The sequence below is a fragment of the Arvicanthis niloticus genome, chromosome 16 (assembly GCF_011762505.2).
Source record: "Arvicanthis niloticus isolate mArvNil1 chromosome 16, mArvNil1.pat.X, whole genome shotgun sequence".
NCBI classification, from domain to species: Eukaryota; Metazoa; Chordata; class Mammalia; order Rodentia; family Muridae; genus Arvicanthis; species Arvicanthis niloticus.
Genome location: NC_047673.1, coordinates 58264918 through 58327924, shown reverse-complemented (window position 1 = coordinate 58327924; position 63007 = coordinate 58264918). Strand labels below are relative to the sequence as shown.

Sequence of the window (63007 nt, the reverse complement as noted above, 5' to 3'; positions counted from 1 at the left end):
GAAAGAGGCAATTCTTGCCTAGTGGCTGTCTCACCACAACTGGAGTAACTCCAAGGATGCTCAATTTCTTCTTAGAATCCAAGTGTTGGTATCAGCCTCCAAACCCAGTGATGTCACTTCTAGGCGACTCTCACTTCTAGGCGACCCCCACATCGTTGCCGAGGGAACAGCCCCACGCTCCCAGAATCCACCTGGCTCCCTCACCTTTACCTGGGAGATACCATGTCACTGCCCATATAAAACAGGCAGTACACTGGACTCACGCCCTCTTTAACCTCTTATCTCTCCCAACTACCTCTCCCCACCTTTGCCCTTTCCCCTGAATAAACCTACCCCCCCCCCTTGGAACCACGTGGTCTGGAGTAGTCTATTCTGTACGGGGCCGGGTTTTCCTTTCATCTTCCTTTCATTGGTGCATCGGCAAATACGTCGGGACTGCTCCCCCTAACCGCGGACGCCGCTCGGCCCGCAGCCACAGCCACTGCGCCGCCTCTTCAGCAGCCAACTCCCGCGGCGCCCGAATGAGCCTGACAGGGCCGCTGCCGGCGCAGCCCAAGCCGCTGCCTACCACGTGCAACCGCCCTGCACTCGCCACTGCTCTGCGCTGCGGCCGACACGCTCCATCCCTGCTATCACGGACAGCATGACTTTCCGCCACTGCTACAGATTAGCTACGCCTGTGGCCCACCACGTGCCACTCCGCCACGTGGGTTAGGCCCACAGACAGACCTCGTGGTTCCACTCTCCTGATACCAGACTGCATATTTCTTCAAACACACACCGGCTTATTGGTAAGGAAATTCTAATTGGCTGGGAGGAGCCCTAGCCGTCCAAATAAGGTCTGGCCAGCCTTTCTTGGGCGGAGAGGTGTTGCCATTTGTCTGCCTAGTCCCTAAGACTAGCCTCCTAGCTGAACCACTATTTAGGACATTGGCCACTGGGTGACTTCCCTCCCCTCGAAAGCAATTTACACCCTCCCTCCCAATTAGCTCTAGCAGCTGTCGAAAGCCTGGTACCAGGGTAAATTGCTTCCCACCGAACTCCGGGAGTTCGTGCTAGCCCCCTGGGTGACCTCGTGACGACCTGGTTACCTAGGCTGTTGGCTGATTTCTTACCGCCTTTCTATCGGGACGCCGATATGTTAAGCCCTCCCTGTCACCCAATGGGTACTACAGACTCCCCACTGGGTTGTCTCCTTAAAAACCTCAGATCTCTAAAATTAACATCTGCATTGAGGCCTTCCAAATTGATACATCTCTGCAATGAAGTTTGGATCCGGTATCCTCTAGATAATGGTTTAAAATGGCCACCTAATGGCACCCTAGATCCAATTATTTTAAAGGGTCTTCACACATACATACAGCAGTCTGGTAAATGGAAAGAGGTCCCCTTTGTTTAGGGGGGGGACCTCTTAGAAGAGATAAGAGGTTAAAGAGGGCGCGAGTCCAGTGTACTGCCTGTTTTATATGGGCAGTGACATGGTATCTCCCAGGTAAAGGTGAGGGAGCCAGGTGGATTCTGGGAGCGTGGGGCTGTTCCCTCGGCAATGATGTGGGGGTCGCCTAGAAGTGAGAGTCGCCTAGAAGTGACATCACTGGGTTTGGAGGCTGATACCAACACTTGGATTCTAAGAAGAAATTGAGCATCCTTGGAGTTACTCCAGTTGTGGTGAGACAGCCACTAGGCAAGAATTGCCTCTTTCCTTCTACAGACAAATTACTGTCCAGAAAAGGACACACTCAGAATAGTCGAGTGATTATATCTGCCTAGACAGAGTAATCAGCCCTTAATAATTCTGCAGCACTAAGGTCTGTCAGATGATCCTGGGCCAGAAGGCAGAAGAACAGATGCTCCAAAGTTTCGAAGTAGAGCGAGTGTCCAGGTGTTCAGAGGTCTCTATAAATTGGCTAAGTTTTAGAAGCTATGCTTGGTGCTTCCCACAATTATAGTCAACTCAGTCATTCTGGATTTCTGATGGGGTTGAAAACTTATAGCTATTTACTTTGAGAGAAAAGATCTGAGTGTATGGTCATCAGCTGACATTCATCCTAAAGCCAAGGAAAAAGCCAGGTTCAGAACTAAGTGTTTTAATTAGGATAGATGACAGAGGTGCTGGTTAGTCAACAAAAGGATGGACTGGGTATTAGGACTATCTTGTACCTCACTGGTACAAATAGGCATAATTATGCTCTAATTGTATTTTGAGAGAAAAGTTTCCTTTTAACAGGAAGGGTGATGTGTAGGAGGAGCTAAGGTGGGAGGAGTACTGAGAGGAAGAAAAGGAGTAAGAAGAGGAGAAGAAGAAGGAGAGGAGAAGCTAGGTGATTAAAGAGAGATAGAGGGGGGAAACAGGGAAGCAGATGTTTATGTATCTCCACCAGTCAAAGATAGTTGATATATCTAGGTTGGGTAGTGGGTTACACCTCTGATTGAACAATACCAAACTTATAAAGCCTATGATTAACATTTCTTAAAAAAACGTATAAATGCAAAAAGGAAAAGGGGGCATGGGATAGGGGTTTTCTAAGGGGGGGGGAATGGGGAAACGGGATGGTATCTGAAGTGTAAATGAAAGATCTAATTAAAAAATAAAAAAAAAATAAAAAAATAAAATAAAAATAAAATAAAAAAATAAAATAAAAAAAAATAAAAAAAAAATAAAAAAAATAAAAAAAAAATAAAAAAAAAAGAGGTCCCCTATATCCAATCATTCATCTACCTCTGCTCTAATCCCTCCATGTGTTCTGCCTGTTCCCCTCCCCAGGTCCTTTTAGCAATGGAACCTCCCCCAACCTCCATAGATAATGCAACACTCTTAGATCCAGCTGACGAACCACCCCCCTTCCGTCGCAGACCTGTTTCCATGCCGCCGAAAACCCATGATACCTCAGAGCCTACTAACTCAACCTCCTCAGACCCCTCCCTTCCCTCTGTGCCAGCTGCAGGCCATGCTAATCACCCTGTGTTGGCTCCGACCTTTACCCCTCCTATCACACGTTCTAGGGCCACAGCCAAACCTCCAATTCCTTCTCCTCCAGGGACACCTAAACCAGCATCTGTCCTTCCCCTGAGGGAAGTGGCAGGAGTAGACAGCCTTGTCAGGGTACATGTTCCTTTCTCACTAAGCGAACTCTCTCAAATAGAGAGCAGATTGGGTTCCTATACCTCTAACTCCTCTGCCTTTATTAAAGAGTTCCAGTACATCACTCAGTCTTATAGCTTGACTTTTCATGATGTTCATATGATTCTCACTAACAATTTACTTCCTGATGAACGCAGGTGAGTTTGGGAAGAGGCAAAAAACGCATGCAGATCAGATTCATCCATATCCAATCGGATCTGAGGCGGTTCCTGACCAGGATCCTCGATGGGATTACAATTCTGCAGGTGGTATCTTAGCTAGAGATAGATTTATAACATGTCTTTTGGCAGGCCTACGAAAGGCAGCCTTAAAGCCAGTAAACTTTGGAAAACTCCAAGAGGTTGTCCAGGACAAACAGGAAAACCCGTCCCAGTTTCTGGAGCGCCTTACAAAGGCTTTATTACAGTATACCAATCTGGACCCTGAAAATCCGGAAGGTAAGCAACTTCTGATGACCTACTTTTTTTCCCAGAGCTACCCCGACATAAAAGCTAAACTTAGGCGATTGGAGAGGGGGCCCCTAACTCCACAGGCAGAAGTCTTGGCGTTGGCCTTTAAGGTGTACCATGAAAGGGATGAGAAAGCCCGAAAGCAAAAGTACCATATGCTGGCAAAGGCTATCCGACCAGCCTCAGCCGCTACCCCAGACTCCTGGTCCCTGAAGACTCAGGGACCACCTGGCCCCTGCCATAAATGTGGTCAACAAGGTCATTGGGCGAGGGCTTGCCCCAACCCCAGCAAACCAAGGGGACCGTGCCCCAGGTGCCATCAGAAGGGACGGGGTGTTGATTGCCCTCATGTTGCTCAGAACAGAGGGACATCACTCCCAGAAAACCCTTCAGCTGACCTTCTAGGATTGGCTATGGAGGACTGACAGGGCCCGAGCTCTCTCGACCTGACCACGCCTATCACTAGCAGGGAGCCCCGGGTAGATATTATGATATGTGGAAGACCCATCTCCTTTCTCTTGGACACTGGAGCCACTTACTCGGTCCTGACGGAGTTTTGGGGACCCACCTCACCTTCGCGTTTTCCTATTGTTGGGGTAGGAGGACAACCTTACCTTCCTCACCAGACTCCCCCACTTAATTGCATTTTTAGGGGTGTACCTCTCACCCATTCCTTTTTGGTAGTGCCTACATGTCCTGTCACCTTATTGGGAAGAGATCTTTTAACTAAGTTGGGAGCCTCTATTTCCTTTGCTCCCCCAATTCGCCTAAACCCAAGCTCGCCAGCACTTCCTCTGCTCCTTCTTCTAGCCAGTCAACCTACTAACACTAACATGTTATTTCCCTTACCAGCTTCTCAGGTGGACCCCCGAGTTTGGGACGTCCAGAACCCCTCTGTTGCTAAATACCATTCTCCTGTTGTCATCCAGTTACTGGACTCTACCAGGTACATCACCCAAGCTCAATACCCTCTCCCCCTCCAGAGCCTCAGAGGACTTAAGCCTATCATTTCTGACCTCTTAAGGAAAAAACTCCTTCACCCTACCTCTTCTCCCTTTAATACCCCTATATTAGCAGTTAAGAAACCTAATGGTACCTATCGCCTGGTCCAAGACCTCAGATGAATTAATTCTGCAGTGGTTCCCCTCCATCCTGTTGTGGCTAACCCTTACACACTTCTTTCTACTATCCCCTCAGGGACTTCTCATTTCTCAGTCCTAGATCTCAAGGATGCATTCTTCTCTATCCCTCTAGATGCCCGATCACAGGACATATTTGCCTTTACCTGGACAGATCCTGACACCCACCTTTCTACCCAACTTACCTGGACTGTTCTACCTCAGGGATTCCGGGACAGCCCACACCTATTTGGCCAGGCTCTGGCTTCTGACTTGCTCTCTCTATCTCTCCCTAGATCTAAGGTTCTGCTTTACGTAGATGATGTGCTTCTTTGTAGCCCCTCCCTAGAGATTAGTCAAGCTGACACTGCTGCTCTTCTAAATTTCCTTTCCAGTCGGGGCTACAGGGTCTCACCTTCTAAAGTCCAACTGTCTACTTCTCAGGTTACCTATTTGGGACTAGCAATTACCCCAACCCACAAGGCTATCACCTTAGATAGAAAGAATCTGATTCAGTCTCTAAGTGTTCCTTCGACAAAGGAAGAGATTTTATCCTTCCTAGGAATGGCTAGCTTTCTGTGCTCCTGGGTTCCTTCCTTTTCCCTACTTTCTCGACCCTTATATGAAGCAGCATTAGGCCCCACCCACGAACCTCTTCTCAAACCTGTTACTAAGCCCTTTCAAAGGCTCCAACAGGCTCTCCTTAAGGCCCCAGCCTTACATCTCCCTGACCTGACTCATCCTTTTTCTCTCTATGTAACTGAAAAGGAGGGGTTTGCCCTTGGAGTCTTAGGTCACCAACTGGGACCATCTTTTGCACCTGTAGCATACTTGTCAAAAAGACTAGATCTAACCATCCAGGGATGGGCACCTTGTATTCGTACCTTAGCAGCTGCAGAACTCCTTATTCGAGAGTCAAAGAAACTAACCTTGGGATCGCCCATAACTGTTCTCTCTTCCCACAATCTGTCACAGCTCCTAACTTATAAAGGCTTACAGACTCTACCTCCCTCCAGGGTTCTTTCTCTCCAGGTAGCCCTAATAGAAGACTCTACTCTCAGCTTTCAATCATGCCCACCTCTTAATATTTCCAATCTTCTTCCTCGACCTACTACTAACCACTCCCTATCTCACTCCTGCACTGAGACTTTAGAGGAACTACTACCTCATCCTTCACACATACAGGAGGGCACATTGCCCCAAGCCACCTATACCTGGTATACAGATGGAAGCTCCTTCTTACATGAAGGAGCCAGGAAAGCTGGCTATGCCATAGTGTCAGACACCAAGGTGGTGGAGGCACAGGCCCTTCCTGATCACACCACCAACCAACAGGCTGAACTAATAGCCCTTACCCGTGCCTTCCAGCTGGCACAGGGACAATCCCTCAACATCTACACAGATTCCAAATATGCTTTCCATATCCTCCTGTCCCACGCTGCCATCTGGAAGGAGCGCGGGTTACTTACCACAAAAGGAGGATCAGTAACTAATGCAAACTAAATTATGGCCATGCTAAAGGCCTCCCATCTCCCACAGCTATTGGGATTGTCCACTGCAGATCCCACAGGACAGATGACTCTATTGTCTCCAAGGGAAACAACCGAGCTGATGAGGCAGCTAGAGCTGCAGCCCTTAGGGGCCTGGACTCATCTCTCCCTCCCCAGGACATTCTTACACTGCAACCCACATCCCCACCTACACCCCCTGATACTCGTCAAACTCTGTCCTATCTCCACCAACTCTTTCATCCTAACAGCCAAGCATTGTCTCATTTTGTTAAGACTCACCTACAGCCTACTCCTGAGGACTTAAATTTCTTAAAATCTATCACTGCTTCTTGTAGAATCTGTCAGATGTCAGATCCCAACTCCAAGTATCATAGCACCCCTTTTCCTACCCACCAGGCTAGAGGTTCCCTTCCTGGAACTGACTGGCAACTTGACTTTACCCACATGCCCGCCGTCAAACGTGTCAAATACCTTCTGGTTTTGGTGGATACCTTCTCAGGCTGGATAGAAGCCTTCCCCACAACTAACAAAAGGGCTCAGACAGTCTCTGATCTCCTCCTCCGAGAGATCATCCCCCGATTTGGTGTCCCAGCCTCCCTCCAGTCAGACAATGGTCCTGAATTTACTTCCCAGGTTTCTCAAATTATATCTAAGGCCTTAGACATCCCCTGGCATTTTCATATTCCCTACCACCCTCAATCTTCAGGTAAGGTAGAAAGAACTAACCGCTCTTTAAAAACCACTCTTGTTAAGCTGTCACAGGAACTTCACCTTGACTGGGTAAAACTTTTACCTCTGGCCCTTTTCAGGCTACGAGCTCTCCCCAAGCGGCCTCTCCTCATCTCACCGTTTGAACTCATGTATGGACGTCCAGTCCTAACTCCTGGTCTTTCACATAAGTGCTCTCCCCTCCCAGACCATCTACTCACCCCATTACTTTGCCACCTCCGTTCTCTCTTGTGGAACTTTGCTGACAGCCATCTACCTCGACCACACACTGCCCTCTGTCCACCGCCTGTCAGCATTGGAGACCAAGTCCTTCTCTCCCCTCCAGATCACCGGCCCTCACCCCTCTCTCCCAAATGGCAGGGTCCTTTTAAGGTAATTCTTGTGACTCCTACAGCTGCTAAACTTGAGGGACTCCCTCATTGGGTCCACTTGTCTCACCTCAAGCCTTTCATCCCCCCACCTAAAATCGACTCTTCATACACGTCGACCCTAACAGGACCATGCTCTATTAAGCTCCAGAGGACATCGAGATCACCCACCTTGTCCTCAATCCCAGAACATGAGACTCTACTCCGGCAGCCGAGTTCGACCTCACTGGACTAGACTTGGGTTTCTCATCCTCCCCTGCTGCTTGTCTCTATCCAGGTCAGGCCTTACATCTGAAGGTTCGAGGGTCAAGAGACCCCCACAGTTAAAAAAACATCTCTTTCCAAACAGGGTCAGGAAACTGCTCTATAGCCGGGGGCCAAGAACCAGTCCAGGCTGCTATCATCTCTATATCCGTTACTCATTTAAATATCATGCTCTCTACACTTGTTTTCTCCTTGACCAGGTGAAAGATTATTGTAGAAACTGACCAGATGATTATGGGGGCTGCCCATATTGGTCTTGTCAGATACATATGCTAGGTCACAGACCAACCACTTCCACCAACGCCACAAGACCTGCGAGATTCCAGCTGTGTTGCTTCAGAACCAACGAGGACCAGATGTCCTGAAATGGTCTCCGCCGGTTTGTCCAAGAAGAATGCTGTTTTTAAGGAACGTGAGATCTCCAGTTCTAAGATTTTTTGAAAAAACCCATATAAAAAACAAGATACTCTCTTTTATAACACCCTCTCTTGCCATCCTCTTGGTGTTATTATTTCTAACCAAATTATTAATCAGTTCCTGTTACAGGATTACCAGCCGCTGTCCACAGAGGAACCTGATACAGGTATCTACCGAGTGGACCCCGATGGTGAAAGCCAGCTACTCCCCACAATAGACTACGCCCCTACACAGCAGGAAGTAGTTTAAGAGACACTACACCCCAACTCCCATTTCACCATCGACTTCCCCTCCACTTTTCTTCTCTTCTTTATAATAAGAAAAAGGGAGGTATGTTGGTATCAGCCTCCAAACCCAGTGATGTCACTTCTAGGCGACTCTCACTTCTAGGCGACCCCCACATCGTTGCCGAGGGAACAGCCCCACGCTCCCAGAATCGACCTGGCTCCCTCACCTTTACCTGGGAGATACCATGTCACTGCCCATATAAAACAGGCAGTACACCGGACTCGAGCCCTCTTTAACCTCTTATCTCTCCCACCTACCTCTCCCCACCTTTGCCCTTTCCCCTGAATAAACCTACCCCCCCCCCCCTTGGAACCACGTGGTCTGGAGTAGTCTATTCTGTACGGCGGCTGGGTTTTCCTTTCATCTTCCTTTCACCAAGACATGAAGCTGTCAGGAGCAGACAGGTCTCTAATAAAAATGAACATTAACACAGAAATGTTTGTCATGTCAATTCTGTGGATTTCTGATGTTTTGAAAACCAACTATCCATGTAAGGTAATCTGGACTGTTGCCTGTTAACGCCACTCAGCTATTTCTAAATAAAACATAGAAAACACCCTTATAATAAACTCCAAGCCATGATTTTGCTATAGTCCCTTAACTCACAGGCTGACCATCTCAAATCAGTTTAAAAAGTTAAAGAAGGACTGGGTCTAAGCCTTGTATTCCTAAGTGTGTTATACTGGTACAATGCCTATGAGGGTAACAATATTCATCTCACTCTTATATCAATAAGAAGCTCATGCCAATGAAAACCTTAAAATTTGTAATCAAAGTAAATTGGTGTCATTTAAGAATTTATATCTTCATCTTGATACTAATTATACAGATTTCTACTAATATGTTATGGCTATGCAATTAACCCCTAGCTAATCCTCTCTATTCCCACAAAACCACTACTTTTCCTTAGAAAGACAGCCCAACATTTACCACCTTAGTCCCCAAGCCCAGGGAATAGGGGCGCTGACTCTTCATTAGCTTCTTCAAGCTGATTATGGGTGTTGAGATATTAGAAGAGGAGTGGGGGGAGAGCAAATTGATAAGCCTCTGATGCCGTGTCTTCACTGCCTCCAGATGGAATTCCCGGACCTCAGAGGTTTGAGCAGGTCTACCCAGCTTGCTTGTTGAGTAGAGACACCAAGGCTGATCATTCTGCAATATACAATTCTCAAAACAAATTTTAGTATCAAGATAGTTTTTTTTAAGAGGGCTGACATTTTATTAAGGATGTTGGTCCTAACTGTCCCACCTACCCCCCAATCCCCCTCCCCACCCTCAGGTTCCCCCCCACACTCAGTGCTCAGCCTTCAAGGTACCAATGACCTTGTCTCCCACCTATGCCCAACACGGCCATCCTCCCCTACATATGCAACTGGAGTCATGTGTCTCTCCATATGTGCTCCTAGGCTGGTGGTTTAGACCCTGGGGAGCTCTGGCTGGTTGGTATTGTTGTTCTCCTCATGGGGGCCACCAACCCTTAAGGCTCCTTCAGTTTACTCTCTAATTCCTCCATTGGGAACCTTTGATCAGATTAGTGGATAGCATCCAGTATCTGTCTCTGGGTATGTCAGACTCTGGGGGACCTCTAAGGAGACAGCCTTATCAGGCTGCTGTCAGCTTTCCCTTCCTGACATCCATATCAGCATCTATTTTTGGTGACTACACATGGAATGGATACCCAGGTGGAATGGTCTCCATACAACCTCTCCTTCAGATTCTGTCCCACACTTTATCTCCATATTTGCTCCCTTGGGTATTCAGTTACTCCTTCTAAGAAAGACCTAGGCATCCTCACTTGGTCTTTCTTCTTCATGAGCTTCATGTCATATGGTAGTTGAATCTTTGTTGTTTCTAGGCATCCTCACTTGTTCTTTCTTCTTCATGAGCTTCATGTCGTCTGGTAGTTGAATCTTTGTTGTTTCAAATTTTGGGGCTAATCTCCGCTTATCAGTGAGTAAATACCATGTGTGTTCTTTTGTGATTGGGTTACCTCACTCAGGATGATATTTTCTAGTTCCATCCATTTACCTAAGAATTTCTCAAATTCATTATTTTTAATAGCTAAGTAATATTCCATTGTGTAAATGTACCACATTTTTTGTATCCATTCCTCTGTTGAAGGACATCTGGGTTCTTTCCAGCTTCTGGCTATTATAAATAAGGCTGCTATGAACATAGTGGAGCATATGTCTTTGTTATATGTTGGGGCATTTTCTCGGTATATGCCCAGGAGTGGTATAGCTGGGTCCTCAGGTAGTGCTATGTCCAATTTTCTGAAGAACCACCAGACTGACTTCCAGAGTGGTTGTACCAGCTTGCAACCCCATCAACAATGAAGGAGTGTTCCTCTTTCTTCACATCCTCGCCAGCATCCACTATCACCTGAGTTTTTGATCTTAGCCATTCTGACTGATGTCAGGTGGTATCTCAGTGTTGTTTTGATTTGCATTTCCCTGATGACTAAGGATGTTGAGCATTTCTTAAGGTGCTTCTTGGCCATTCGTGTTTCCTCAGTTGAGAATTCTTTGTTTAGCTCTGTACCCCATTTTTAATGGGGTTATTTTGCTGTTTGGAGTCTAATTTCTTGAGTTCTTTGTATATATTCGATATCAGCCCTCTATCAGATGTAGGATTGGTAATGATCCTTTCCCAATTTGTTGGTTGCCGTTTTGTCTTGTTGACAGTGTCCTTTGCCTTACAGAAGCTTTGCAATTTGATGAGGTCCCATTTGTCGATTCTTGATCTTAGAGCATAAGCCATTGGTGTTTGGTTCAGGAACTTTTCCACTGTGCCTAGGTATTCGAGGGTCTTCCCCAACTTCTCTTCTATTAGTTTCAGTGTATCTGGCTTTATGTGAAGGTTCTTTATCCACTTGGAGTTGAGCTTTGTACAAGGAGATAAGAATGGATTAATTTGCATTCTTCTACATGTTGACCTCCAGTTGAGCCAGCACCACTTGTTGAAAATGCTGTCCCTTTTCCACTGGATGGATTTAGCTCCCTTGTCAAAGATCAAGTGACCATAGGTGTGCGGGTTCATTTCTGGGTCTTCAGTTCTATTCCACTGATCATCCTGTCTGTCTCTGTGCCAATACCATGCAGTTTTTATCACTACTGCTCTGTAGTACAGTTTGAGGTCCGGAATGGTGATTCCCCCAAAAGTTCTATTATTGTTGAGAATAGTTCTCGCTATCCTAAGTTTTTTGTTATTCCAGATGAATTTGTAAATTTCTCTTTCTATCTCTATGAAGAATTGATTTGGAATTTTGATGGGTATTGCATTGAATTTGTAGATTGCTTTTGGCAGGATAGCCATTTTTACTAAGTTAATCCTGCCAATCCAGGAGCATGGGAGATCTTTCCATCTTCTGAGATCTTCTTCAATTTCTTTCTTCAGAGACTTGAAGTTCTTGTCATACAGATCTTTCACTTGCTTGGTTAGATTCACTCCAAGATAATTTATTTTATTTGTGGCTATTGTGAAGGGTGTCATTTCCCTAATTTCTTTCTCTGCCTGTTTATCCTTTGAATAGAGGAAGGCTACTGATTTGTTTGAGTTGATTTTATATCCAGCCACATTGCTAAAGTTGTTTATCAGGTTTAGGAGTTCTCTGGTGGAAGTTTTAGGTTCACTTAAGTATACTATCATATCATCTGCAAATAGTGAAATTTTGACTTCTTCCTTTCCTATCTGTATCCCTTTGACTTCCTTTTGTTGTCTAATTGCTCTAGCTAAGACTTCCAGTACTATATTGAATAGGTAAGGTGAGAGTGGGCAGCCTTGCCTAGTCCCTGATCTTAGTGGGATTGCTTCAAGTTTCTCTCCATTTAGTTTGATGTTGGCTACTGGCTTGCTGTATATTGCTTTTACTATGTTTAGGTATGGGCCTTGAATTCCTGATCTTTCTACGACTTTTAACATGAAGGGATGTTGAATTTTGTCAAATGCTTTCTCAGCATCTAGTGAGGTGACCATGTGGTTTTTTTCTTTGAGTTTATTTATGTAGTGGATTACATTGATGGATTTCTGAATATTGAAACATCCCTGCATTCCTGGGATAAAGCCCACTTGATCTTGATGGATAATTGTTTTGATGTGTTGTTGGATTCGGTTTCCGAGAATTTTATTGAGTATTTTTGCATCAATATTCATAAGAGAGATTGGTCTGTAGTTCTCTTTCTTTGTTGGGTCTTTCTGTGGTTTAGGTATGAGCATAATGGTAGTTTCATAGAATGAATTGGGTAGTGTTCCTTCTGTTTTTATTCTATGGAATAGCTTGAAGAGGATTGGTATTAGGTCTTCCTTGAAGGTCTGAAAGAATTCTGCACTCAAGCCATCTGGCCCCAGACATTTTTTTGGTGGGAAGATTTTTAATGACTGTGTCTATTTCTTTAGGGGTTATGCAACTGTTTAGATGGTTTATTGGCTCCTCGTTTAACTTTGGTACCTGTTATCTGTCTAGAAAATTGTCCATTTCATCCAGATTTTCCAATTTTGTTGAGTATAGGCCTTTGTAGTAGGATCTGATGATTTTTTTTAATTTCCTCTGTTTCTGTTGTTATATCTCCCTTTTCAGTTCTGATTTTATTAATTTGAATGCTGTCTCTGAGCCCTTTGGTTAGTCTGGCTAAGGGTTTGTCTATCTTGTTGATTTTCTCAAAGAACCAGCTCCTGGTTTTGTTGATATTTTGTATAGTTCTTTTTGTTTCAACTTGGTTGATTTCAGCCCTGAGTTTGATTATTTCCTGCCATCTACTCCTCTTGGGTATATTAGCTTCTTTTTGTTCTAATGCTTTCAGGTTTGCTGTCAAGTTGTTAATGTATGCTCTTTCCAATTTCTTTTTGTGAGCACTTAGAGCTATGATTTTTCCTCTTACTACTGCTTTCAGTGAGTCCCACAAGTTTTGATATGATGTGTCGTCATTTTCATTTAATTCTAAAAAGTCTTTAATTTCTTTCTTTATTTCTTCCTTGACCAAGTTATCATTGAGTAGAGCATTGTTCAGTTGCCAAGTGTATGTGGGCTTTCTGTGGTTTTTGTCCATGTCAAAGACAAGTCTTACTCCATGGTGATCTGATAAGGTACTAGGGATTATTTCAATCTTTTTGTATCTGTTGAGGCCTCTTTTGTGACCAATTATATGGTCTATTTTGGAGAAGGTACCATGAGGTGCTGAGAAGAAGGTATATTCTTTTGTTTTAGGATGAAATGTTCTATAGATGTCAGTTAAGTCCAATTGGTTCATAACTTCTGTTAGTTTCATTGTGTCTCGATTTAGTTTCTGTTTCCATGATCTGTCCATAGCTGAGAGTGGGGTGTTGAAATCTCCCACTATTATTGTGTAGGGTGCAATGTATGCTTTAAGCTTTAGTAAAGTTTCTTTTATGTATGTGGGTGCCCTTGCATTTGGGGCGTAGATGTTGAGAATTGCGAGTTCCTCTTGGTACATTTTTCCTTTGATGACTATGAAGTGTCCTTCTTTATCTTTTTTGATTACTTCTGGTTGAAAACTGATTTTATTTGATATTAAAATCACTACTCCCCCTTGTTTCTTGGGACCATTTGCTTGGAAGATTGTTTTCCAACCTTTTACTCTGAGGTAGTGTCTGTCTTTTCCACAAAGGTGTGTTTCCTGAATGCAGCAAAATGTTGGGTCCTGTTTACGTATCCAGTGTGATAGTCTATGTCTTTTATTGGAGAATTGAGTCCATTGATATTAAGAGATATTAAGGAAAAATGGGTGTTGTTTCCTGTTATTTTTGTTCTTGGCAGTGGAGATATGTTTGTGTAGCTACCATCTTTTACATTTTTTGGAAGATTACTTTCCTGCTTTTTCTAGGTTGTATTTTCCCTCCTTGTGTTGGAGTTTTCCACCAATTATCCTTTGAAGTGCTGGATTTGTGTTGAGATACTGTGTAAATTTGGATTTGTCATGGAATATTTTGGTTTCTCCATCAATAATGATTGACAGTTTTGCTGAGTATAGTAGTCTGGGCTGACATTTGTGTTCTCTTAGGGTCTGTATGATATCAGTCCAGGATCTTCTGGCTTTTATGGTCTCTGGTGAGAAGTCTGGTGTAATTCTTATAGGTCTGCCTTTATATGTTACTTTGCCTTTTTCCCTTACTGCTTTTAGTATTTTTTCTTTGTTTTGTACATTTGATGTTTTGACTATTATGTGGCGGGAAGTATTCTTTTCTGGTCTAAACTATTTGGAGTTCTGTAGGCTTCTTGTATATTTATGGACATCTCTTTCTTTAGGTTAGGGAAGTTTTCCTCTATAATTTTGTTGAGGATATTTACTGGTCCTTTAAGTTGGGAGTCTTCCCCCTCATCTATTCCTATTATCCTTAGGTTTGGCCTTCTCATTGTGTCTTGGATTTCTTGTATATTTTGGGTTAGTAGCTTTTTGTATTTTGCATTTGCTTTGACAGTTGTGTCAATGTTTTCCATGGTATCTTCTGCACATGAGATTCTCTCTTCCATCTCTTGTATTCTGTTGGTGATACTTGTGTCTATGACTCCTGATCTTTTTTTTTTTTTAGGTTTTCTATCTCCAGGCTATTCTCCCTTTGTGATTTCTTTATTGTTTCTACTTCCATTTTTAGATCCTGCATGGTTTTGTTTAATTCCTTCTCCTGTTTGGTTGCATTTTCTTGCAATTCCTTAAGGGATTTTTGTGTTTCCTCTTTAAGGGTTTCTATCTGTCTACCAGTGCTCTCCTTAAGTTCTTTGAGAGTGTTATTTCTTTCTTTCTTAAAGTCCTCTATCATCATCATGAAAAGTGATTTTAATTCTGAATCCTGCTTTTCTGGTGTGATGGGGTGTTCAGGGCTTGCTCTGATGGGGGAACTGGCTTCTGATGATGCCATGTAACTTTGGTTTCTGTTGCTTACGTTCTTGTGCTTGCCTTTTGCCATCTGGTTAACTCTAGTGCTGCCTGTACATGCTGTCTCTGAATGAAGCCTGACTTTCTAGTTATCTCACTTGTGTTTGATCTTCTAGGGGTCCAGATGTCTCTGTGATCTTTTCCAGCTGCACTGATTACAGTGGTACCTCTAGGATGCCTCAGGATATGGTGCCTCCAAGGTAGCAGTCCAGCTAGGTGTCTGCTGTTCTGGGTGCAGTGTCTCCTCTAGAATATCTCAGGATATGTTGTCTGAAGCTCTGAGTTCAGTTGTTCCTCTGTGGCTCTGGGTTGAGTGGACCTTCCAGTATGTCTCAGGCAGAATCTGGGGTCCACACACCAGCAGGCTGGGCAGACCTCAGTTCCGGAAGAGGGGGGAAGGGGGGTGCCAGCCCGCAGGGGCGGGGAGGGGGTTATCTGCTGGAATATGAGCACTCACAGCACCCAGCTATGGGCTCAGGGCAGTATGTGGGTTTTCTTACCTAAAGCTGGCTGTGGGATCCGTGGAGCCTCCAGAATATCTCGGGCGGGATCCGGGGTCCACACACCCGCAGGCCGGGCAGAGGTCTGGGCCAGGCCTCCATTCCGGAAGAGGTGCAATTCCTATGAATGATTGATAGGATGTAGGTTTTTCCTCCAGACGATTGCCAGGCTTGGGGTATGCCATGTGGATGGCTAATAGGCTATAGCTATTTCCTATGGATGATTGACAGGTTGTGGGCATTTCTCATGAATGACTGACAGGTTGTAGGTACTTCCTATGGATAATTGACAACCTGTAGTTGTTACCTACCTGTGACAGGCTGCGGGAATGACCTAAGGATAATTGACAGGATATGGGTATATCCTAAGAATGATGAAAGTCTGTGGGCATTTCCTGTGGATGATTAACAAGCTTTGGGCATACATTGTGGGTGAATGACAGGCTTTGGGCATTTTCTATGCATGATTGACAAGCTGTGGACTTTTCCTATGGATGATTTGCAGGGAGTGCTCATTCCTATGGATGACTGACAGGCTGTGGACATGTCCTGTGGATGACTGAAAGTCTGTGCATGTTTACTATGCATATTGACAAGTTGTAGGTGTATGGTTGACAGGCTTTGGGTATTTCCTGTGAATGATTGAGTGTGTAGGCATTTCTTATGGATGGTTAAGAGAGTGTAGTGGCTTGTCCTTTGGATGAGTGACAGGGTCGGTATGTGTTTTCTGTGAATGATTGACAGGCTTTGAGATATCCTATGAAAGACTGGCAGGCTTTGGATATTTCCATTGGATGATTGATGGGCTATGGTAGATTCCAATGCATGACTGACAGGCTTTGAGTGCTTTGTATGTAAGATTGGTAGGTTGTGGAAATGTTCCGTGAATGATCAACAGACTATGGCCAATTTTTATGCATGATGGACAGGCTGTGGCATTTTCTGTGGATGACTGACAGGCAGTTGGCATGTCATATGAATGAATGACAAGCTGTGGGAGTTTCCTGTTGATGACTGACAGGCTGTGATAATTTCTTCCGGATGACTCACAGGCATTGTGAGTTGCTTGCAGATGATTGACAGGCTGTGGACATTTCCAGTGGACATTTGACAGGACTTGAACATTTTTTTATGGATGATTGTCAGGCTGTGGGCTTCTCTTATGCATAATTAACAGGTTGTGGGTGTTGGTAGACAGATTTTTAAATTTTATTTCATTTTTATTGGATATTTTATTTATTTACAACACAGATGTCATCCCCTTTCCTCATTTCCCCTCCTTAGAACACCTTAACCTACCCTCCCTCCTTCTTTATGCTTTTATACCATTTTGATTAACTGCATGTCTTAAGGTCAGTTCTAGGTTGAGGGTCTAGCAATACAAAAGATGGAAATAGTCAAGGAACAAGCAATACAATAAACACAAATAGTCAAAAAAAAAAGCAAGGTATTAAACAAAATTCTGAGAGCACTCCAGTGATCACTGTTTCTAAGGGTTTATCACGATAACCAAAGTATCTGAGCCTATTTCCCTGTCCTAGCCCTAGGGCATTTTCATGTCTGAAGCTTACTTCCTTGCTCTAGACTAAGATTTAGATTCCTGCCTGAAAGTACTTCCTTGTTCTAGCCTAATGTCAGATTCCTGCCTGAAGCCTACTTCCTTGTCCTTGGCCAGTGTCATATTCCTGCCAAGCAGCCCATTTCCTTGTCCTTGGCCCAAGTCAGATTCTTGCCAAGCAACCATAAATGACCTCTGCCTCTCCCTCTTTTTTATTTCATTAACAAGACTGAGCCTGTCTTAGGTCATTCTGCCAAGAAGGTCTTCCTTACCAATCATGGAATATGCATTATCAAAAGCAATGCACTTCTGTCTTAGGTTGCTAAGGTCCTGGGAAGACTCTTACTGGTTCTTGGCTAGCCAGCCTGTTTATGTAATAACTCTGTCTGGGAATGGAGGGACATATTTTTGAGAAGCTCTGTGTGACCTGTGGATGACTCACAGGCTGTAGGGTTTCTGCTGTATGATTGAGAAAGTGTAGGCATGACCTACAGATGTGATGCTACAGATCACTTGTATCTATGTAAATTTTTAGCAACAAATGAAATCTAAACCCTCAGTCATCAGTAGGTTGGTTTTTTCATTTCCATGTTTCATTTTTAATGCCCCTGAGTAATGTTTCTATATTTGCTGCCAGCAGGACCACAACATACTTCTAATACAATAGATGAAGTATTTATGGTAATCCAGATGCTAAATGGTAGCAAACCAGAACCTTGTTCTTTTCAATAAAATGGTCAATGTGCCCCGGACTCACACCAAATTTGGGTAAATATCCTTACAAGGTGATAAGCTATGCCATCCTAGCTCCCATGCTTGACATTCAAAAAGCTTTCAGCAACATGAAATTAGGGTTCCAAAGAGTATGGTACCTTTCATTTAATATTAAATTTATAGAATGTAAGAAACCCTGGCTGGGCAGAGAAACATAAAGGTATAAGACTGGGAAGATCTGGATAGATAGTAGAATGTGTATTCTACACAGGAGATATCTAAGCTACATGTGGGGAATAAATGGACTGACAGGATGAATAACTAGAGTTGGACAATTCAGTGTTTTTAAGGAAAACCTTCAAAAGCAAAAGAATATTTTGAAACTGCAATTTCAAATTTATCCTTCCATTATTTATATGAAGCCACAACTTAAAGAATTATTAACCCTTTAGAACTACAAAATGATCAAGAAACATGTGGACTCTGGAAAATCTGCTGTTGTGTCATTGGTTCCCCTTGATAAACTAGTAAGGCATAAGAATAGGACAAAAGAATGAGGAGCTGGAGTAGTTGGTAAAACTCAATTGGTAAAACACTTGCCCTGAAAACCTGAGTGCAGATGTGGGGATAAGGGGATCCCCAAAGCTTACTTGCCTGCAAGTCTGAGAGTCAGTGTGCTCCAAGAGAGTAAATCAAACACTCCAGGGATTTGGATGAGTGAATGTGTCTCCAAAACTGAGGGAGCACAGAGTGGAACTCACAAGGAGGCCTGATGGCCTGAGCTCAGTCCCTAGGACCCACAATGTGGCAGGACAGAACTGTCAAGTGGTGACTCCTATGACCACCACAAACTTAGCTCACATTTGTGGGGCACAGGAAAATGAGGGGAAGACAATGTCAGTCTCTGTCCTTCACATGTGTATCAATACACACACAGCATGTACTCAAGTTGAGTACAGAGGAGCAGGGTCATAGTTCCAGTTCAAAATGTCTTTGTTTGTTCTATTAGCAAACATGGGTCATATTGATCTAATATTTCTTAGAGATCTTTTTTGCCTTAAAATTGACAAGAGATCTTATGATAAAATTGTCCATATTACGTATAACATAGTATAAATAACATAAATATTATGGAAAGCTGGCTCGGTAGGTAAGAGCTCTAGTTTTATTGGTAGAGCATTCAGTTTTGATTGCTAGCTCCCACATGGCAGCTCACAATTGTCTATAACTCCAGTTCCAAAGGATTGAGCACTCAATTTCTAGCACATGGTGCATAGAAAATACACAGTAGCCAAAGACTTCTATATATAAATCTACAAAATTTAAGCATAAACAAAAAAGAAAATGATTGTAATTTTTTTAAACGAAATCATGTTAAAGTATTCAAAACAGTGCTTTAAAAGAGACAATGGAAAAGTATTTATAAACTAACTGAAGTTGTTTGTTTTGCTTTCCTTATAGAAGGCCTAGGAGCTGCTGTCTTAAGTTATGCGCATCTCATATACCCAGTAGCCTAAAGCAGGAATATAATCCAGTGGCTCAGTGAAAAAGAGCCAATGCATGACCTCTCCCCTCTCAGAATGTGTCCCATAAAATACAGGATGTCCATGCTACCTCCCAAAGACCCAAGAAGGCTGGACAGGAAGATGGGCACAAGAAAGGATGTTTGATTCTATGGAATGGTTATGGAAGGCAGATCGATGGAGGGAACTGGGTGGGAAAGGAGATAAAAAGGGAGAAGGGGGTTTTAGGATTCAGTGTGGGGAGACGAAGGAACCATGAGGATGAATGGAAATCTGCAACTGATGGGGTAGTAAGGGAGGGGGCAACTTCAGGAAGAGACAGAGAGCTGGGAGAGGGGAGGCACACAAGAATCAATGTGAGTGTGCTTAGCTGTGACTCACAGCACTGGGGATATGGAGCCTGGGGAGGCTGCCTTTTCTGGCTAGGCAGGAACCCCAATGAAGCAATAGTGACACCAACCCACTCACAAAACTTTCAACCCAAAAGTTTTCCTGTCTACAAGCAATTCAGGAACAAGGGATGGAGTGGAGATTGCAGGAACAGCCAACCAACAACCAGCTCAAGTGGAGACCCATCCCATGGACAAGCAACTGTTCATGACACTAGTAATGATACTCTCTTATGCTTGCAGACAGGAGTCTAGCACATGCTGTCCTAGGAGAGGATCCAGCCAGCAGCTGACTTAGACAGATGTAGACACCACAGCTTAACATTGGATGGAGCTTGGAAACTCTTATGGAAGAATAAGAAGAAGGATGACAGTCCCTAAGGTGTCAGGAACTTCACAGGAAGAAAAACAGAATCAACTAACATGGAACCTTGGGGCTCTCAGAGAATGAACCACCAACCAAAGAACACACACAGGCTGGTGCTAAGCCTCCATGCACATAGGTAACAGATGTGCAGCTTGGTCTTCCTATGGGCCCCAAACAACTGGAGCAGGGGCTATCTCAAAAGTTGTTGCCTGTATGTGGGATATGTTCTTCTAGCTGCACTGCATTGTGTGGACTCAGTGGGAGTGGAAGCAACTAGCCACACAGAGACTTCCTGTTCCAGGGTGGGGAGATAACCAGGTGGCCATCACCCACCCAGAGGACAAGGGGAGGGTAACAAGGGGAAAGGATTGTAGGAGAGGCTGACTGGGAGGGGGCAGTAAGCAATATGTAAACAAGGAAAAAATAAAAGTAAATGACCATTTTTTTTTTCAGAAAACATCACATGGCACAAGTGAGACTCCAATATAGCAATAAATTTTTACTGTAGTCTACTATCAGCTAAAACATTTTACTTTAAAATTTATATATACATATATAATAAGTTTCTGTGTTAGAGAGTGTGTCTTCTCTTAGCAGTCCATCCTGGCCCCATAGTCAAGGGTGTACTGGTCAGCTGCAGCAGCAACTAGGAGAAAAGCAAGAATTATCAATAGTATCATCAGCACATCATTGGCGGTATTGTCAGGGTCAGCATCAGCAGCATCAGTGCCATTATCATCAGGATCAATGTAATGAGAAACAGTGAGAAGGTGGAGGCTGGTTTTGTTAATTTTATTCTCAGATGTGGCTGCTTTTGGAATGTTTGCTTCTAGGCCGAAGCTATCTTCCCAAGTCAGAGTTCAGAAGAACAGAGATAGATAGACACTAATGTTTATCAGAAAGATTTCTATGCTTGCTCATTCAGAAAACACAAGGTGAAAAACACTGGGAGTGAAAAAATTTTTCTCATTCCATAATGGGAGACAACCACGTACCAACCAAATTTAGATGGTCAGTTGAATTGGTTTAAACTGGTTTTGTCATACTATGTGAAGTATTTGCAAGAAGTTGAGAAAAGGAAACATTTTTGTTCTGGTTTTAGGTAATGCTTGAATAGCGCTATAGAAGCAGAAAGTCATGATTATTAGTAGCAAAGAGATCTAGTTTTCTATCTAAAGTAAAGTTCATCGATTTTAAGCAACTACTGTGGTCTAACTTACCTGGTTCATCATTTCTATTAGTGGGAGGACCTCGGTTAGTTCCATTCGATTCATGCCACACTTGGCGACCTTGAGTCCTCATCCATGTCATCATGGAAAACATAAGGGTTTGGAACCAAATAAAAGGCCTTGACTGCAGCCGTAGCATGTTTGGTCTCCGATGCTCGGTGTGATCAACAGACTCGGAAGCATCAAAAAAAATCTCAGCATCCTGACTAGGGGCCACATATTCGTCTATATCAGGAACGAGGGAGAATTCATCATCTGAAGAAAGACTTTCAGATTCGTCTTCTGCTTTAAGCAATGATAAAAGATTTCCGTCAGTTGATTCAGTGGAATCTATGGAATAGTAGGAAGAGGATGTAGGAATGGGCTCTGGGTCAGCATGGGGTGTGTCCCTTGCATGCTCCCTGTAAATAGATAAATCAATTATGAAGTCTGGCCCAGTGTCACTAGCTGTTTCTGAGTCACGTTTTTCATTCAATTCTGCATGCTCAGTAGGACATTTTGAAGCAGTTGGATGAATGGCAGCAGGAGCCCCAATGTCAGCAGCCATGGTGTGAACAGTAGGATCCATGTCAGCTGGAGCCCCACTGACAGGAGCAGAGGTGGGGACTGTAGGATCCATGTCAGCTGGAGCCCCACTGACAGGAGCAGAGGTGGCAACTGTAGGATCCATGTCAGCTGGAGCCCCACTGTCAGCAGCAGTGGTAGGAGCACTTGGATCCATCTCAGCTGGAGCCGCATATTCGTCTATATCAGGAACGAGGGTGAATTCATCATCTGAAGAAAGACTTTCAGATTTGTCTTCTGCTTTAAGCAATGATAAAAGATTTCTGTCAGTTGATTCAGTTGAATCTATGGAATAGTAGGAAGAGGATGTAGGAATGGGCTCTGGGTCAGCATGGGGTGTGTCCCTTGTGTGCTCCCTGTAAATAGATAAATCGATTATGAAGTCTGGCCCAGTGTCACTAGCTGTTTCTGAGTCACGTTTTTCATTCAATTCTGCATGCTCAGTAGGACTTTGTGAAGCAGTTGGATGAATGGCAGCAGGAGCCCCAATGTCAGTAGCAGTGGTGTGAACAGTAGGATCCATGTCAGCTGGAGCCCCACTGACAGGAGCAGAGGTGGGAACTGTAGGATCCATGTCAGCTGGAGCCCCACTGTCAGCAGCAGTGGTAGGAGCAGTCGGATCCATCTCAGCTGGAGCCCCATATTCGTCTATATCAGGAACGAGGGTGAATTCATCATCTGAAGAAAGACTTTCAGATTTGTCTTCTGCTTTAAGCAATGATAAAAGATTTCCGTCAGTTGATTCAGTGGAATCTATGGAATAGCAGGAAGAGGATGTAGGAATGGGCTCTGGGTCAGCATGGGGTGTGTCCCTTGCATGCTTCCTGTAAATAGATAAATCAATTATGAAGTCTGGCCCATTGTCACTAGCTGTTTCTGAGTCACGTTTTTCATTCAATTCTGCATGCTCAGTAGGACATTGTGAAGCAGTTGGATGAATGGCAGCAGGAGCCCCAATGTCAGCAGCCATGGTGTGAGCAGTAGGATCCATGTCAGCTGGAGCCCCACTGACAGGAGCAGAGGTGGGAACTGTAGGATCCATGTCAGCTGGAGCTCCACTGTTAGCAGCAGTGGTAGGAGCAGTTGGAACCATCACAGCTGGAGCCCCAGTGTCAGCAGCAGTGGTAGGAGCAGTTTGATCAATCTCAGCTGGAGACCCTCTGTCAGCAGCAGAGCTGGACGGTTTGTCAGGATGCCTTTAGAAAAAAAAAATGCAACCTTCTTTCAGTCTTAGTTTTCTGGATGGATCTCTTGTTCATGAAAGCAAACCCCAGGCCAACTATCCAGTAAACTTCAGGGGAGTCTCTGTCACCACCTCCTGTCTCACTATGAGTGCCCCAGGATACAGTAGCACATGAGACCATCAGACCTCATGTGGACTTTGGACATCCAAACTCCCATTCTCACACATGCATGGCAAGCATTTTATCCATTGGATCATCTTCCTGGCTTGGATTCTTTTCAGCATTTCATGCTGTATGAGAGAGGTACTCACTAATTTAACATGGTTTGCTCTATAAATAATTATTCAGCTCGTGATTGTAGAAGAAATAAAGAAGCTGGCATTGTCTTACACACAGGCAAAGACAGTGTCAAAGGTTATATTTTCTACAGATTAATGTACTGGAAATGCACACATTCTTACCTCACTGCTGTTCTTCTTGTAATTTTCTCACTAGCTTTTAATGAGGGAGGCGAATCTGTCATTAAACAACAGTTGTAGGAAACATGATTATAGTGGGATGAGGCTACTATTTTGTGCCCCTATATGCTGTGACACCATTTATGAAAAGCCTTTAAAGTGAATATCGATTGGTAAGCAATACATATATGGGGAACTCTTCCTTTCCACTTCCTTGTATTGTTAAACTAGGAAGAGAAAATTTTATCAAAAGTTACTACTTATATTAATTGTCGTGCAAGATGCCTATGATTCTGAGCACTATCAGACACAAGAAGGGTCATCTTAGCCTGAACTGTTATACCATAGTGAATTATTAACAGGATAGCATCTTGTTGCCATGGCTGCTTGTAGTCTCTGCCCTAGGGATGCTGGCAGAACTCTAAGTGAGCATTCTCATCTCATACAGAAGTGAAAGGGGCTTCTCCAAGTGTTGACTTGAACTTACTTCACTGAAGAAGAAGATTCATTCCTAGCACAGGGAAGCTCAGTCTATGGTGACTGTCATTGCAACATAGCCAAAAATAGGAGACCCAAAGACCTTTACAAAGAATTTCCAGCTGCCAGTGTGACAAAGCTCTAGAGAGACCAGTGCGTTATTCTACTTGAGATCTTCTGAGGAAGCGGCTAAAGGCCCTCAGTTCTAGCATTGGTCCCTAGCTCATGTGCAGTACAAAGAAGTTCAGCATCAACTTCCATTGCCTCCTATGGCAATAGCTACTGGAAAGACCCTCTTGGTAGTTATGCAAACTGAAAATGACTCCAGGGAGAGAAGCATGGAGGAAATGGGCTTGAGAAAGTGGCTCTATGGTAGACCTTATGCTAGGCATGTGTGAGGCCCCTGTCAATCCTCATCACCACAAAGAAAACTGCAGTGCTGAAATTATTTAAAAGAAACTCACCCCCATTATAAATAATACTATTTCACCTCATGCTTATGAGAAGAGGGTCCTTTAGATTCCTCTACACTATTCTCTGGCTGCTGCTTTCCAAAAGTAAAGTAGGTGTGAGATGCTGTGGTGACAGCCGCTGAAAGCATAAATTCTGTGGTGTCTCTCCCACTGTAAGCATCATATTCAGACTGAATATAGGATGCATCCAAGCGGTGTTCTACAAAACGATGTGATTTCTCTCAACTTTCTTTCTACTGTGGCAGTTGTTTCTACAAATTATGTCTTGTCTCATATAAACCAAGCATCACTATATCTTCTGTAATTAATAGAACTACGGGGAAAAGGTGCTGTCAGAGTAGCCCATATGGAGGCTGCTTGCACAGAATGCTTAGAATGGCAGTTTTCATTCCCCAGCACTCCCTACAAAACTCACACCCCATTCATTATTTTTAAAAGTTTCTGAGTGAGCCAGTTATTTATTATTTCAAGATATTCACATTAAATGGAAGACAACTAAAAGTAACCATGAGATGATACATGAATTATCAAATTAAGTTGAAATTGAGGAATTTTATGAAGGAAAAAATCCAGATTGCTCTGATATTTAGTCCTCAAAACATAAAGAAAGTAATTGAACACTGTATTTTTGTTGTTTTTCAACAGGATCACAATGTATGGACACTGACCCATGTAGTGATATGAAGTCAGTAATATGATATATCTATTATGAAAACCTAAGTAAAGATCCATTTTATAACAAAGTCAAATTGCTGTTACGTGATTCGAGAGGATACATATTGTGGAATAGGTTAAAAATCTTTTCATTTATAAAAAGACACTACATGCATCAGTAGTTCATTTTAAATAAACAAAGCTCTTTCAGGTGATATAATGGGAATTGGAAATTTCTTAGAAACAATTCCTTAATTAAATGTGAATCCTAAAAATGTTTGGAAGCAAATTAAGAAAGGATACAACTACACACATATTTGATTTCCTTAGTGACTACTCTAGCAGGAGCAAACCTCTTTTTATAATAGAATGTATAGAATCAATAGAGTACTCACTCTTAATCTTACCTGTATCATCATGGGAAGGTGTTTTCAGGATAGATTTTAGCTGTTCTGGTGGACTTCCTTCACTATGGTGTATTTGAAGAGTGTTATTTAATATTCAGAGAAAACACCAATCAAATGCTTTGAATTCTTTGTTGTTTAATTTCCTAATTTATATTACATTGTAAATTATAAAAAAAAATCTATTAATTTGTTCTTCAACCTATAGATTGTGTTTAGGGACACTTTCCTTACCACTTTTCCTCATGTGAAAGAAAGAGAAGAATTTAGCCCAGAAAACTTAGACCAACAAAACCATACAAAGATACACACACACACACACACACACACACACACACACACACACACATGTAAAGACACTAGTACCACTTCCTCCTTTGTTTTGGAGGCTGTACTGACTGATGGTTTTATCTACAGACTCAATGTCAGTCTGTGCCCCTGGAGCAGCACATCACTGTCTCTCAGGATACTTTGTGCATATTTCACTGATGATGGTGTTACCACCCTAGAGGTTGTTTGTGGATGATCAAATAGATTTCTGTTGCTGCTAGAACTCTAAAAACCCACCATAGCTTTTGTAATGTTCAAGCCACTTGGTCGCAATTCATGCATGAATGAATCCTGAAACAACAATCTGCCCGTTTCTATGCCAAACAAGCATTTCTACGAACTCAATAAGGTAATAACAAGAGCAAAGAAAATTAAAACGTAGTGGACATTTGCAGTTTTCTGTGGAACTGTTTAAAATTCCAAATAGAAGTTAACATGTGTATTTTGCAAGGAGTCTTTGAACAGTTGTAAATTTTTGAATCTTCACTTTGGACATTAGTTTTGAGGATTTGTGGTATTTTCAAACATGGAATCAAAAAGCAATTTAATAATGTTTAGAAAATATTTTGTTGATACATGGCCCAAATAAAGAGGACAATATAGTTGTCCTCTCTTGTGGAAGTCATTAATCCTAAGGAGCACAGAATTAGCTTGAAATACAACTTTTAATTTTCTACCACACCACTGTCTAACCTAGCATCCTGGAAAGGAATGGATAAACCTTCACCTCTATGTTCATATCCATCTCATGTGGAAGATAAAAGCCCCTTTGATAGAGAGATAAATAATAGTCACAGTGTCGTTTAGCTCTGTATATTCAGATAATGTATTAGCAGTCAAAGGATTCATTACTCTTGAAAACAGATCATGGGAACAGATCATTGATGGATGGAGCATTCTGGAAAACATGGGTGCCTTCCAAAGTCTATGAAAGATGCTGCACCAAAAATTCCTTTACATGTACAGCTGGTGTCAAACGAGGAAAGAAATGTGTTGGCATCCTGTAGAAAGGACTGATAACTGAGAATCATCCCAAATTATGCAAGCTCTCAGACAAGAAAAATATCTGAAATGATAACTACAAGAGTGGGCCGTAGTTCACAAATTGAATTCAGTAAGGCTGTGAAAAGCCAAAGAACCTCAGATGGACATCAATGTGCATAGTTAATCCCAGAAGGTTCTTTATCCAAACTGGTGAGTTGGTTCTTGGAAATGTTCATGTTCATATGAACTACCCTGAGCGTGCTAAACATACATTCATAATACTGTGGGACATGTAAGACACAGGTCTCAAAGTACTCCCAACTAGAATTTGCTTCTTATCTTTGAATTCACCTAGTATTAATGTATTGTTAAACCTTACCAGGACGAAGACCTCTGATGTTTAACAACAAACTCTCCTGAGAATAAAAACAAAATATCTTTTATTACAAGTATAGAAAGACATTACATATAATAATGATCAGACTCATTGTTAGCATCAATTTCTATGAGGCCAAGCTAGAGACTATTCTAGAGTAAATATTCATTTGTAGCAAATTACTTCACGTAGAACCATTCTATTCCCTGTATATTTCAAATCAAAGGTGGCAGTAATTTATCAAACATTAATGCCTAAAAATAAATACCCATACACAATTGTGATGATCCTAAATGAACTCTCTCAGACTGATCGAGAGCACAGTCCTCACCAGGATAATCAACTGGTTCAAAAATAACTTCTTGTGGTTCTTTCTAACTCTAGCCTAATGGTTCTGGAAAGAATTATAGCTTGAGTCTGGTGGCACACAATGTGAATCTCAACACTAAGGGGGCAAATGTACATGGATCTCTGTGGATTCCTGGACCAACAGAGCTGTGTTTAGTGAGACCATGTTTCAACTCCATCCCTAAAAAGAGTAAAACCCAGAGCTCTACTGCAAGGCATCACCTGAGTTCCGTTCTCTGTCCATAATTAAATCCAACTTCAGCAGGTCTTCTGCACCAGAAACATCCAAGTTAGACCTCTTCACCTCGAATGCTCTGCCCAGTTTCCCAGAGACATACACTGTCCTCCGACTTCCAATGTCCAAACAAAGGTAGCCCACCTCACCACTCCTGTGCAGGGATAACCAGTTGGCTAAAACCCAGCATAAGAACACAACCAACAAGAGCTAAATCAATATGACACATCTAGAGCCCAGTAACCTCTGGATATCCTAATACAGTCAAAGCACAATAAACGTCTTTAAATCCAATCTTAGTAAGATGACTGAGGAATTTAAAGGGAAAATTAATAAATCCCTTTCAACATATAGGAAAATACAATCAAACAGGTGAAGAAGATGAATTAAACAATTCAAAACCTGCAAATGGTAAAAGAAGCAGTAAAGAAAACACAAATTTGTGTTTGAGGGAAACATGGAGATGGAAAACCTAAGAAAGAGAACAGGAACAGAAGCACAGCCAACAGAATAAAAAATAACGAAAGACATGATCTCAGGCCTAGATGATATAATACACAAAACTAATACATCAACCAAAGAAAATGTTAAACCTAAAAAATTACTGACTCAAAGTCATCAGGTCATCTGCAACAGTGTGAAAAGTCCTACCAAGACTAATAGGGATGAACAAAAGTGAAGAGAGCACCAGCTCCAAGGACAAGAAACTATTTTCAACAGACTCATAGAAGAAAATTTACCCAACCTAAAGAAAGAGTGCCAATCAAGGAAGGAGAAGCTTGCAAAAGACCAAATTGACTGGTGTTCCCAACACAATAATCCTCCCTCCACAAACATGAAAATGACAGGAATTATCAATCACTGGTTGTTGATATCTCTCAACATCAGTGAACTCATCTTCTGCAATTAAAAAGACACAGGCTGACAGGCTGGATGTGGAAACAGGACCCATCCTCCGGTTGCATACAAGAAACATACCTCAGCAAACAAAGATAGACATTGCCTCAGAGTAAAGGACTGGAAAATGTTTTTCCAAGAAAAGGGACTTGGGATGAAAGCTGAGTAGCAATTGTAATATCTAAATAAAATAGACTTCCAACCAAAATCAATGAAAGAGACACGGAAGGATATTTCAAACTCATCACAGAAAAATACACCAAGAGAACATATCAATTCTAAGTACCCCAAATCAAAGGGCCTTCACCTTTGTAAAAGAAACATTACTAAAGCTTAAATCCTACTTTAAACCCTACACATTAGTAGTAACATACTGCAGCATCCCACTCTCACCACTAGACAGGTCATTGAGTCAGAAACTAAACAAATGTTATGAATCAAATGGGCCTAACAGATACCTACATACCATTTCACCCAAATTCGAAAGAATACACTTTCTTCTAAGCACCTCACAGGATCTTCTTCAAAATTGACCTATACTCAGCCACAAGACAAGCCTCAACAGCTACAGGAAAATTAAAAGAACCCCTTCTGTCTTATCGGACCACCATGGATGAAAGCTGGAAAGCAGCAAGAACAGAAACATCAAAAGCATACATAAAATCTCATGGGAGTGAACAACTGTCTACTCAGTGACCACTGGATCAGTGTCAAAATGAAGAAAGACATGAAAGACTTTGTAGAATTCAATGAAAGTGCAGGCACAGAATACCTAAACCTATGGGATACAGTGAATGCATGCCAAGAGGAAAATTTCATGGCACTTAGTGTCTTTACAAAGAAATTGGAAAGATCTCGTACTAACAATTTAAAAGTACATCTAAATGCTCTAGAAAAAAAGAAGCAAACACGCACAAGAGTAGATGGCAGGAAATAACCAAACTCAGAGCTGAAATCAACAAACTGGAAACAAATAGAACAATACAAATAACTAAACCAAGAGCTGGTTCCTTGAGAAAAATCAACAAGATAGACAAACTCTCACCAATCGAACTAAAAGGCACAGAGACAGTATCCACATTCACAAAGATAGAAATGAAAAGGGGGGACATAAAAACAGACACGGAGGAACTGGAAAGAACCATCAGGTCTTACTTCAAAGAATGCAGTGCACAGATTTGGAAAATCTAAACAAAATGAACAATTTTCTTGATAGACACTACTTACCAATGTTAAATCAAGATCAGATAAACAATTTTAAAGAAGTATAATCTCTAAGGAATTTGAAACACTCATAAAATCTCCCAATCAAAAACTGCCCGGGTCTTTTCTCTCAAAGTAAATAGCCAGGATTGGCTATGAGACTATAGGTCTTCAACCCTGACAGAAATCCAGAGTGACTGAGTTGACTGAAATTATGGGAAGCACAAATCATAGCTTCTAAAATGTAGTCAACTTAGAGAGACCGCTGACACCTGGACAGCCCCTATACTACAGAATGTTGGAGCATCAAATCTTCAGTCTTCTGGCCAAGAAGCATCTGACAGACCTTAGTGATGCAGAGTTATTAAGGGCTGATTACTCTGTCTAGGCAGATATAATCAGTCGACTATTCTGCAAGTGTGTCCTTTTCTAGACAGTAATTTGTCTGTAGATGGAAAGAGGCAATTCTTGCCTTGTGGCTGTCTCTGCACAACTGCAGTAACTCCAAGGATGCTCAATTTCTTCAGCTGCCATTTATTCTAAGCCAAGAAAAAAGCCAGGTTCAGAACTAAATGTTTTAGTTAGGATAGATGACAGAGGTTCTGGTTAATCAACAAAATGATGGGCTGGGTATTAGGACTATCTTGTACCTCACTGGTACAAATAGGAATAATTATGCTCTAATTGTATTTTGAGAGAAAAGTGTTATTGTAACAGGAAGGGTGATATGTAGGAGGAGCTAAGGGGGAAGGAGTACCGAGAGGAAGAGATGCAGTAAGGAGAGGAGAAGATGAAGGAGAGGAGAAGCAAGGTGATGAGAGAGAGAAAGAGAGAGAAAGAGGGGGCGCATGGAGGCAGTTGTTCACGTGTCTCCACCAGTCAAAGATAGTTGATATATCTAGGTTGGGTATTAGGTTACACTTCTGATTGAGCATTACCAAACTTATAAAGCTTTTGACTAACATTTTAAAAAATTGTATAAAAGTAAAAAGGGAAAGGGGGCATGGGATAGGGGTTTTTTAGGGAGGGGAAATGGGGAAAGAGGATGGTATCTGAAATGTAAATAAAATATAAAATAAAATAAAATAAACTGCCCGGGACCTTATGGCTGAATTCTACCAGAATTTCAGAGAAAGAGATAATACCAATACTTTTCAAACCATTCCACAAATTAGAAACAGAAGTAACATTACCAAAGTCATTCTATAAGGCCACAATTACCCTGATATGTAAACCACAACAAGTGTATAGTACAACCAAGAGATTATTACCCCAGAATATAAAATCCTCTAGTCACAAAATAATCAAAACACTGAATGTACAGAAGAAAGAAGAATCTCAAAAAGCCATGAAGATCAAAAGGCAAGCAACATCAAACATATAAAGAAGGCCCAATCCAAATTACTCCAACCTTCTCAACAGAGACTTAAGAGACAAAAGGGCTGAAGAGATGTCTTCCAGACCTTAAGAGACTACAACTGGCAGCCCAGGCTACTGTACCCAGCAACATTTCCATTCAATATAGATGGAGAATAAAAGATATTTTATGACAACACCAAATGGAAACAATACCTTTCTACTAATCCGTCACTAGGGAGGACACTACAAAGAAAACTCCAACACAAGGAGAGTAACTATGCTCAAGAAAACACAAGAAGTTAATCATCCCACAGCAAAACCTACAGAAGGGAAACACACACAACAACAACAACAACAAAATAACAAGAACAAACAATCATTAGTCACTGATACCTCTCGACATTGATGGATTCACTTAGCAAATAAAAACACACAGTCTAACAGAGTGGATGTATAAACAGGATCCATCATTCTGTTGCATATAAACACACATGTCGGCAACAAAGATAAACACTACCACAGAATAAAGGGCTGGCAAAAAGGATTAAAAATCAAATGGACTGGAGAACCAAGCTGGAGTAACCATTCTAATATCTAATAAAATAGACTGTCAACCAAAAGTAATCAAAAGAAATGTGGAAGGATACTGCATACTAATCAGAGAAAAAAAATCCACCTAGATGATGTCTCAATTCTGAATAGCAACGCCTGAAATGCAAGGGCATCCTCCTTCAGAAGGAAACATTACCCAAGATTAAATCACACATCAAACTCCACACATTAACAGTAGGGGTCATAAACACCCCATAATCACCAATGGACAGGTCACCAAAAGAGAAACTAAACAGATAGACAGGTAGATGTCATGAATGAAATGGACTTAACAGATGTCTACAGATCATTTCACACAAACACCAATACATGTATATTCTCAGCACTTCATGACACCTTGCCTAAATTGACAATATACAGATACAGATCTGCATCAACAGATACAAGAAGACTAAAATAACCCCTTGCATCTTATAAGGTCACTATGGATTAAAGCTGGATTATATCAACAAGAGAAACAACAGACATCCTACGATCTCATGGATACTGAAAACCTCTATGCTCAATGACCACTGGTGAAAGGAGAAAGCAAAGACTCTAGAATTCAATGAAAATGAAGGCACAAAGTATTCAAGCTTATGGGACACAATAGAAGTAGTGCACATCGGAAAGTTCATAGCACCATGTCCCTTCAAAAGAAATTGGAGAGATTTCATACTGGCAACTTAACAGCACATCTTCACTCTGAAGATAAAACAGAAGCAATCACATTCCAGAGGAGTAGAATGCATGAAATAGTCAAAGATAGAAACAAAGAAAACAATGCAAAGAATCAACAAAACCAAGTGCTGCTTAATCAAAACTCTGAGATTCCATTTACAGCCCTCAAAAAAGCAAAGATCAAAAAGTCAAGTGAAAGCACAGGCTGGCGAAGATGTGGAGCAAAGGGAACACTCCTCCATCACTGGTGGGAATGAAAACTTGTACAGCCATGTTGGACATCCCTTCTGTGGTTTCTCAGCAATCTGAGAATAGTTCTACCTCAAGACACAGCTATTACTCTCCTGGGCATAGACACAAAACATGTCCCACTATAGCAAGGGCCATTTCTTCAACAATGTTCACAGCAGCTTTATTCATAATAGCCAGACACTGGAAACAACCTAGATGTCCCTCAACTGAAGACCATATAAAGAAAATGCTGTACACCTGCACAATGGAATACTATTCAGCTATTAAACAAAGACATCCTGAATTCGGCAGGTAAATAGATGGGACTTGAAAATATCATTCTGAGCTCCAACAGGACTTGTGTGGTATGTACTCACTTGTAAGTGCTTATTGTTCAAAAATTACAGGTACACTCCAGAGACACAGAGAAGCTAAACAAGAAGGAGGGCACAAGTGAGGATGCCTGAACCTCACTTAAAAGAGGGAATAAAATAGTCATAAGAGGCAGATGGAGGGAGTAAACTGGAGAGGAGAGGACACAGGGAGGGGAATTGGAGGAGTTCAGGATCAGGTATGGGGAGGAAGAAGAGAGATGGCTAGATGGCCATGAAAATGAATGGAAATCTGCAACTGAAGATAGTGAAGAGGTGGGGGTATCTCTGATGAGACAGAGATCTAGGATAAAGGAGGCACCCAAGAAACAATTGGGATGACCTTAGCTGTGACTCACCACATTGGGGATATGGACCCAAAATTTATTTTGTCTACAAAAAAAATTCAGGGCCAGGAGATGAAGCAGAGACTGAAGGAATGAGCAACCAGCAGCAGCAGAAATCAAGACCCATGTCACGAGCAAGCATCAGTCCCTGACATTATTGATATTCTGTTATGTTTGCAGAGTTGTCCTCTGAGAGGCTCCACCCATTTGCTCACTTGGACAGATACTGATACCCACAGCCAAAGAGTGGATTGAACTTGGAGATTTATTTGGAAGAATAGGAGGAAGGATTGAAGACCCAAAATGGGATAGCAACTCCAAAGGAAAACCAACAGAGTAAATTAACGAGAACCCTCAATGCTCTCAGGATATGAACCACCAACCAAAGAACATACATGAGCTGGACCTAGGACTTCTGGCACCCATGTAGCAAATATGCAGCTTGGTCTTCATGTGGGTCCTGAAGAACTGGAGCGAGGGCTATCCCAGTAGCTATAGCCAGTCTATAGGATATGATGTACTAGCTGGGCTGACTTGTCTAGGCTCAATGGGAAAGGAAGCACCTAGCCTGAAAGACATGAGAAGTGAATGTTTGGGGAGATACACAGGCCAGCCCTATCCTCTCAGAACAAAAGAGGAGTGAGATATGGGGGAAGCATTGTGAGAGGGAAGTGACTGGGAGACAGCCAGTGAGCTGGAATGCATAAACATGAAACATAGCTCTATAGTTAGGCACATTGGTGCTCTTCCAGAGGACTACAGTTCAGTTCTCGGTACTGTCTGCAAAACTCCAACTCCAACTCTAGGAGAATGCTGTCCTCTGGCTTCGGGGGTCATGTATACATATACGATTTTAACAATAAAAATAATTCTTTAAAAATGAAAAGAGACAATGTGGTACATGTATCCAATGGAATTCTATTCACCTATTAAAACAAAGACATAATGAATTTTGAAGTCAATTTGATAGAACTTGAGAGGTAACCCAGACTCAAAAAGCATGGATGGCATGTACTCACTGACAAATGCATATTCGCAATAAAGTACAGTGTGGGGAGCCGACAGAAGGCGGATAGCATCCTTGCAGCCATCTTGAGCCATATACCCTGATAAGAGATTTGATTACAAAAGCCTACAACAGTTGAGCACACTCTGATAACATCTTGCTTTAGATACCCAGGATCTTTCCTTGGGCATGTGAGACTTAAAGGCATGACTTAGAGATCAGCTTTAGAGACAAGGCCTAAGGGCATGACTTAAAGGCATGACTTAGAGGCGTGGCTTAGAAGTGAGACATATAAAAGGAGAGAGGCAGACAGAAGAGAGGAGTACAACTTGGAACTAGGAATTAGGTTAGAGAATAGAACTTAGATTACAACATGGAGTACAACTTGAACTAGGAATTAGGTTAGAGAGTACAACTTACAGTACAACTTGGAGTAGTTATTAGGCATTAGGTAGAAGACACTTGGACTAGAGAACTCGGAAGAACTAGGAATTAGACATTAGGCGCTTAGCACTTGGGAGAAGTAACCTGGAACATGGAGGCACTAGGGACTAGGAACACAAGACTTGGGACTTGGATTAGGAAGAGAGACTGAAGAATAAACGGGACTGAATCATACTCTCTCTGGTCTCCATTCTTCAAGTCGGTCCTCACTCTCTCTCTTACTGAACCCTGACCCACAGACTGGAGCAGCTTGGGGCAGTGTGGGCTGTAACACTTTAGCCCCCAAGGCTTTTGGCAGTGTAGGTCTCAACATTGATAGAGTGGTCTGAGACATTTTGGCCCCCAAATGTAGGGTAGCTCTGGCCGCAATATTGTTGGCCCCCAACGTGGGGCAGAGAGGTCCACAACAGTACAGGATGACCATACTATACTCCAGAGACCAAAGGAAGATAAACAAGAGGTAAAAACCAAGGCAAGGTTGTTTGAATCTGACTAAGAACAGAGAATAAAATAGTCATAGGAGGCAGATGGAGGGAGGGAACTAGGTGGGAGTGGGGATGGCCATGGAAATGGGGTGTTTCAGTATCAGGTGTGTGGAGGTGCAGGGAAGATGTCCTGATGGCCATGAGAATGAATGGGAAAGAATGCAGGTGGCAGTGGTAGGGGTTGTGGGAGAAAATTCGCATGTTTGTCACATTGCAAGCTGAAAAAGCCTTTGATAAAATCAAACACCTCTTCATGTTAAAAGTCTTGGAGACATTGGTGCTAAAATATGCATACCTCAACAAAATAAAGGTACTATATGACAAGCCAATGGCCAACAACCACTTAAATAGAGACAAACTTAAAATCAGAGACTAAACAAGACTGCCCGCCTACATAAGAGACCTCAAAGAATTGACCAAAGGACACCTACACCAAAGGGGATAAACACCTTAAGCAAAATGGCTGGATAAAATAGTAACTCAAAAATATCAGTAGCCCTCCCTTATATAAAAAATAATTGGAATAAGAAAACATTTAGTAAAACAAAACCCTTCACAATAGCCACAGATAATTCAAAATACCTGGATATAACTCTAATCAAGCTACTGAAAGACCTGTCTATCCAAAGCTTCAAGTCTCTGAAAAAGAAATTGAAGAAGACATCTGAAGATGGAAAGATCCCATGCTCATGGATGGACAGGATTAACATGGTGAAAATGGCCATCTTACAAAAATCCTTTTCAGATTCAATGCATTTCCCACCAAAATTCCAACATAATTAGGTACAGAACTTGAAACAGCAATTCTTAGCTTCCCATCAAAAACAAAATGCAGAATAGCTAAAAACACCTTAAATAATAAAATAATTTCTGAATGTATCACTATCCCTCATCTCAAACGTACCACAGAGCAATCATGGTAAAGACCGCATGGTATTAGTGTGGGAACAAACAAGTTGATGCCTGGAATCAAATCAAAGACCCAGACATGAACTCACATACCCACTAACACCTGATTCTGACAAAGAAGGCCAAGGCATACAATAATTTAAAAAAGAAAGAAAATATCCTCAACAAACGGTGCAAGTCTAACTGGATGTCTACATGAGGATGAATGCAAATAGAGCCATAGTTATCACCCTGCACAGAACTCAAGTTCACATGCACCAAAGACCTCAACATAAACCAGACAGACTGAATTTACTAGAAGTGAAGGTGGGAAATAACCTGGATACTTGGGTACAGTAGACAATTTCCTAGCAGAACACCCAATGTCTTAGGCTCTAAGATCAACAATTGAAAAATGGGGACTCATGAAACGGAAAAACTTCTGCAAGTCAAAGAACACAGTCAATAGGACAAAATGGAAGCCTACATTTTGGAAAAAGATACCCACCAACAGCACACTTGACAGAGAACTAATGGCTAAAATATATAAAGAACCCAAGAAGTTAAAAATTTAAAAATGGGATAAAGAGCTAAACAGACAATTCTCAATGGAGGAATCCCAGAAGATCGAGAAACACCTGAATGTGCAAAGTCTTTAGTCATCAGTGTAATGAATGTCAGAAGGACTCAAAGATACCATCTTACACCAGTCAGAATGGCTAAAATAGAAAACTCAAGTGACAGCACAGGCTGGCAAGCATACTGACCAAGGGGAACACTCTTTCATTGCTGGTGAGAGGGCATAATTTTACAATCCCTTTTGAAAAGTAATCTGGCAGTTTTTTCCCTGAAAATTAGGAATAGTTCTGCCCCAAGACACAGCTAGTCCACTCCTGGGCATACGCCCTAAAGATGCTCTACCAAACCATCTCAAGGACACTTGCACAACTATGTTTGTAAAACCTTTATTTGTAATAGCCGGAAACAGAAAACAACCTAGATGGCCTTCAACTGAAAAAGTGGATTAAGAAAACGTGGTATATTTACACAATGAAATATAATTCAGTTATTACCAACAAGGAATCTGCAAAAATTGCAGGTCAATAGATGGAATTTGAAAATATGATCCTGAGTGAGGTTATCCAAACCCAGAAATGCAGGCATTGTGTGCACTCACTTGGAAGGGAGTGCTTTTTTGGCATAAACTGTAGAATAATCATGCTAAAATCCACAGACCTAAAGAAGGTAAATAGTGAGGGCCTGAAGTAAGATGCTTGAATCTCACTCAGAAGGGAAAATAAAGTAGACATCAGGGGTTGATTTAGGGAGGGAAATTTGTGGAAGAGGGGTAGAGGAACTGAGGTGGGGAACAGGTGTACGGTGAGGGCAGGGAGAAGAGATACCACAGGGGAGGCATTTCTGTGATGAGACAAAGACCAGAGTCCATGGGGGCTCTTAGGAATCTCTATTGATGAGTCTAGCTGAGTCTACTAGCAGTACATGATATGAAGCTTTAAGTGGTCATCTCCTCTAGCTAGGAGGGACTTCCAGTGGAAGGAGGAGGAGGATACTCACGCTCTCACAAAAACACCCTACGTACAAGATATTCAGGGATTAGAATGAAACAGAGATGAAGGGAAGACAACCAATAACTGGCCCAACTTGAGACCTACCCTGTGGGAGATCGCCAGTCTTTGACATCATCAATGATATTGTGCTATGCCTGCAGACAGGAGCCTAGGATAACTCTTCTGAGAGGCTTCATCCAGCAGAGGCTGGAAACAGATGTACACACCCACAGCCAAACATCAGGAGGCTTTTGGGGACTCTTTGGAAGAGTTGGGGGAGGACACTGAACTCAAAGGAGGACAGTGTGATTGAGGGGTCAGGGACACCACAAGAAAACCTAAAGAATCAACAAATGTGGGCCCATGAGGGCACACAGAGATTGAACCACCAATCAAAGTGCATGCATGGGCTACACATAGACCCCCTCCCCATATGTAGCAGATATGCAGATTGTTCCTCATATGGTTTCCCTAAAAACTGAAGTGAGGACTGTTTCACACTCTGTTGCCTGCATTTGGATTCCTTTCTGCGATTTGCCTGTCTGGTCTCAGTGGGAGAGGAGCTAAAATCTGGACTCTTATTTAGGGTAATAGGGCCAGCTACTGTATACTACATTTATATTCACTATAAAAACCTTACCTCTATTGAACCTGACATGCGACAGTCTTCTCTTCTCTCTTCTTTTCTTACTTATCCTGAGGCAAAGGTTTTAAAGTTATCATTATTGTGCTCTTCATAAGAAAAACATTTAGCTAGTGTTTTAAGTACTTTATATATGATTCCCTACTGTATCTTACATTAGATGTTTACAAACAATATTTTTTTGAAACAGAATCTCACTCTAGCCATGCTGGTCTGAAAACCACTCTATGGACCATGTTGGCTTTAATTCGCAGAGATCTCTGTATCCTCTACTTCCCAAGTTCTGAGATGAAATGCATGGGCCAACAGAACTAGACAAACAGTGTTGAGTTCAGTTGTCAGCAATTGACTATGATTGCTGACTGCTATCCTTCCTACCTTTTCTCAAGAGAAAACATGAGTAATAGTTAGCTTTTAATTAAAACACAAAGTGTAGACACAAAATCTCTCTCTCTCTCTCTCTCTCTCTCTCTCTCACACACACACACACACACACACACACACACACACACACACAAACACACACTCACACACACTTTGTAAACCATTAAACACAAGATTGGGCAGGCTCAGAGTGGTACGGCTCTAGAGTCTTCTGGAAGACTAGGAGGAAGAATTCCAGGCCTGGAGGAGCTAGGAACTCCAGAGGACGACCAACAGAATCAAATACCGAGGACCCTTGGGGCTCTCTGAGACTGAACCACCAACCAAAGAACAAACATGGGGTGGGCAGACACCTCCCTGCACGTATGTAGCAGATGTGCAGCTAGGTCTTCATATGGGTCCCAATCAACTGGGATGGGGGCTATTGAAAAGATCTATTGCCTGTATGTAGAATATATCCTAGCTGCTTTGCCTTGTCCATCCTCTGAGAGAGAGGAAGTGCCTTCCTTGCAGGGACTTGAAGTGCCAGGGTGTGGATATATAGGGCTCCCCAACTACTCAGAGGTGAAGTGGAGGAGGGACAGGGAAAGACTGTGGAATGGGGTGACCACGAGAGGTTCAGTGAGCTAGATGTAACAGAAATGAGAAAAAAATAAATTAAATTTTTGCAAAAAGGATTAAAGATTTGAAATAGAGTGAGCTATCTCTAGCAAGGCTCATCTTAAATCACAGAGCTATATGCTTTAAGATAGAAATAATGGCTCAACAGAAACAGATACAGATGTGTACTAAACAGAAACGTTCAGCATAAACAAGTGTATTTCCTATGGAAAGGGCATATGGCATTGTAAGAACAACCTTTTTCAGAGATAAACATTCACAGCATTCAGGACGAGATTTATAATGCTAAAGTACCAGACTCTGTGGAAAGAAATGAACTAAGTTCAATGTCTTGAACTGTGGAATCACCAAAGTTGCTGGGTACTTGTAAAAGGACACTTTAGACACCATCTTTCTCCCAGCGAAAGGTAGTTTTCTTTTTCTTTTTTTCTTTTTTTTTTTTTTTTTTTTTGTTTGTTTGTTTGGTTTTTTCGAGACAGGGTTTCTCTATATAGCCTTGGCTGTCCTGGAACTCACTTGGTAGACCAGGCTGGCCTCGAACTGAGACATCCGCCTGTCTCTGCCTCCCAAGTGCTGGAATTAAAGGCGTGAGCCACCAAAGCCCGGCGAAAGGTAGTTTTCTGCTGAAAACTCAAAACAGCTCATTAGGAAACACTATTTGTTTCCTGGAGTTATGTATGGTATAATTCTTAAAAATATCTTATGTTGTCATCTTTGGGGTCCTAGGTTATAAAATTTCAGACATAGAAACAGTGGGCATTTATCCATGTTAGACCACTTGCCAATGACCCTTATTTCAGTGACAAACACTGTCACAAGCAAAAATACTGCAGTCGAGCAACAATTGATCTAGTTTGTCCTTTGGCTTGGTTGATGGTGCATGAGGTGAAGTACTCAACTACATCGAGATCCCGGGGGCATGCTGTTCTTTTGTTGTGGTCAAACAGTCTCTTCTCCAGCTCACACTTCATGTGTGCTAAGCTTTCTAACTACATGCCTCCGAGTTTCTCACAATCTTCCTATAATTTTAATATTTCTGACTTACAAAATTGTCACCCTCAAGAACAGCACTAAGATTGAAGAAGAGAAGAAACGGTACCTGTTTAACATTCGTGCATTTTCATGATATGTTTCTAAAAATTGTACCATTTCACGTTTATTATTTAAATCTGCAAGTTCGATGGGCGTTATTCCAAACTGTAAGATAAAAAATATTGCAGTTAACAAAAAGGCTTGTTTCTCAACTGAAAGTTCATCACAGATTTTGTGAACATAAATACACACTGGAAAGAGTCACAAGAGACCATTTATGCTACAACACCTGTCACTTTCTCACACACTGCTGTCTTCTTCCCTTTGACACACCTTTCCCCTGCCCAACATTGTCTATGAACACCACTCCCTTCCAGAACTCTCCCCAAACACTCAATGGCTCCAGTCATCTTAGCTCCATGGAGTAGGGCCTCCATTGCCACAGCCCTGAAACAGAGAGTACAGTTTGGTAGGCCCCTGTTGAAGGAGTGTGCTCAAGAGGTGTCTGGAGCAGAGTTTCTCAATCTGTATTTCAAATACATTTCTTTACTAAACTAAGAATTATCTCACAAGCTCAACAGCATCTCCTATGGACGCCAAAACCTTTTAAAAATTAAATAATGCTTTTTGCATAGTTTCTCCAATGATCAAATTTCCTAAGTTGCCTGTCACCTCTCTCCTTTTCCTGTCTACCCTCATCCCTGAACAAAACCTACATCAGTACCTTCTTTGCTGCAAGACATTTTAATTTATTTTACAATCATTTAACTTGAAATAAATTGATTTGTATTGTCTGTGTATATGTGATGTGTGTGTGTCCATGTGGTCCTAAATCCTTTATTTTTGAATTTTAAAATCAAGTCCCATTCTGAGACAAAATATGCTATGCTGTGTTTTTTGGAACTAACAACTAAAAATACGAAAAACCTATTTGGAGAAAATACCATTCCTCTGAAGAGACTCAGTGAGAATGCTTGAGCTTCTGCATGTAGAAAATAGGTCTGAGTGTCACTGCTAAAAGTATATTGGAAACAAAGTTGAAAGATCTTTACCCGATTTTTGGCTTCAAAATCTACGTCGTGCTCAAGGAGCATTTGTGTAATTGGTATGTTACCCCTGGATACAGCGTGGTGGAAAGCTGTATTCCCAGTGGCATCTATCAGGTTTGCATCAGCATCGTGGGCCAGCAATACAGAAACACAATCCACATTTTCTTGCTGGGTGGCCTGTGGAAATTGTACAAAGAAATATATGTTCGATTCAAAGACGCCAAGGGAGACATTTCTACCACTGCACTGAATCGTTTCCCTTAAATCAAACATAGAGCTTCAGTTATGCATATTATCCCTCTATTTTGACACAAAGTCTTCTCAAGTACCCCAGGCTTGCCTAATTTTATAATCTCCCCACCATATATATCTCTTTACAAGTGGTAGAATTTAAGGATTCTGCCAACACACCTAGATAGTCTAAAAATTCAGGTCTGTGCTGGTTGGCTGTTGCAGTGCAGAGATTGGTTAGCTGGTTAGGTTTTGTTCTTTTTGACAATTTGACATAAGCTTAACACACCTGGAAAGATCCTCACTTGAGGAATTGCCTCAAGCAAATGGCCTCTGGCCAACTATGTGGAGTATCTTTTTTTATATAATTTAGATAGAAGTAGGAAAGCCTAGGATCTTAGGGGTGGGGCACACCTGGAAAGAAAGTTCTCACTTGCTCTTTTTTTTTTTTTTTTAAAAAAAAAGCTGAGCAAGCCTTGGTAAAAGCCATGGACAAGCTGCATTCTCCTGTGATCTTGGGATTTAGTTCTTCCCTCTGGTTCCTGATTGGAGCTCCTGCCTTGGCTCCCCTTGAGAATGAAGTGTGATGTGTAAATGTAAGCCAAATAACCATTTCCTTTCCTGAGTTGGTTTTGGTCAGTGTTTTATCACAGCAACAGAAACCAAACAAGGACACACTCTAATCCATTTCATGCCAAAACAGATGGCCAATAGCTACCTTGATCAGGGGTGTGCTGCCTTCATCATCCTGGATGTTAATATTGGATTCGTTTTCTAGTAACAGTATCACTGCTTCAGGATGGTTGTGGGCACATGCATAGTGTATGGATGTCCTGCAATGGAAAGGACATTTAGGGACATTTTTGAATGCTAAATAAGAAGCCCATCACCTTTAACTACTACATAGTATGAAGATAATTTCCTTCTGATGTAAGAAAGTAACCAGAATTTCCTTATTTATTTCTGTCTACTCAAATGTTCATTTGCTGTGTGTGCTAGGGATATAGTGCATGGCTGTCCCCATTTAAGGGAGGTGTTCTATCACTACCTTCATCCCTGCACAAAGCAGCCTGTCTGAATCCTAGAAAAGGTCCCAGTAAATTGATCTCAGTTTGAATTTAAATCCTACTCTAATATCTGGCTCTTACTAGTTACTACTTGGGATTTCTACGAGCTTCATGACTCCATTTCCCAATCCAAAGAATGGAGATTAAACATAGTATCCGTCTTACACGGGGCTGCGGTGATGCTTTTAGTTTGGATGGGCAAGAACTGCTAGAATTACAAACATTTACAGCTCCCGACGGCTAAGCATTTGCCTCTCATGATAATGATTTCTCTTCCTTGTGATAACAAACACAACATTTCAGTGAAGGAAAAACAGGATTCTATCAACAGTACACATACAAAGATTTTATATTCAAAGAGTTTTACATTTCTTTAAAAAAATCTGTCTAACCAAACAGGTCTTGAACTAGATAATCCTCCTAACTCATCCTAAATAGTGGCCGGTGACACTGTGGTTACTTTCTTTTATCATTCACAGTTTAGCCTCTCTAACATTGGAATGTCATTTATGATTTCTAATTTTTTTATACTTATAATTGGCAGAATTTTTAACTTTGATACTCTATAAAAAAACAAAAGGTTATCATGAAACCCATTGCGCCTTACAGTAAAAAAGTCAGATTCCACAGGTAAATGACATTTATACAGATCACTAGTATATATGTAAATCTTTAAAAAACAAACAAAACTCTAAACTCTCAGTCATCAATGCTTTGATTTTTTTTTCTTTTCCACATTTCTGTTTTATGACCATGAGTAGTGTGTCTGTACGTTGGACAATCAGGAACACAACTTAGTCCTTAGGTAATAGATATAGTATTCATGGTAATCCAGGCACCAAATGGTAGCAAAGCCGGACCTCATGCTTTGCCATAAAATGATCAATGTGCTCTTGACTGACACCAAGACCGGGTAACTATTCCTACAAGCTGAAAACCTATGTCATCCTAGCTCCCTCGCTTGATACTCCAAAAGCTTTAAGCAAAATGAAACTCGGGTTCCAAAGTGTATGGTTCATTTCATTTCGTATTTAAATTTATAGAATGTGAGGAAGCTTGACTGGGCAGAGAAATATAAAGGTATAAGAATGGAAAGATCTGGATAGATAGTAGAATGTGTATTCTACACAGTAAATATCTAAGTTATGTGTGGGGGTAATAAATGGACTGACAGAATGAATAACTACAGTTGCACAATTCAGTGTTTGTACAGAAAACATCCAATAAGCAAAAGAATACCTTAAAACTGTAGTTTGTAATTTTTTCTTCTTTTATATGAAGCTCCAATTAAAAGACTAGCCCCTTAGAACTACAAATGATCAAGAAGCTGTGGAGTATGGAAATATACTGTTGTCATTGATTCCCCTTTATTACCTAGTACTACATCAAAAAAATGGGGCAAAGAACTAAACCAAGAATTCACAACAGAGCAATCTCAAATGGCTGAGAATCACCTAAAGAAATGTTCAGGTCCTTACTGCTCAGAGAAATGCCAATCAAAGACCCTGAGATTCTACCTCACACCAATCAGTAAGGCTAAGATCAAAACCTCAGGTGACAACACATGTTGGGGAGAATGTGGAGAGAGAGGAATACTCCTCCATTGCTGGTGGGTTTGCAAACTGGTACAACCACTGTGGAAATCAATTTGGAGGTTCCTCACAAAATTGGAAATAGATTGACCTGATAACCCAGCAATACCACTCTTGGGAATACACTCAAAAGATGCCCCACCATGCCAAAAGGGCACGTGTTCCTCTTTGTTCATAGCGACCTTCTCTGTGATACCCAGAAGCTGGAAACAACCCAGATGTCCCACGACAGAAAAATGGATACAGAAATTGTAGATCCTTTAAACAATGGAATACTACACAGATATCAAGAGTAAGGACATCCTGAGTTTTGCAGGCAATAGGATGGAACAAGAAAATACCATCCTGAGTGAGGGATCTCATGCCCAGAACGACATGCATGGTATAGAATCACTAATAAGTGGATATTTGCCAAAAAATGAATAGTACAAAATACCCAAGATAGAGTCAAGAGAACTCAAAAAGGTCAACAAGTTGAAGTGCCCAAGTGAGGATGCCTCAGTGCCACTTGAGAGGGAGAAGAAAGCAACCATAAGCGGGGAGGGAGGCAGAAGACTGGGAGGGAAAATGGATGTGGGGAACAGAGGGGAACAGGTTCTGGGATTTGCTGGAGGAAAGTACTGAAGTCCTGAGGGCCAGCAGAAAGAATGAAAACAGGCAACCTTGGGAGGTAGGAGGTTTGGGGACCCTCCAGAATGTACCAGAGACCTGGGAGGTAAGAAACTCTCAGGACTCAAAGGGAAGAGTCCTTAGATGAAATGTCCTACATCTGGAAGAAAAAATCTGTAGAGCCCACCTCCAACAGAAAGAGAGGGCATCGAGTGAGGGATGGGATTGCTACCCCCACAGTCAAACTTCTGACCCATAATTGTTCCCGTCTGAAAGAACTGCAGGGACACAAAGGGAGAAGAACCTGAGAGAAAGAAGTTCCAGTGCAAGGCCCAAATTGGATCCAGCTGAAGGGAAGGCTCCAAGGCCAGACACTATTACTGAGTATATGGAGAGCTCACCAAAAGGGACCTATCATGACTGCCCTCTGAAAGACCCAACAAGCAGCTGAAAGAGTCAGATGAAGATATTTGCACCCAACTAATGGACACAAGCTGCTTACCTCTGGGTTTGAATTACAGAAAAGCTGAAAGAAGTTGAAGAGAAAGGTGACCCTGTAGGAGGACCAGCAGTCTCACTTAACCTGGAGCCCCGAGATATCTCAGACACTAGGTCACCAACCAGGCAGCATACACTAGCTGATATGAGGCCCCCAACACATCTACAGCAGAGGACATACAGGTCTGGATTCAATCAGAGAAGATGCACCCAACCATCCAGAGACTGGAGGCCCCAGGGAGTTTAGAGGTCTGGTGTGGTCTGGGGTGTGTTAGGGACATCTTCCTGGAGACAAGGGGGTGGAACTGTCAGAGGGTGGACCAAAGGGAGTAGAATCTTGAGTGTTAAAACAAATAATGATAAAAAGGAAATAAGAATGGGGGACTGGGATGGTTGGTAAAACTCAGTTGGTAAAACACTTGCCCTGAAAACCTGAGTGCAGATGTGGGGATGAGGGGATCCCCAAAGCTTACTTGCCTGCAAGTCTGAGATTCAGTGTGCTCCAAGAGTGTGAATCAAACATACCATGGATTTGGGAGATTGAACATGTCTCTAAAACGGAGGGACCTCGGGGTGGAACTCACAGGGAGGCCTAATGGTCTGAGCTCAGTCCCCAGAACCCACAATGTGGCAGAACAGAACTGTCAAGTGATGAGTCCTCTGACCACCACACACTTAGTTCCACATGTGTGGGACACAGGAAAGTAAGAGGAAGACAATGTCAGTCTCTGTCCTTCACATGTGTCAATGCACACTCGACATGTACACAGGGTGAGAACGGGGAGCAGGGTCATAGTTCCAGTTCAAATGCCTTTGTTTGATCCATTAACAAACATGGGTCATATTGATCTAAGAGTTTTTGTTGTTTTTTTTTTTTTTTTGCATTCAAGTTGACAATTTATCTTATGATAAATTTTTCAGTGTTGTGTATTAGTATTCATGGCCTATATAGTAAAACAAATCTAGACAGGTGGCTTGGCTCTTAACAGCTCTAGTTTTGTTTGTAGAGAACTAAGTTTTGATTGCCAGGAACCACATGGCAGCTCACAACTGTCTATAACCCCAGTTCCAGAGAATGCAGCACCAGGTTCTATCACACATGGTACACAGAAAAAACAAATAAGCAAAGGTCCTCTGTGTGAGTGTGTGTGTGTGTGTGTGTGTGTGTGTGTGTGTGTGTGTGTGTACAAACTTTCAGTGTAAACATAAAATGATGAAGTTTCATTAAGGCCTAGGTGCTGCTGTTCCAGCATGTGCAGGTCTCCTATGCTTTAGAGCATTTCACAGTATAAAACACTGGGGTCCCCAGTTAAAATGAGTCTAAGTATGACCTCGTTCCTTTCTAAGGATGTAGCCCTGGAAGTTGATTTCTCTCACTGCTTGGCCTTGAGTGCCCCTAACCTTTTTCACCTTCTCTGCACACGCCCCACAAGCAATTTCATGCCCCATTACCTGCCCGTCCTATCATATTCATCCACATGATGTTGACTGGACTGGATTAATCTTTGCATTATATCATGGTCACCCACACTGGCCACTCATTGTAGTGGACCCATGGGGTGATACCCGATCAGGTAGAGGGGAAATTTCTTCTTTTTCTGATGATGCATGCTTCTAAAGCCCAGACATGAATGCCACAGGCAGGTGTACCAGAGTCCCCTTTTGGGGACTTGTATTGACTGGACACTGTAATTGAGATTGTTCTGCATTATTAGGGCCTAGGGCCACCTAAGACATTTCCCTCTCTTTTCTCCCCTTTAGCTGATCACTGCCTCCCAAGTTCTACAATAAGTGTTTGCAGAAGAAAAAGGCAAGTCTTGCCAGTGAAACACAGGAGAGTCCTGCCAGTTCAGTATGAACTGAACTGTGCTTCAGCATCTAGCAGTACAGCTGTGCTGGCACCACCACAGTGACATGCTGTGAGCACACAATGGTGCTGGCTTAGCAGCTGGAAGCTCTGCTTATGCTCTGTGCATGCCTGCCTCAGTCTCCAGGGCCAGGAGCCCACCCTCCTTGGTCCACTTACAAAGCACTGTCAGTTTCAAGTCTGCAGTACATCTACCTGTACGGCCTTCAAAGGGAATAGGGAGAGGAATTATGTGATGGTTCAGGTCCTTAGCAGCTCTGTAACCCTGGGAACATGTGACCCCAAGAATAGCTTGCTGGTATTTCCTCCCAGAAGTATTTTGTTCCCCTTTCTAAGGAGGACCTAAGCATTCACACTTTGGTCTTCCTCCTTCCTGAGTTTCACGTGGTCTTTGAATTGTACCTTGTGTATTCTGAGCTTTTGAGCTAATATGCACTTATCGGTGAGTGCATGGCATGTGTATTCTTATGTGACTGGGTTACCTCACTCAGGATGATACTTTCTAGTTCCATCCATTTGCCCAAGGATTTCCTGAAGTCATTGATTTTAATAGCTAAGTAGTAGTTCATTGTTTAAAAGTACCACATTTTCTGTATCCATTTCTCTGCTGAAGGACATCTGAGTTCTTTCTGGCTTCTGGCTATTATAAATAAGGATTCTATGAACATATTATGTGTCCTTGTTATACGTTGGAGCATCATTTGGGTATATGCTCAGCAGAGACAGAAGCAAAGGCCATCCAGAGACTGCCCCACCGGGGGACCCATCCCATCATATACAGACACCAAACCCAGACCCTAATGCGGGGGGCCAAGAAGTGCTTGTTGACAGCAGCCTGATATAGTTGTCTCCTGAGGGGCTCTGCCAGAGCATGACAAATACAGAGGAGGATGTTAACAGCCAACCATTGGACTGAGCCTGGGGTCCCCAATGGAGGAGTTAGAGAAATGACTGGAGGAGCTGAAGGGATGTGCAACCCCATAGGAAGAACAACAACAGCAACCAACCAGACACCCCAGAGCTCCCAGGGACTATTCCACCAACCAAAGAGTACACATGGAGGGACCCATGTCTCTAGGCGAATATGTAGCAGAGGATGGCCTTGTTGGACTGCACTTAAAGGAGCAGCCTTTGTTCCTGTGAAGGGTCAGGCTCCAGGGTAGGGCAATGTAAGTGCAGGTAGTCAGTAGACAGTGGGTGGGTGGGTGGGTGGGTAGGTGGGTGGAGGAGCACCCTTATAGAAGCAGTGTAGGGGGGATCATATAGGTTCTTCTGGTGGAGAAACTGGGAAAGGGGATAACATTTGAAATGTAAATAAATAAAATGTTCAATAAAAAAGAACACACACAAACACACACACACACACACACACACACACACACACACACACAATCACACACCAAGAGCCTGAACTGATGAAGAAAATCCTGAGTTAGTAAATCCAGCTATCATTATCTTATGATTAATTTTCCAGTGTTGTACATTAGTGTTAATGGCCTCTATATTAAGACAAATCTAGACTTGTGGCTTGGCTGATAACAGCTCTAGTTTTGTTTGTAGAGCACTCAGTTTTGATTCCTAGCACCAACATGGCAGCTCACAACTGTGTATAGCTCCAGTTCCAGGGCAGCAAGCACCTGATTCTATCACACATGGTGTATCAAAAATGCCTATGGGCAAAACTCCCAAGTTTGTGTTTCTCTCTCTCTCTCTCTCTCTCTCTCTCTCTCTCTCTCTCTCTCTCTCTCTCTCTCTCTCTCTGTGTATCTGTCTAGTAAATTTCAGTGTAAATGTCATAATAAATTGATGTAGTTTCACTAAGGCCTGGGAGCTGCTGTTCCATGGTGTGCAGGTCTCATACGCTTAAGAGCATTAAGCGGGAACACAATGAAAAGGAACCTAAGCATGACTATTAGGATTGAGCCCTGACAGTTGATTTTTCTCCCCGCTTGGCCCTGATTGTCCCTGACAATTCCCACCCCTGTATACCAATCCCCCCTCACCAATTTCAAGCCCCATTACCTGTTTCTTCTATCACACTCATCCACATGATGTTCATTGGAGTGGATTAATCTCTGCAGTGTATCCAGGTCCCCAACACCAGCTGCTTGTTGCAGTGGACCTATTGGGTCATATCCAATCCTATACAGAACAAATTTGTTCTCTTCCGGAGGTTTCCTGCAACTACAGCACAGACAACAACGCCACAGGCGGGTGTACCAGCGTCGCTTTCTGGGCACTTTTTTTGTCCGTACCTCATAATTGAGGTTTCCTTCCATTCTTGAGGCCTAGGGCCACCCAGGACCTTCTTTCCCTCTCTCTCCTTCCCTTTAGCTGACTGCTGCCTCCCAAATTCGACTGAAAAAGTTTGTTGAAAAAAAATGCCAATTGTTCGCTAGAGAAACTCACGAGACTCCTGCCAGTTCAGTGTCTACTGAACTATATGCTTCAGCACCTAGCAGTACAGCTGTGTTGGCACCACCAGTGACATGCTGTGAGCACACAATGGTGCTATGCTTATGCTCTATGCCTGCCTGCCTCAGACTGCAGTGGCAGGAGACCACCCTCCTTGGTACCTGTGCAAAGCACTGTCATGTTTGACTCTGCAGTAGATCTACCTGCATGGCCTTCAAAGGAAATACTGAGGGGAGTTAGGTGATGGTTCAGATTATTTGCAGCTGTGTAGCCCTGGCAAGATGTGGCCCTAAGACTGGTCTGATGGAGCAAAGAATAAATCATCTTGAGTTAGTAAACCTAGACCCAATACCACAAATATTTTATGTGTTCTCTTTAAGGATGTTAGGGTTTTTTTCAATCCTTCCCTTGTCCCTCTTGCTCCTGCCTCACTCACTATGCCCGTGCTTGCTCCAAGCCCTGCTCCCTCCAGCCCTGCTTTCTTTTGCCAGAGTACACTGTAGCTGTATTCAGATCCCATATGAGGGCATCAGATGTCATTACAGATGGTTGTGAGTCTCCATGTGGTTGCTGGGATTTGAACTCATGATATCCTGAAGAGCGGCAGTGCTCTTAACTGCTGACCCATCTTACCAGCCCAAGGATGTTAGTTTTTAAGGATCTTATATGAGAACTATAATCTGAGTAACCACAGTGGATTCCTACCTGGTAAGAAACCAGTGGGGAGAAGAATATCTTCCAAGGAAGAGGAAGTAGTGTATAGTGTTATGAAGAGATAAAGAAAAGCTAGAATAGGAGGGTTTAATAAGAGGTAATTGGGAGAGACAGGTAGAGGCATAGCGTACACCCTTCCACCTCCCTCGCCTGTTTTAGGCCCCATTACCTGCCCTATTATATTTATCCTATTATATTCCTCAAGATGGTGTTGACTGGAGTTGATGAGTGTCTCCGTTGTATCCAGGTCACCCATGCTGGCAGCCCATTGGTATGGGCCCATGCATTCATATCTGATAAGGCAGAGGCTCAGTTTCTTTTGGTTATACAAGCACTCACACAACCTTGGCAAGCAGGCCTAGGTAAAGGAGGAAATAAGGGGAGGGACAACAAACACTCAAGGCTCTTTGGAAAACTACATAGAAATCAGCTACTCTAGAAGCTTCCCGTGTGTGTGTGTGTGTGTGTGTGTGTGTGTGTGTGTGTGTGTGTAGCCTTGGATGTCCTGAACCTAGCTCTGTAAACCACACTGTTCTCAAACTCATAAAGACTTACATGCCTCTGCCCCCTGAGTGCTGGGATTAAAGGTATGGGCCATCACCACCCTGCTCATTCTGGGTACTTCATAGAAATGAAATCATCTAATATAGAAATGTCATCTTTTTGGTGTTTGGATTTTTCAACAGAGTTTAATGTTTGTAATGTTTATTCATGTTGTAGGATATTATCAATATCTCCTTTCATATCTAGATACTAGTCCATTGTATTAATACACCCCACTATGTTCACCCATTCAACACACTGTGTTGTTTTGGGTTTCTCTCTTTTGTCTTTTATAACTTCTATGCACATTCAGGTGCTCGAGGCTCTACTATTTCATATTTACAGTTCCAACAGGAATAAGAAGGTTCCCAGTTCTCAGTTCCTTTATAGTCTCACATGTGCTCTAGCACTTGTAGATGACAAGTGCTCCACCACTGACCTACATGCTCAGCACATATACATATGTTATATATAAGTGATAAAGTTATAAAACTATGTATAAAATATATTTGTCAACTCCAGTCCACTGCTCTATGAACTGAGGTAGAGAAGTCTCCACAAAACAACTCGATAAAGTACTTGCAAACTGAATTCATGAACACATCAAAACCACCATCCATCATGATCAAGTAGGCCTCATCCCAGGGATGCTGTGATGGTTTGGTTTATAAAAACTCATCAAAGTAATCTGCTATATAAACAGACTAAAAGAAATAAATCAGGGATTGAGGATGTTGCAGTGACTGAGGGAACAGTTTCAATTTCATGAAGTCTCATTTATCAATTTTCATCTCACTGCCTGAGGCATTGGTGTTCTGTTCAGGAAGCTGTCTCCTGTACCAATGCGTTCAAGGCTATTTGCCACTTCCTCTTCTACTAATTTAGTGTAACTCTCTTTACATTGAAATCTGTGATCCACCTGGACTTGACTTTTGTGCAGTGTGATAAGTCCAAGTGGGTCTATTTGCAGTCTTCTACATGCAGACATCCCGGATGATCAGCACCATTTGTTGAAGATGCTTTATATATATATTTTTTGTATTGTATGGCTTTGTATTCCTTGCCAAATTATCAAGTGTCTGTAGGTGTGTGAATTTATTTCAGGGTCTTCCATTCAATTCCTCCGACTGAACTGTCTGTTTCTATATCAATACCATGTAGTTTTTATTACTATTGCTCTGCAGTACAGCTTGAGGTCAGGGATGGTGATTCCTGCAGAACTTCTTTTATTGTCTGGGGTTGCTTTAGTTATCCTGAAATTTTTGTTTTTCTGTAGGCAGTTGAGAATTTCTTTCAAGATCTGTAAAGAATTGGAGTTTTTGTGGGAATTGCATTTAATCTGTAGATTGCTTTTGGTGAGAGAGTCATTTTCACAGTTAATCCTACAGATTCATGAGCATGGGAGATGTTTCCATCTTCTAATATCTTACTCACTCTCTTTCTTCCAAGACTCGAAGTTCTTGTTATACAGGTCCTTCACTCTCTTGGTTAGAGTTACACAAGGTATTTTATATTACTTCTGTTCATTGTAAAGTGTGCTGTTTCTCTAATTTCTTTCTTGGCCAGTTTATCATTTTATATAAAGGTGGGCTACTGGTTTCGTTGAGCTAATTTTTTATCCAGCCACTTCACTGTCGCTCTTTATTAGCTGTAAGACTTCTCTGGTAGAATTTTGGGGTCACTTCTCTGTACTGTCATATCAACCACAAATAGTGATACTTTTACTCCTTCTTTTCCAATTTGTATCCTTTGATCTCCTTGAGGTGCCTTCTTGCTCTGTCAAGTACTTCAAGGACTATAGTTGAGAGATAGTGGTGGAGTAGGGAGCCTTGTCTGTCTCTGATTGTAGTAGAATTGCTTTCAGTTTGTCTCCACTTAGTTTGATGTTGGTTCTCTCCACTTGCTATATATTGCTTTGATTTCATTTAGGTATGTGCCTTGTATTCCTAATCTCTCTAATACTTTTACCATGAAGGGGTATTGGAGTTTGTTAGAGAACTGTTTAGTATCTAATGAGATGATCATGTGATTTTTTTTCATTTAGTTTACATGGTGAATTACATAGATGCATTTTCATATATTGTTGGAGTCCAGCCTCAACACAGGATTAGGGTTTTCAAATGGAAGCAAGGATATCTGGAAGGCACATGAGAAAATTAGGGAAAGACTGAAGGAAGCTGAGGAGGAGGGCGACCCTTTAGGAGGACCAGCAGTCTCAATGTATGTGGACCCCCAAGATTTCAAACACAGGACGACCAAAAAGGCAGCATATGCCAGCTGATATGAGGCCCCCAACACATATACAGCAGAGGGGTCTGTGTTCAGTCAGAGAAGATGCACCTAACCCTCAAGAAACTTGAGACCTCAGGAAGTATAGAGCTCAGGTGGAGTAAGGGGTGGGGGTGGGAACAACCTCATGGAGAAAGGGGGTGGGTTGGAGGTATGGGATGTGGAAAAGTGGGAGGGGGAGGGTGGAGCAGGGTGGGATAAAATCTGGACTTTGAATGAATGAATGAAGGAAAGATAGAAAGAAAGACGGAAAACACACAGGCATTTTTTCCTCCCTTCTTCAGTCTTCTCTTCCTCCCTTCTCTTCCCCTCTCCTCCCCTCTCACCTCTTTCCCTTTCAGGTCTGCTGGAGCCTGCTGGGGCGAGGGGTTGGTGCAAGACATTCACTCTCCAGGCCACCTGGCAGGTAGGTGGCTGGCGGGAAGGAGGAGGCAGGAACCGCGATGGCGCCTAAGAAGCATGGCGGTGGTGGAGGGGGTGGCTCAGGGACCAGCGCGGGGTCGGAGGGAGGCGGCTTCGCCGGTTCCGCGGCGGGCGGCGGGGTGGCAGCGGCTTCTGGAGGCAAATCCGGCCGCGCGGGCTGTGGAGGCGGAGGCAGTTACTTGGCCTCCTCCTCCTTGGCGGCTGCAGGGGCGGTGGTGGCTGCGGTGTTACAGGTGAAGAAGCTGAAAATGGAGCATGTCCAGACTGACCACGAGCTTTTCCTCCAGGCCTTTGAGAAACCAACACAGATATATATGAGCAATTTCCCCTGTGTTCTGCGTTTAACGCACATATTTGCGGTTGGGTTTTCTCCAACAGAAAGTGATTTCACTACTGGCATATTAATAAGCACGAATAGGTTTTTATTCCAACTCCAAACACTGTGGTTGAACAACATCACCTCAATCTTTAATATCCTTATAAGGTATTGCATTTTCACATTCTTTATTTATAAAGGGTCAATACTGCTCTTTAGGGCTAGCACACTCTCTTTCAGGCTAGCACACTCCCTTTAGGGCTAGCACACTCTCTTTCAGGCTAGCACACTCCCTTTAGGGCTAGCACACTCTCTTTCAGGCTAGCACACTCCCTTTAGGGCTAGCACACTCTCTTTCAGGCTAGCACACTCCCTTTAGGGCTAGCACACTCTCTTTCAGGCTAGCACACTCCCTTTAGGGCTAGCACACTCTCTTTCAGGCTAGCACACTCCCTTTAGGGCTAGCACATTCTCTTTCGGGCTAGCATACTCCCTTTAGGGCTAGCACACTCTCTTTCAGGCTAACACACTCTCTTTTAGGCTAGCACACTATCTTTCAGGCTAGCCCACTCTCTTTCAGCTAGCCCACTCTCTTTCAGGCTAGCAAACCCTCTTTTAGGCTAGCACACTCTCATTCAGACTAGCTCACTCTCTTTCTTGCTAGCACACTCTCTTTTAGGCAAGCACTCTCTCTTTCAGGTTAGTACACTCTCTTTCAGGTTAGCACACTCCCTTTAGGGCTAGCACACTCTTTTTCAGTCTAGCACACACCCTTTAGGGCTAGCACACTCTCTTTCAGGCTAGCACACTCCCTTTAGGAAAGGGAAAAACGAGTTAACTCTTATGGAATGAAGACTTCAAGATGTATATGTGGATCAAATTGATCCTAAACTTGAATGTATTCTGGTTATTTTACCTTCAATTCATTCTCCTTCCAGGCTCATTATGCAAAGGGAAGATAGTATTGTGTAATATGTTTTCTTAGCTCATAAACAAAATTGAAGAATTATATAAAAAAGTTTTCTAAATTAATTATAAAAGACAGAATAAGACTCCATCAATTGTCAGGAACAGATCTGGCCAAAATTGTGGTACCTCTGCCTACTGTTGAGATTATTTATATCATTATGGGTGATACATGAGGATTTGCAAAGAGCTTCGAATAACTACTTAGAAATTAATAACAAATATCTGAAAAGTAAACATATATAGTTTATAAAAAAAAACTAATTGGATCCTCCCATGCATTATAAAGAGAACACCAATTCTAGAGGCACCAACATTTTATACTGATGCAAACAGGATAGGGATGGCAGGTTATGAGTCACAGAAAACAAGCAAGGTGATCAAAAGTCCATATACATTGGTTCAAAAGTCAGAATTGTATGCAATCCTTATGGTATTATTAGATTATCTTGAATCTCTTCATATAGTTATTGATTCCTTATATGCAGAAAGAGCTGTTTTGCATATAGAGACTGATGATTTTGTTCCTGATATCTCAAAATTAACTTTGTTACTTATGCAATTGTAACAGATCATGAAAAGTAGAAACTGCATTATATATTACTCATATTTGGCTTCTTACAGGTTTGTCAGATCCAATGGCACAAGATAATGAGGAAAATAACCAAGTACTAATGGGAAAGATGTTAGAAGCCTCAAACTTTCATGAGAAACATGTTAGTGGGAAAGGTTTAAAGAAAACATTTCTATCACTTGACAACAGGCATAGAAATAATAAAAAATTATCTTGCATGTGCTTTATATAACCAAACTCTATTACCTGTTGGCAGTAACCCTAGGGGTACCAAAAGAAATGACATCTGGCAGATGGATGTTTTTCATTCTGCAGAATTTGAAAAACAGAGCTATATACACCATAACATTGACAGATACTCAGGGATTCATTCAATGGCCAACTGCTTTAAGTTCTGAGAAGGCTGATTTTGTTATTACACACTTATTGGAAATAATGGCAATTATGGGGATGTCTACACAAATTCAAACTGAATATGCTACCACATGTGTATCCAATAAGATGAAGCAATTCTTGGCATATTATAATATAAAGTATGTTACTGGTATACCACACAATCCTACAGGACAACAATTATAGAAAGAGACAATCATACCTTTAAAAAGATGCTTACTAAACAAAAAGGGAGAATAAAAACCTACAGGCAGAGTAAATAATGCATTATCAACTCTCAATTTTCTTAATGTTGCGGGGAAAGGAACAGCAGCAGCTGAGAGACACTGGGTTATCGAAAAAACTGAGGCACTAGGCAAGCCAATATACTATATGAATGTGTTGATATTAGAATGGAAACCTGCAATAGTTTTAAGATTTGGAAGTTGGTCTTGGTATGCATAATTATTCTATTATATCTGACTTTTCTATATCTTTCTCCTTCTGATCTGGTGATTTCTGTGACACTGGGTGTTCCCTGATGTAATGATTCTTAAAACAATCAAAACTTGAGGCCTAGGGGGACATCACAGCACAGTCCTAAAGGCCCAGGTGTTCTCATTCTGGGAACAATGCAATAACTGCACAATGGTAGTTTCAGATTAACGTTTGATTTGCAAAGAAAGTTTGTAGAAATTATGTCTTCAAATATTAGAAAAAGGAAGCAGAGTCACATACTGCTAGAGTCATACACGGCCCATTGCCAGAAAGTGAAGAAATATACTGGAGTCATGAAGATCACTGGTGTGAGAGACACAGCCATGGGATAAGGGAAAATGGAATAAGAGAGCACAAACATGGGATACTTTAATTCAGAAAGGAAAAGCTGTTGCACCATCATGTTCAACAGGTAGAAGCAAAAGCTAGCAGAACTCCTGAGTTAGGGATTAATCTGATACTTTCTAGCCACTGCCTGGTACTTTTGCCCATGCCAAATATTATTAGAGCTTCACAGGAAACTGCATGCAACTGACGTTGTAGCTTTAAACTCTGAAGTATAATAAGTCAAAATTTAAAGTTTAAATAATGATAAGTTTGCAATTTTTGTTTTGGCCATGGCCCTGGGAATAAGGGAAGCTTGAATTTTGGGGGAACAATCTTCATTCTTAATGTTTAATTCCTCGAGAGATGTGGCTGGTCTTTTCATTCTGATCTGGTAATGATTACGCAATGTCTCTTTTTCTACCTGCCATTTCAGTAGCAATAAAACACTGGGTGAGTCAAAGGCAAGAAGAGAGCACACAGAGAGTGACAGGGTGCATGCATGAGGGAAGGAGAGAGAGTGCAATCTCCAACCAAGGAGAGGGTTAACTTGTAAACAGGAGTGAGTGCTAGTGTGCTAGCCTGAAAGAGAATGTGCAAGCCTGAAAGAGAGTGTGCTAGCCTGAAAGACGGTGTGCAAGCCTGAAAGAGAGTGGGCTAGGCTGAGAGTGTGCTAGTCTGAAAGACAGTGTCCTAGACTGAGAAAGTGTGTTAGCCTAAAAGAGAGTGTGCTAGCCTGAAAGAGAGTGTGCTAGCCTGAAAGAGAGTGTGCTAGCCCTAAAGGGAGTGTGCTAGCCTGAAAGAGAGTGTGCTAGCCCTGAAGGGAGTGTGATAGCCTGAAAGAGAGTGTGCTAGCCCTAAAGGGAGTGTGCTAGCCTGAAAGAGAATGTGCTAGCCCTAAAGGGAGTGTGCTAGCCTGAAAGAGGGTGTGCTAGCCCTAAAGGGAGTGTGCTAGCCTGAAAGAGAGTGTGCTAGCCCTAAAGGGAGTGTGCTAGCCTGAAAGAGAATGTGCTAGCCCTAAAGGGAGTGTGCTAGCCTGAAAGAGGGTGTGCTAGCCCTAAAGGGAGTGTGCTAGCCTGAAAGAGAGTGTGCTAGCCCTAAAGGGAGTGTGCTAGCCTGAAAGAGGGTGTGCTAGCCCTAAAGGGAGTGTGCTAGCCTGAAAGAGAGTGTGCTAGCCCTAAAGGGAGTGTGCTAGCCTGAAAGAGAGTGTGCTAGCCTGAAAGAGAGACTGAAGAAAGCACAGCCTCAAGTCTCCAGAGTTGCCTGTCAGCTTGTACCCCAAAACATTGCCTGTGTGCTTTCCTTTTTTTTATATTATTGAACCTTATGCACAAAATCATTGATTTCAAGTAAACATTTAATGTAAAACAAACATTTCTTTTAAAAAGAATTTTTCTTTACATCTATTGTACCATTCAAATGCTTTATCATCCTACATGATTTCTTTAAAATCTATTCTCAAGGGTACATATAGAAAAACTTTTTTTTAAAGAAGTAGAAACAAAGGGCATTTCAGCTTTTATTATAAGATGACATAAAATGTTTACTCAACAGAAGTAATTTCATGACTATTCAGGGGAGGGAAATCACCAATTTTTTGTGCAAACAATGCAAGCCTTCTTTTAAGCATTAAGCAATAATTCTACAGCTACATCTTCCCTAAAATAATCTTTTTTTTTTTTTAACATATGTCCACAGCTTTAGCAAATTAAAGCCCAGGAGAAACGCTCAGAACCCACTACCCAGAGGCAAAATGAGAGTACAGTGAACTCATGAGGAGAGTTTACCAGCCAAGGAGCCTACAATGAAAACTGCAGCTTCCTCTTTCTTACTTTTTAGCGCAAAACCCAGTAACTAAGAACTTAATACTGGATGACAAGTCACATCCACACTATTTAAATAGCCTCACAGTTAAACACATCGTAAAGACCAGCCAAATCAGTATTTACACTCATAAATCTCTGAAGACACCATGAGAAAGCTTATGTCCCTTTACTAAACCAAACAGGGAACTGCATCTGATGGTGGTGGAATGAAATTAAAACATTAAAAATACCAGTATTCACAGCAGTATTGACCCTTTATAAATAAAGAATGTGAAAATGCAATACCTTATAAGGATATTAAAGATTGAGGTGATGTTGTTCAACCACAGTGTTTGGAGTTGGAATAAAAACCTATTCGTGCTTATTAATATGCCAGTGGTGAAATCACTTTCTGTTGGAGAAAACCCAACCGCAAATATGTGCGTTAAACACAGAACACAGGGGAAATTGCTCATATATATCTGTGTTGGTTTCTCAAAGGCCTGGAGGAAAAGCTCGTGGTCAGTCTGGACATGCTCCATTTTCAGCTTCTTCACCTGTAACACCGCGGCCACCACCGCCCCTGCAGCCCCCAAGGAGGAGGAGGCCAAGTAACTGCCTCCGCCTCCACAGCTCAGGCGGCCGGATTTGCCTCCAGAAGCCGCTGCCACCACGCCACTGCCAAACTGGTGAAGCTGCCTCCCTCCGACCCCGCGCTGGTCCCTGAGCCGCCCCCTCCACCACCTCCATGCTTCTTAGGCGCCATCGCGGTTCCTGCCTCCTCCTTCCCGCCAGCCACCTACCTGCCAGGTGGCCTGGAGAGTGAATGTCTTGCACCAACAGCTCGCCCCAGCAGGCTCCAGCAGACCTGAAAGGGAAGGAGGTGAGAGGGGAGGAGAGGGGAAGAGAAGGGAGGAAGAGAAGACTGAAGAAGGGAGGAAAAAATGCCTGTGTGTTTTCCTTCTTTCTTTCTATCTTTCTTTCATTCATTCATTCAATCTCCAGATTTTATCCCACCCTGCTCCACCCTCCCCCTCCCACTTTTCCATATCCCATACCTCCAACCCACCCCCTTTCTCCATGAGGTTGTTCCCACCCCCACCCCTTACTCCACCTGAGCTCTATACTTCCTGAGGTCTCAAGTTTCTTGAGGGTTAGGTGCATCTTCTCTGACTGAACACAGACCCCTCTGCTGTATATGTGTTGGGGGCCTCATATCAGCTGGCATATGCTGCCTTTTTGGTCGTCCTGTGTTTGAAATCTTGGGGGTCCACATACATTGAGACTGCTGGTCCTCCTAAAGGGTCGCCCTCCTCCTCAGCTTCCTTCAGTCTTTCCCTAATTTTCTCATGTGCCTTCCAGATATCCTTGCTTCCATTTGAAAACCCTAATCCTGTGTTGAGGCTGGACTCCAACAATATATGAAAATGCATCTATGTAATTCACCATGTAAACTAAATGGAAAAAAATCACATGATCATCTCATTAGATACTAAACAGTTCTCTAACAAACTCCAATACCCCTTCATGGTAAAAGTATTAGAGAGATTAGGAATACAAGGCACATACCTAAATGAAATCAAAGCAATATATAGCAAGTGGAGAGAACCAACATCAAACTAAGTGGAGACAAACTGAAAGCAATTCTACTACAATCAGAGACAGACAAGGCTCCCTACTCCACCACTATCTCTCAACTATAGTCCTTGAAGTACTTGACAGAGCAAGAAGGCACCTCAAGGAGATCAAAGGATACAAATTGGAAAAGAAGGAGTAAAAGTATCACTATTTGTGGTTGATATGACAGTACAGAGAAGTGACCCCAAAATTCTACCAGAGAAGTCTTACAGCTAATAAAGAGCGACAGTGAAGTGGCTGGATAAAAAATTAGCTCAACGAAACCAGTAGCCCACCTTTATATAAAATGATAAACTGGCCAAGAAAGAAATTAGAGAAACAGCACACTTTACAATGAACAGAAGTAATATAAAATACCTTGTGTAACTCTAACCAAGAGAGTGAAGGACCTGTATAACAAGAACTTCGAGTCTTGGAAGAAAGAGAGTGAGTAAGATATTAGAAGATGGAAACATCTCCCATGCTCATGAATCTGTAGGATTAACTGTGAAAATGACTCTCTCACCAAAAGCAATCTACAGATTAAATGCAATTCCCACAAAAACTTCAATTCTTTACAGATCTTGAAAGAAATTCTCAACTGCCTACAGAAAAACAAAAATTTCAGGATAACTAAAGCAACCCCAGACAATAAAAGAAGTTCTGCAGGAATCACCATCCCTGACCTCAAGCTGTACTGCAGAGCAATAGTAATAAAAACTACATGGTATTGATATAGAAACAGACAGTTCAGCCGGAGGAATTGAATCGAAGACCCTGAAATAAACTCACACACCTACAGACACTTGATAATTTGGCAAGGAATACAAAGCCATACAATACAAAAAATATATATATAAAGCATCTTCAACAAATGGTGCTGATCATCCGGGATGTCTGCATGTAGAAGACTGCAAATAGACCCACTTGGACTTATCACACTGCACAAAAGTCAAGTCCAGGTGAATCACAGATTTCAATGTAAAGAGAGTTACACTAAATTAGTAGAAGAGAAAGTGGGAAATAGCCTTGAACGCATTGGTACAGGAGACAGCTTCCTGAACAGAACACCAATGCCTCAGGCAGTGAGATGAAAATTGATAAATGAGACTTCATGAAATTGAAACTGTTCCCTCAGTCACTGCAACATCCTCAATCCCTGATTTATTTCTTTTAGTCTGTTTATATAGCAGATTACTTTGATGAGTTTTTATAAGCCAAACCATCACAGCATCCCTGGGATGAGGCCTACTTGATCATGATGGATGGTGGTTTTGATGTGTTCCTGCATTTAGTCTGCAAGTACTTTATCCAGTTGTTTTGTGGAGACTTCAATACCTCAGTTCATAGAGCAGTGAACTGGAGTTGACAAATATATTTCATACATAGTTTTATAAAGTTATCACTTACATATAACATATGTATATATGCTGAGCATGTAGGTCAGTGGTGGAGCACTTGTCATCTACAAGTGCTAGAGCACATGTGAGACTATAAAGGAACTGAGAACTGGGAACCTTCTTATTCCTGTTGGAACTGTAAATATGAAATAGTAGAGCCTCGAGCACCTGAATGTGCATAGAAGTTATAAAAGACAAAAGGGAGAAACCCCAAATAACACAGTGTGTTGAATGGGTGAACATAGTGGGGTGTATTAATACAATGGACTAGTATCTAGATATGAAAGGAGATATTGATAATATCCTACAACATGAATAAACATTACAAACATTAAACTCTGTTGAAAAATCCAAACACCAAAAAGATGACATTTCTATATTAGATGATTTCATTTCTATGAAGTACCCAGAATGAGCAGGGTGGTGATGGCCCATACCTTTAATCCCAGCACTCAGGGGGCAGAGGCATGTAGGTCTCTATGAGTTTGAGAACAGTGTGGTTTACAGAGCTAGGTTCAGGACATCCAAGGCTACACACACACACACACACACACACACACACACACACACACACTCAGGAAGCTTCTAGAGTAGCTGATTTCTATGTAGTTTTCCAAAGAGCCTTGAGTGTTTGTTGTCCCTCCCCTTATTTCCTCCTTTACCTAGGCCTGCTTGCCAAGGTTGTGTGAGTGCTTGTATAACCAAAAGAAACTGAGCCTCTGCCTTATCAGATATGAATGCATGGGCCCATACCAATGGGCTGCCAGCATGGGTGACCTGGATACAACGGAGACACTCATCAACTCCAGTCAACACCATCTTGAGGAATATAATAGGATAAATATAATAGGGCAGGTAATGGGGCCTAAACAGGCGAGGGAGGTGGAAGGGTGTACGCTATGCCTCTACCTGTCTCTCCCAATTACCTCTTATTAAACCCTCCTATTCTAGCTTTTCTTTATCTCTTCATAACACTATACACTACTTCCTCTTCCTTGGAAGATATTCTTCTCCCCACTGGTTTCTTACCAGGTAGGAATCCACTGTGGTTACTCAGATTATAGTTCTCATATAAGATCCTTAAAAACTAACATCCTTGGGCTGGTAAGATGGGTCAGCAGTTAAGAGCACTGCCGCTCTTCAG

At 42.2% G+C, this 63007-nt stretch overlaps 1 protein-coding gene across 3 annotated transcripts; it reads right to left on the bottom strand.

Moving 5' to 3' along the window:
- Window positions 1-20706: 20706 nt before the first annotated feature.
- Window positions 20707-54235, bottom strand: LOC143434711 (uncharacterized). 3 transcript variants are annotated; one of them, XM_076914261.1, is made up of 11 exons: window positions 53895-54235; window positions 49630-49791; window positions 42693-42807; window positions 41747-41920; window positions 40762-40859; window positions 38655-38710; window positions 27364-27400; window positions 25674-25735; window positions 23666-23720; window positions 21448-23216; window positions 20707-20873 (listed from the first exon to the last, which is right to left on the bottom strand). In XM_076914261.1, exons 4-11 carry the CDS (start codon window positions 41786-41788, stop codon window positions 20818-20820), a joined length of 2175 nt encoding a protein of 724 aa, XP_076770376.1. In that variant the 5' UTR covers window positions 41789-41920; window positions 42693-42807; window positions 49630-49791; window positions 53895-54235; the 3' UTR covers window positions 20707-20817. The 3 variants fall into 3 exon arrangements, with proteins under 3 accessions (XP_076770376.1, XP_076770377.1, XP_076770375.1); XM_076914262.1 differs by lacking the exon at window positions 49630-49791; XM_076914260.1 differs by lacking the exon at window positions 53895-54235 and having other exon boundaries at window positions 49630-50076.
- Between the last annotated feature and the right edge of the window lie 8772 nt (window positions 54236-63007).

Coding starts and splice junctions, on each gene's coding strand:
- LOC143434711 (XM_076914260.1), bottom strand. CDS start 49,886: ATGGAAGGAAACCTCAATTATGAGGTACGGACAAAAAAAGTGCCCAGA. Junction 23,217..23,665: donor ACAAGAAGAACAGCAGTGAG/GTAAGAATGTGT, acceptor TTTTTTCTAAAG/GCATCCTGACAAACCGTCCA. Junction 20,874..21,447: donor TAATAGAAATGATGAACCAG/GTAAGTTAGACC, acceptor CTTTTCTCCTAG/TTGCTGCTGCAGCTGACCAG.